Source organism: Cryptomeria japonica, chromosome 3 (genome assembly GCF_030272615.1).
Source record: "Cryptomeria japonica chromosome 3, Sugi_1.0, whole genome shotgun sequence".
Lineage (NCBI taxonomy): Eukaryota > Viridiplantae > Streptophyta > Pinopsida > Cupressales > Cupressaceae > Cryptomeria > Cryptomeria japonica.
Window position 1 is genome coordinate 71,079,627 of NC_081407.1, and position 72,089 is coordinate 71,151,715.

Consider the following 72,089-nt stretch of genomic DNA (forward strand, 5'->3'; position numbering starts at 1 on the left):
AGTACAATTAGTAGCAGAGGTGGATAATGTTGATAGGAAGGTTAATTTATGCAAAAAGGAGTACACTGATCAAGTTTTTGAGTTGCTCCCAGGAGTTTTTGCTAGCCTGGATCAATTAAAGGATAAACAAATGTGGCTTAAGGAGATAGAAGCTAAATTGTCAGCAAGAGTTAAAGGAATTATTGATCTAGACGATGCTTCTTTCTTTGTTTTGACAATACAAGAGATAGAGAAAATTAAGTCACATTATGGCTTTCTCAATTCAGAAGTCAATAAAATGAGAAATTCTTGGAAAAGGTTGACTAAGACCAAGGATAAAGTGATTAATTTCTCATGGCCGACAGAAGAGGTGTATGATGAGTGGAGAATTAAATATGCCACCCATGATCTGGAATAGTTGGAGAGCGCCCCTGAAAAGGTAGAAGAGTTTGCAACTGAATAGCTTGTTGAAGAAATTGCAGAGGCCGAAAAGAGCTTGTAACTATTTTTGCAAAAATCTTGTAACCTCTTTATTTTAAAAGAAATGGTTGTAACAAACTCTCCTCGAGAAGTCGGAAGCTTTGTGCATCCATGTTGTTATAAATAGATACCAGGACTAGAGGAAGGGGGATCACAAAAAGAATTGTAAGAAAACGCTGTAGAAATTTATCTGAGCTTTTCCAAGTCTAATTTAGAATATTCAAAAACTTCTTGTAATATTTCGTTAAACTTAATATCAATATAAAGACCATTGGTTTTGAGTGAAGCTTTGTGTTGTCTTCAAATGTGTTTACAATTTGTTTACTATTTTCATTTTGAATAATCTAGGGTTGTTTTGTTTGAATGGAATTGCAAAGCAATTTTATTAGAAGTGTTCATTAGCTTTTCTCTTTAGGAGGGAAATTAAAGATGTTGGGATCACTCATACCAGTAAACTCTTTGGAAGAGACTTTGAATTTTGATGATCATAGCTTAATTTGGAATACATGAATTGTTGTAGGTGTCAGGCATATACAAGGATTAATAGAAACCAAGCCAATGGGACACATAAAGATGTTTTGTTTGAGGAGTCTTATTTGAGTTTAGATGACTTTGTGACCTTGGATAAGGCACTGGTAATGATTGAAGTTGTTTATTGCATGTTTTGTTGATCGAAATGCTGAATTTAAGTATAATTTCCATTCTTTATTTTTAGTTGATTTCAAGGTGAATAGATCCACTGGTTTTCTGGACTGGTTTGCTGTGCGTTTATGTTTGAAAGTGTGAATTTAATTCACAAAGGTATACCCACTTGGGCTTTGAGTATGTCCGAAGTGTAGAAGGTTCAATCAAACCTTGTCATATGTTGTCTTGAGAATTTCCTTATCTTTAATGTCTATTCTGCACCGAGTTTAATCATATTATTTTAAGGATGTTAAAGGGAATTAAATTTTGAAGACAACAAAAGTGGCGACTCTGCTGGGGAGAGTTACAGTAAAGATATAAGCGCAGATCTATGTTGAGGTATATAAAGAAAATTGTTGTGTGTTTGTGGATAAGACTGCTTGTCTTCATAATTCTCATAGTTTTGTGTGTGGCGACTCTGTTATTTTCAAACCAGTCCTTGTGAGATACAAATATTTCTAAAAGGAAGACAAGCGAGATGCAAGGAGCAAAAAACACAAGATCATTCATGAAGAAACAACCTCGTGAAACCTTGCAAGAAGATCTACCAGAACAGTCATGGAGAGGCCAGAAAAGATTCGTGTTGCATGAGCCATCAAATGCTGCTTGGGTGCAGAAAAACAATAATACTGGTAAGATGCCTGATTGACCTATTTATGCAAAGTCTAATTCATCTTCCAGAGATTCAAAGCATGATATCTTAGGTTTCCATTCGGGATTGTTTGGAAATATTGATGATGCACCTATTTTAAATCAAGATCTATCTCATGTTAGTGTTTCTACAAAAGATAGAACTAGTTCAAATGCAATTAGGCACTCCATTCCTAGGACAATTGATGGGAACATTAGTCTGATTGACATAGATCAAGTTAATGCATTAGACTCTGAAGAAAACTTCCCTGATGAGGATAAAGTGTCTCAAGAGATTGAAGATTTAAATAGAAGAGTCCATCATTTAATCTCTCTAAGAGCCCAAAAGGAGGCAAATAAGGAGAAGGAAGTTAAAGCCAAACTAATGAAAAGAGATAGGCTTCTTAGACAGATAGCTGATCTTGAAATGCTTGCTAAGGAGAAAGAAAAAAGTGATGAGGAAGGCCCTGTAATTAAGAAATCCTAATCCCCAAAACTAAACAAGCTTGTAAGTCAGTAGCCCAGCCAACTAGGGAAGTATTTAATGATTCCCAGCATCCTAAAGCCAATCTAGATAAAGGAAAACAGAAATGGGTGGATGATGGAATAGAATCTAAAACTATGGAAGAGATCTCTCATAGGCTTTTAGCACATGAAAGAGAAATGGAAAGGATGAGGAAAGAAAAGGAAGATCTCCAAATGGAATTGGAAAAGGCTGAGTTAGAAGCAGCAAATCAGGAAGTGAAAAGAAAGATTAATTACTTAAAGGCTCCCCCTATTACATTCCCATCAGAAGATCTTAGCAAGCCTAACCCCCAACACATTTCCTTTCCTCAGGTTAATACTCAACCTACAATACAAGCTAATATTGCCTCAGTAAGCCAAATAGCTATGAATAAATAGTACACCCAAGCACCTCAATCTCCAATCCCAAAAGCTAAAATGACCATGGGAAATAATAGTGCTATTACCCCTTTTCAAAGAAGACCAATCAATTTAGAACAATATAGACAATTGTTTTTTGATGGGATTCTGGGATATTCGAATCATGTTCGAACTAAGTTAAGAGAGACTCCATAAATTTGCTGGGAACAATGCAATTAGTGCTGAGGAACATCTAAAATCTTTTGGGGATCTAATAAATGATTATGAGATAGTAGATGAAGATGTTATTATGAAACTGTTTGTTCAATCCCTGGTTGATGATGCAAGAGATTGGTACAGAGGTCTTCCAGTCAATAGCATAGGTTCATGGGAAGATTTTAAAAATTGCTTTCAAGAGCAGTATGGTGACAAGACTAATGTAAGTTTCATGCTAAATGAGTTCAACAATATTAGAAAATCTAAAAATGAAATGGTCACTGATTTCAATGCTAGATTCCAGAAGGCCATGTACAGATTGTATCAAGTGATGAGGCTAGATGATAACATGTGTCTTAATACATATTACAATGCATTTGATTCCAAAATGGCCTATATCTTGAGAGATAAAAATCCCCATAACTTGAGAGATGCTTTTAGAATTGCCATAAATGTAGAAAGTAATAGAAAAGCATCTGGAAAATTAGGAAGAAGGACAGATGGTAGATTATGGCAAGAAACCAAGCAGCAACCTAACAAAGTTGTTAAAGAGGATGATAAGATAGAAAAATTGGTGACTTCTATGAAAGATTTGACTGCCAAGGTTAACAAAAATGATAAACCTCATTATAACTGGCAAGATAGACCCCCTAGATTACATGATATGCCATATAATACAAATTGGAAGGATGGTAAACCCCAAATTGAAAAGCCCAAAATTACCCAAAGTCAAGACACACTGGATCCTTTGAAAGGGAAAACTGTTCACAATATAGAAAATACTCCTTGGTGTATTGCTTGTGATGGACCACATTCTCCTCATCAGTGTGCAGTGGCTCAAGCTCTTGAAGAATCTATGAGACTAGAAGCAGAGCCTGACATTAATATGTTTGAAACCATCGTAGAAAGTGATGAGGAATCTGTGCAAAGTGAATATAGTGATGTGCTGGATAATGAAAAGTTAGTGCAAGGACAGTTAGCCTTAGGTTGGCATCCTACATTGAATGTGGTAACAATTGAAGATGAAGAGGTTCATCTTAGGAGGCCCAGTGAGGAAGAAGTTAGAAATCTCACTAAGGCTGCAATTGCCAAAGCAAAACATAACTATAATCTGAGAAGCACTAAGAGAGACACTGATCAGGGTGAGCCGGGTTCTATGTTTGTAAAAGAAGTTACAAAAAAGGGGGCATCAAGTAGTGCTACTACTGTTCCTAAGGTCGGTCAAGAGAAGGGAGAACAAGTTAAGGATGTACATAAAGGCAAAGACGATAAAAATGTTGGTGATGTACAAGGAGCAGAGATAGTAAAAAGGGGAAGTCAATTCAAAATAGAAAAAGTTAGGGCTAATACTGAAAAATGTAATAGTTCTACATTTGACATGGCCCAAGCTTTAACCCAAATGAAGGTCACTATTCCATTAGTAGAACTACTAAAGATTAAAGAACATAAGGATGCGGCTTTGTCTTTATTCTCTAGTATATCTGATAGTGACACAGTATCACCCACCAGTTCAACTAAAGTTGGAAAGGATCAAGAGTTCCAAATCCCAGAGGTTTATGTTGGAACCACTATCACTCAAGAGCCTTCTCAGGTAGATCCCTTCTATGTTACTTTGTTAGTCAATAACTAGTTGATTAAAAACTGCATGATAGATTCAGGAGCTGCTGCTAATGTAATGCCCTATGGTGCTAAGAAAGAATTAGGGTTATCAGTAACCACTGTGTATGGGAAATGCTATGCCATGGATAACAAAGAAGTACCTATGATAGGTACAATGAAAGATGTAGAAGTAAAAATAGCAGCATTCCCTGAAGCCACCTACAAAATGGATGTTATTGTTACTGACACTAAACCCCACTATGGTATGTTACTTTCTAGGCAGTGGGCAGTAGCAGTAGGGGGAAATGTTCAACTGGACTTATCTTATGCTACCATTCCTATTAGCGGTAATCAGGTCAAATTATACACAGAGCTACGAGCTCCTAGGGTAATTGAAAATGTAGACCCTAGTATGCTTAATTGTATGATCGATGCAGATTTAGATAACTTTAGACTTCAACCAATTTTACCTCAATTGAAGAATACTGACCCTATAGTGGTTGAGCTACAAGCACAACAATACGGATTGTGGCAGATGTATTTTGATGGAGCTTGCTCTAAAGAAGGATCTGGAGCATGGGTTCTTTTTGTGTCCCCATCAGGTATAACTTTCAAGTACTCATTTTTATTGGCATTCCAGTGCACAAATAATACTATAGAGTATGAAGCTCTGTTACTAGGACTTGAGGTTGCAAAAAGGCATGGAATCCAACTATTGAAAGTAATGGGGGATTCAGAATTGGTTGTTTCTCAGGTGAGATCTAAATATGCATCCAAGAATGATAGATTAAAGCAATATAAGCATGTTGTTTGAGATGTTATTGAGCATTTTGATGCATTTTCTATTAATTGGATAGAGCGAGCAAAAACTATTATGGCAGATTTCCTAGCTAGTGTTGCTTTAAAAAATGATGATGCAATGCTAACCAGTATTTCCACTGTGGAAATAAAATCTAGGCCTGCTATTCCTGATAATGTGTACAATTGGCAAGTTTTTGTTGATGATGAAGATATTCTTAGGTTTCTCCAATGTGTTGATGATTATGATGGATAAAAGATTGATTGTAATGCATTGATGGAAGTGGTAGACAATAGAGAGACAGCGTTTGGAAATGATGTGGTCCAGTTGGAAACCAATGAAATACCTAAAGGGCTAGTGGAGCTGGAGAGAATGTTTAGTTATAATGATAGTCATTTACATCAGCAGTCTACCACCAAGTTGGAAGAGTTAGAAGAGGTAAACCTGGGGACAGAATCATCCCCTAAGTTGGTATATATTGGAAAGAAACTACCCCCTCATGTTAGGATTAACCTTATTAATTTATTGAAAAGGTATAAGCATGTTTTTGATGGGTCTTATGAAGACCTAAAGGCATATAGAAAAGATATTTTTCAGCATGAAGTTCCTTTACTTCCAGATGCTAAGCCTTTCAGATAGAAACAAAGGCCTATCAATCCCTTGTTAGAAACTAAAATGCAACAAGAGTTGACCAAATTGAGAGAAGGGGGGATTATCAAACCAATAAGGCATTCTTCAAGGGTCTCCAATTTGGTCCCAGTGAGGAAGAAGAATGGAGACATCAGATTGTGTGTAGATTTTAGGAATTTAAATGTTGCTTCCTTGAAAGATAACTACTCGTCCCCAAATATGGAAGCCATGCTACAAAGAGTGACAGGATGTGATATTTTATCCATGATGGATGGTTTCTCAGGATATAATCAAGTGTTGGTAAAGGAGTCTGAACAGTTTAGAATAGCTTTCACTACTCCATGGGGAGCTTATATATATGTGAGAATGCCATTTGGATTAAAAAATGCAGGAGCTACATTTCAGAGAGCTATGGATGTAGCTTTCAAAGAATTCATAAATATCATCATGGTGGTTTATCAAGATGATCTAACTTGTTTCTCTAAGAAAGCTGATGATCATTGTGGACATCTAGAGAAGGTGTTCAATAAAGCCTTGGAATTTGGTGTATCACTAAATCCCAAGAAATGTCATTTCGGGGTCACTAAAGGAAGGCTACTGAGACACAATTTCCAAGGAGGGGATAAGAATAGACCCTGAGAGAATTGAAGCAATCAATAAGGTGTCTGAACCTAAAAATGTGAAAGGTATCCAATCCTTATTAGGTAAAGTAAATTTTGTCTCAGTCTGAGGTTATTGGGAAGAGATGCAGATGGATTAATAGAATTTAGGAATTCAACTTGGAGATTAAGATCACTAAATTGGTGAGAGGTTTAGGTTTGTCTAAGCTCATGACTGAGTCAAATCTCATGAATGTAGAAATACACAATGTTGAGGTTAGAGATGCTTTGGTCACTAGTATTGAGAGGCAACCCTGGTACATAGAGAGAATCCAAATTTTGAGAGGTGATACAGTCCCAAAAGAAATGACATACAATCAGAAAAGAACTCTGAAACTCAAGTCCCAAAAATATGTGCTCATTCAGGGTGATCTTTTCTAGAGGAAAAGAGATGGAAAGTTACTAATGTGTTTGGATGAATTTCAAGCTAAACAGGTGTTGACTGAAATGCATGATGGAGTATGTGGAGGTCACTATTCTGCTAAGACTACTGCTGGTAAGATAATCTGGGCTGAGTACTATTGGCCCACTTTATTTAAAGATACTCATGCATATGTTCGGCGATGTGACCCATGTCAGAGATTCTCATCCAAGCTCAAGTATGAAGGAGCCTTACCCCTTAATCCAGTCTCTATAGAAGCTCCTTTTGTCCAGTGGGGGATTGATTTTGTGAGAGAGATTGTTGAGAGGTCAGGGAGAGGTCATGGATGGATCATAGTGGCCACTAACTATTTCACCAAATGGATAGAAGCCATCCCTACAAGAAGAGCTACTAGTAAAGTTGTCATTGATTTCCTGATGGATAATATTGTAACTAGATTTGGAACACCTGCAAAATTGGTGATGGATAATGCCATGTGTTTCAGATCAGAAGAATTTGTAGGCTTTTGTACTAGTCACAGTATACTCATGTCATACTCTTGACCTTATCATCCTCAGGGGAATGGACAAGCGGAATCTAGCAATAAGAGCTTGTTGAATATCATCAAGAAAATCCTAGAAGAGAATAAAAGATCTTGAGATCAAAAACTAAAGTTAGCTCTGTGGGCAGATAGAATAACAGTTAAGAAATCCATTGGAATGTCACCTTTTGAATTAGTCTATGGTGTCCAAGCCAGGTTCCCAGTAAATAACCTTCTCCCAGTGTATAAGTTTTTGCAAAATGAGGACATGGAGGTATCTGAACCAATGGAAAATAGAATGATCCAAATTGTAGAAATGGAGGAGCTTAGGACTTCTGCCCATAAGAGAAATCAGAAGATCTAGTTGTAGTCAAAGTATCTTTTTGATAAAAGGACATCGCTAAGGAAGTTTCAAATTGATGACATGGTTCTTTAGTGGAATGCAAAAGGATAGGATAAGGGAAAGCATAAGAAATTTGAATCACTATGGATTGGCCCTTTTGTGGTTTGTGACTTAAATGGTAAGGATTCGTATTTCTTGAAGAATATGGATGATGAAATGCAGGAATTTCTAGTGCATGGACAATTCTTGAAGCATTTTTTCTCTTAATGTCCATGCACGGTAGGTCCTTTGTTTGTACATATTTTGTTCCTTTCCTGCTTTTCTGTTTTGGTCTATTTCTCCAGAGTTTCTGAGTTTTCTTGTACTAACCTTGCGATCAACCATCCCCAGTCAAAGCCGCTATTATCACTGGTTAAAAATGGGCTTTTCTTTTCCCATGATTGGCTATGGTTTGTTGAATTTTTGAATAGGATGCAGTTTCAAATGCTTCAGCTTTGTTCTAGAGCTCAAGGGTTTAAGGGTTTTTGATTTTAGATCCTCTTGTGTTCGTTTTAAACCCTCTAGTTTCTAATCTTTCGTTACTTTATTCACTTAAGTAATGGGTCATGGGGTCGAAGGAAGTGTCCCCCCTTGTTGTTTGCCTAGGCGGTTATGTTAATTAATCAAAAAATTTGTGCCTTATATGTTTTTCTCCTAAAGTTGTTGGGCCCAGTAACTAGTGCACATCTCGCGGATGGATCTACAGCTTTCGCTATTTTGCTAGGCAAAGTTGCACGTAGTTTAAAACTAGCGAAGTTGCGAAAATGACATGGCATGCCACATAAATGGTCTAGCTGGTTGATGATAGCGAGTAAAATGGCGGCACACAGCAGAAGTCACAACAGTCAGCGGGTCATGATTAAAGGCTAAAAGGCAGGCCCCAAAGGTGAGTCAGGTCGCAGTTGGGAGATGACCTGGAGGGTACAGTTGTCAATAATTTAATGGAGCCCCGTGGTTTTCTTTCAGAGTATAAAAAGGTGACAAGTCAGCTCCGAAGGTGACTAGATGCCAGGTGTTCACAGTGAGTCAGCAGGCCCACCCCTCCCGAAAGCCTTTTTAGATGGTTAAATGCCGATCAACATAATAGATGATTTAACGGCCCGCGCTATTTTGCAAGGTTAAGGTGCTTGTTCTTTATACCCTACGAAATAGCAAGAGTGAATGAGAGCTGTCCACGTGTCATGATGGAGGACCTAGAGGATACAGCTGTCAAGAGTTTGTTGGGGCGCCGTGGTTTTCTTTCAGCGTATAAAAAGGCGACAAGTCAGCTCCGAAGGTGACTGGACGCCAGGTGTTCACAGTGAGTCAGCGGGCCCACCCCTCCCAAAAGCCTTTTCAGATGGTTAAATACCAATCAACTTAAAAGATGATCTGATGGCCCACGCTATTTCACATGGGTAAGGTGCTCATTCTTTATACCCCTTGAAATAGTGAGAGTGAATGAGAGTCGTCCACGTGTCCGGCAACACATGGTCTAAGAAGAAAGTTGTGGGCCCGCCACCGTGAAACCGGTGGTATAAAAGAAAGACACGTGGCCAATATCAAGTGGAATGTGAAGGAGATTTCAAGGCCAATGGTTGGGTGCCACATGGTATCATGTAGCCAATATAGAAGCGGGACCCGACGTGGAGCCAAAACTTGTAGTTAATCTAACGCTTGATCAAGTTTCTTTTGATCGGACGGTCGGCACTGTTTCGCAGGACCAAGCTGCCAGATAGTTATGCTTCATGAAGTTGCGAAAGAGAAAAATGAAACACTTGCAGGAACGTTGTGGCCCGTTGGAGCGAAAAATATGAATTCTCATATGAATTCAATTTTGAAGGGATGTCCGAAGCATGTGGAATCAATGTTGCAGTTAAGACCCTGAGTACAATATTTGATTTCCTATCAACCAGGTGAAGATATCTTTTAAAGAATTTTGCAGAAGAGCGGATGCAGAGTTATTTTCTTTAGGTACAGAGCAAGTTGGTTTAGTTGCAGAGAAAATTCCTTCAAGTGAAGAATAGGTTCTTTCGTATTCTTGTGTAGCAATTCCTATGTAGTGTTTTAGATAAGATAATCGATTCGTCATAGAATTGTTTAAGAGTGGTATTCATTTCTTACGTTTTCAAAATGGCTCCTAAAAGAGAATTTTCCGGCAAAGTTAACTATTCAAAAAGGAGTGTCTATGATGATTTTTTAGAACAGTTGACATTGTCAACTAATCAGGCATCAAAGGCAAAAGAATTAGTTCCTAGAGCTCCCCGTCTAAAGATAGGAGAAGGACTATATGACAAGGGTAACTGGTTGAGAGACCCAAAGGTTGGATTGTCTGGGTTGGCGTTGTTTAAAGTTGGATTTAGAATGAGAAATTCTCCTGCCCCGCAAAACAGTATCTGGGAATTAGATGTCGGGAAATTAGTAGTCCCAGGGGTATTTATGGACATAGATTTGCTGACTCAAATCGTGCTCAACTATGATCCAGTCACAAGAAGCATTCGGGATATAAATGGGAAAACCCTTGTTGAGATTAATGCTAAAGAATTTAGGAAAGCTTTTGGGCTTAACGAGTTCACCAATTTTCTAGAACCTATAAATTTCATATCCTTAGCCCAAGTTTATGGTGCACAGAGGAGTCATCTCAAGAACGGGCCTCTCAAGGAGTTTTTTGTAAAGATAGGAGGGTTAACAGTTGTAGGACCCAACACACAAGAGCCTTTTTCATTAAGTATGTTCACCCTGAGGGCTAAAGGAATGTATTGGGCACTTTGCCAGGTTTTGGGAGAAGATGCTGAAGCAAATATGCCAAATCATTACTTGTTAATGATTGCTCAAATTTTGAATCCTTCTCTTGCAATTACATTTGATTATGCCTCTTTTATTGCTGATGCTATCCATGGAGGGTTAACAGGGATCAAGAATGGAAAGGTGGATAGGCCTTTTAGATGGTACTCACTCCTGATGCATCTTTTTCTCTTCAAAGGTGGTGATTACTTTGCTAGTGGACTAGACCTTGTTAAGGAGAAAGAAGGAGAAAAAATGCCGGTACAATTATGGAGTACTATGTTGTCATGGGATAGAGAGGATGCCAGTTTTTTGAAGTTTGATAAATATTTTGCATCCAAGATAAGGACTCTCCTCTACTCTGAGAACCCAAGAATCCCCAAAGTTCTTCTGGAATTCATAAGACCAAAAGAATTCATAGAGAACATAAAAATTGTTCATAACTGGGGTGACATTTAGTTATATCCAGTCTCCACAGTTTTTAGAGTGTTTGGTTTCAGAGGCACCCCATTTTTACTACCTTACCAAGTCCCTCTCAAAGTCGGAATTGCAGAGATCCTTATACAAATTGGTATTCTACAAGAGGCAGAGTTGACAGGCAGGGGTAAAGGGACTATTTTCCCTATAGCTACCATAGCCCACCAATTTATAATAACAAAAGGAGGCTAGAATTGCTTTAAGGATTTCCTCAAGCCTTATCATTTGTCCACTGTAGTGTCCAGGTGTGCTGATCTAGAAGACTTCTTCAACGATATGTTTAGAAAGAAGGTAGCATGTAGAGGTAGGCCTCATCAATTCCAGTTTCCTAAAGACTTCATTAGAAATGAGTTTGATCTAGATGAGCAAGAGCTAAGGAAAGAGAAGTGGGTGGCTTATAAGAAATCCTTGGATTTTGTGCATCAGTTTGATGCCAGCTATGACCCATTGTCTAGCTTTTTCCCTCTGGAGGAGAAAATAAAGATTTTGATTGTTTGCTTTGAAGATGTGATGCAGAACTTGAAGGAGAAGAGGGAAGCTGTAATCAAAAGCAACCCTGAGAAAGCAAGAATGATCCTAAGTAGGTCAGCTTCCAGCAAAGCAATCCCTCATGGTGACTATACACTGCATAAGAAATCCAGCTATAGTGTGTTGATGCCTACAATAGGGGAGCCCTCTACCTCCAAAGGAAAGAGGAAGATACAAGATGTCATTGACATCTAAGAAAGCCCAAAGAAGAAAAGGGTGGGGAAAGAAGTATAATCAGATACACCTTTGTATTCCCCATCCCAATCCCCTATCCATATAGGAAATGAGCAAGTAGCAGCTAAGCAACTCCTACAGTTAGGTAGTCTAGGGGAAATTGCCTACACTTATGATGAAGTAGAGGAAGGAATGCCAGAAGAACCCATTGTTGCTGAAATGGATATCACTACCACTGAACTCAAAGGCCAGGAGTGGGATCCTGAGATAAAGCAGGCAAGTAATGCCTTCTTAGCTGATAACAATTTTGTCACATCAGAATCATTTATGCAGTTTATATGGAAACAACACATAGATAAATATAATGCTAGATGTGAAAAGAGGAAGGCTGAGCAACCTAATAAAGATCTAGCCCTAGTAGAAGAGGAAATAAAGCAAGAGATGATGGAAGAATTCAAAACCATCACTCCTGAGTTGGGAAGAGATATGGTAGCACAAGCTGGAGTGCTTATTTTACCCGAATGGGCTATAGCAGACGCCCTAGTACTAGATGCAGTGAGAAAAGAGACTAAACCCATGGAGGGGATTACTTTCAATAAGGATAATGCTGCACTCTTCATGTGGTCTCTCAAGAGAAATGAGAGTAAGAAAAGAAAAGACACCCCAGGGTCAAGTTACCTTGGTGGGATGATGGTGAAGAGAGTGCAGAGTATAGGGGTAGTAGAGGCTGCTAGCACTGTGTTAGAGAGTGCAAAATTTAGTGTTGCAGTAGTAGAGAAGGAAGCCAAAGAGAAAGAGGCCCTCCAAATCAAGTTGGAAACAATTTTGAAGGATTATAACAGTGTTGAGGAGGAGGTAAGAGGTAAGGATAGCATCATTGCCAAGCTATAGAGCCAGTTGACTGGACAATACCGTCAAGGTGAGTCTTCAACACTGATGATCTCCTCTTCTCCTGCAAGACCTCCACCTACTAGCCCTATCATTGAGTTTCCACCATCTCCAGCACCCTCCAGCTCTCAAATGATTGAAATTACTCCTCAAGAATTAGAAAACTTGAAACAGGCTCAGGCCTTATATGCAAAGAAGTATGAGGAGAAAGGAAGGGCTACAATTTCTAGTTTTGCAGATACAATGAATGCCTCATTGCTCTACACCAATGTAGGTAAAATTATGGATATATGGAATGAGCTCAGGAGAGACAAGGCCATTTTGACACCTATTTTTGACAAATGGATTCCTAGGGAGCAAGATTTAGAGTTTATGTGTGTATCCTGCGATGAAGCAAGGGCCAATCCCATCATCAAATCCACTTCTGATGTCGCTAAAGTCTTAGTACAATTAGCAGCAGAGGTGGATAATGTTGATAGGAAGGTTAAATTATTCAAAAAGGAGTACACTGATCAAGTTTTTGAGTTGCTCCCAGGAGTTTTTGCTAGCTCGGATCAATTAAAGGATAAAGAAATGTGGCTTAACGAGATAGTAGCTAAATTGTCAGCAAGAGTTACAGGAATTATTGATCTAGACGATGCTTCTTTCTTTGTTTTGACAATACAAGAGATAGAGAAAATTAAGTCACATTATGGCTTTCTCAATTCAGAAGTCAATAAAATGAGAAATTCTTGGAAAAGTTTGACTAAGACCAATGATAAAGTGATTAATTTCTCATGGCTGATAGAAGAGGTGTATGATGAGTGGACAATTAAAGATGCCACCCATGATCTGGAATAGTTGGAGAGTGCCCTTGAAAAGGTAGAAGAGGTTGCAACTGAACAACTTGTTGAAGAAACTGCAGAGGCCGAAAAGTGCTTGTAACTATTTTTGCAAAAATTTTGTAACCTCTTTATTTTAAAAGAAATGATTGTAAAAAACTCTCCTCGAGAAGTCGGAAGCTTTGTGTATCCATGTTGTTATAAATGGATACTAGGACTAGAGGAAGGGAGATCACAAAAAGAATTGTAAGAAAACACTGCAGAAATTTATCTGAGCTTTTCCAAGTCTAATGGAGAATATTCAAAAACTTCTTGTAATATTTCTTGAAACTTAATATCAATATACAGACCATTGGTTTTGAGTGAAGCTTTGTGTTGTCTTCAAGTGTGTTTACAATTTGTTTACTGTTTTCATTCTGAATAATCCAAGGTTGTTCTGTTTGAATGGAATTGCAATGCAATTTTTGTAGAAGTGTTCGTTAGCTTTTCTCTTTAGGAGGGAAATTAAAGATGCAGGGATCACTCATACCAGTAAACTCTTTGGAAGAGACTTTGAATTTTGATGATCATAGCTTAATTTGGAATGCATGAATTCTTGTAGGTGTCAGGCATATACAAGGATTAATAGAAACCAAGCCAACGGGATGCATAAAGATGTTTTGTTTGAGGAGTCTTATTTGAGTTTAGATGACTCTGTGACCTTGGATAAGGCACTGGTAATGATTGAAGTTGTTTATTGCATGTTTTGTTGATCAAAATGCTGAATTTAAGTATAATTTCCATTCTTTGTTTTCAGTTGATTTCAAGGTGAATATATTCACTGGTTTTCTAGACTAGTTTGCTGTGGGTTTATGTTTGAAAGTGTGAATTAAATTCACAAAGGTATACCCACTTGGGATTTGAGTAAGTCCAAAGTGTAGAAGGTTCAATCAAACCTTGTCATATGTTGTCTTGAGAATTTCCTTATCTTTAATGTTTCTTCTACACTGATTTTAATCATATTATTTTAAGGATGTTAAAGGGAATCAGATTTTGAAGACAACAAGATCAAGTCTAGTTTCAGGAAGGACACATCTCGTATAAGACAAAAGATGATCAAAATGTTTTGTTTCAGGAAAGATACATCCTATATAAGACATGATAGATGATCAAAACGTCTAGTTTCAAGAAAAATACATCCTGTATAAGACAAAAGATGATCAACATGCCTAGTTTCAGGAAAGATACATCTTGTATAAGACAAAAGATGATCAAAATGTCTGGTTTCAGGAAAGATATATCCTATATAAGACATGATAGATGATAGTTGAATGAATGATCAAGATATTAAATTGACAAATGATTCCATTGGATGATGATGCTATTGCAGGTGATCTAGGTGTTAAACACACAAACTCGAGAGGCAGTCATGGTTCTTGACTTGATTTGTATTGATGAGGCACTTGTACTTTTGATCCGATATCATTATATAGTTGGACTTTTATTGTTTTTATGATGATCTATATGTAGACATGGACTCTATATGATGATATTTGGTTTATTATGCATGGATTACATGGATGATGATATTTTATTTTTGATGATGATGTTCTATATGAAAATGCAAATAAATGATTGATATGATTCTAAAGATGAATGCACCTATGATGATCAAATGCAAATTGTTTTTTGTTTGTCCAAGTATATTCAATCTTTATTCACGACTGTTGATCTGTGAATGAAATGAAATTCTGATAATGCAACTGACAATGAATTCTTATAATGCAAATGAATAATGAACTAATCTAAAATGATCTAACTAAAAATTATGCTACCATTCTTCATATGTTATCTTGTAACAGTGCTTGATTTCATCATTGAGCTTTAAAATGTTGTAAGAAAACACAAGCAACTTGACATAATGATCCAAGATGAGCTGAGTATTTCTTACATGAATTTTGATATAGAAAGTTAATAAAAGCAACTTGATATAATGAGTCAAGTTGACCTGAGTATTGCTTGTAGAACAGACAAGGATTATCTCCTTTCATGCATGACTTGGAACATCCTCCTTGATATTTTGTTGATCATATCCTGAGACTAGTACATACTATAGTTAGAGATAAACCACAAACAACAATCAAAGAAAATAATCATGCCCCATCATAGCTTCTCTTGTCACTGACATCCTTGAGTCACATAGAGTACATGATTAGCAATAAAAGCTAGATATAAACACTGAATCTTGTATCCCATTCACATGTTCTTATGGTCATTACCTAATATAATCATTTTAATGAATGATCTTTGATAATCCTTTATTACTTGCTGGTTGATTCCTCATTTTCTGAGTTTCACAATTAAGTTGTCATAAGATGCCTTGATCTTCACTTCTTTGTTGCTCGTTATCTGTTTCAAAACCCTAAGTGTTTTTTTTTTTTCTAGGTTTTCCGAATGTTTTGGATTTTCAAAGATTCAAAAGATCACCTTAGCAAAAGAAATTAATATTTTGCCCCCAACGGAAACAAAAATTTATTATGGATGTATGAATTGATCAAGATCCAAACCATGGCAGGATACAAAAGCAGATTGATCGATTCTAATAAAATCTAAGATAGTGACTATGACAAGTATGTCGAAGATTGATAATTGTTGGTAAGTTGCATATTTTCTATGAAATGGTTCAAAGCAATGGATGCAAAAGATGGAATGGATAAGCTAAGATAGATGGAAGTGATAGATGCGATATGATGGAGTGAATAGGTGTGCAAAGCGATCTCATAGATGGAGGAACTTACTTTGTAGATAGCGCTTGTTTACTAGGTTTTCGCCATCTAAATTTATTGCATTTTTCTCTCTCTTTTTCTTTTTCTTTTTAATTTCTTTTAATTGTTTTATGCTTTTTAGGGATTTTCTGCTTTTCTGATTTTTACTAATTTCTTCAGGACTTTATATGCTTTTTATTGATTTTTTTCTAGGACTTTATATCTCAAGCATAGAATTGCTTGTGATGAATAGAATTGATAGGTTCATCAAACCAATCACCTTTAGGGGTAGATAACTTGTATGGTCCTGATCCATATGTTTTTACTATGACAAAAGGTCCTAGCCAATTTGGTTCAAATTTTCCCTTCTTTTCTCAGTCTTGCTGATTTCTTGGATTCTCCCTTAGAACTGTATCTCCAATCTAAAAAATGTGTAGCTTGACTCTGTGGTTATAAATTCTTTCCATTCTTTTTTGATATACTTTCAAATGATCTCTTGCATTTTGGCGTCGTTTCTGAATCAGTTCAAGTTCTTGGAGTCAAGAGACTCATTGTTCTTCTTCTAATATAATACCTTTCAAGGATACTCATAGAGAAGGTATCTCTACTTCTATAGGTAATATGGCTTCTGATCCATAGACCAAACAATATGGAGTTGCCCTTGTTGGAGTGCGGATTCTAGTTCGGTATGCCAAAAGAGCAAGATTTAACTGAATGTGCCAATCTTTTCCATCTTCATTGACTATTTTCTTTAAAATTTTCAAGATAGTTTTGTTTGATGCTTCATCTTGACCATTTCCTTGTGGATAATATGGAGTAGAAAACCTATGTCAGATATGAAATTGTTCACATAGCTCCTTCACATCTTGATTTTTGAATGGTCTTCCATTATCAGTGATAATGATCATAGGAACTCTATAGCAACAGATTATATAATTCAAAATGAATGATGATATTTGTTTTCCTATCACTGTTGTTAAAGGCACTGCTTCAATCCATTTAGTGAAATATTTAGTAGCAGTCAGAATAAACTTATGGCCATTAGAAGACGAGGGATTTATCTTTCCTACCAAATCAAGGCCCCATTGAGAAAATGGCCATGATCCTGTCATAGGATATAATTATTGTGTTGGTGCATGAATGAGATTCCCATGGATCTGACATTGTTTGCATTTCCTATCATATGTGAATGAATCTCTCTCCATAGTAGGCCAATAGTAACCCATACGAAGAAGTTTCTTAGCCAATGTTAAACCACTTGAGTGTGTGCCACAAATACCTGCATGAACTTCTTTAAGAACTTTCTCAGATTCTTCTTGTTCAATACATCTCAACAAAGTACCATCTAGACCATGCCTATATAGGATATCTTCAATAATAGTATAGCAAGAGGATTGACCAATAAAATTCCTTCTTTGATTGTGGGATAAGTCAAGAGGAAGGATATTCTCTTTTAAATACTGATAAGTTTGACCGTATAAGGATTGACTGATTCTTGATATATGGCAAATTCAGTAGATATGATGGGATTAAATGGTAGGGGTTAAGATATCTTCCACGAGAAATTCGTAATGATGTTTATTCTCCTTATTTTGCAAGAGAGATGCTATTGTAGCCATTGCATCTATTGCTTTATTCTCATTTCTTGGAATCTGGGTGAATGATATTTCTTTAAAGTGTTCATTAAACTCCTCTACTAGCTATTTGTATGGCATGAGCTTATCATCTTTAGTTTAATAATCATCATTTGTTTGGTTAATGATAAGCTATGAATCACCATAGAAATGTAGTTGTTTGACATTCCATTCAATAGCCATTTTGAGCCCAATAGCCAATGCTTCATATTTTGCAGTATTGTTGGTGCATGGAAACCGCAGTCTATATGATTTTAGAATTGTGTGTCCCTGAGGTGTGATGAAAAAGATTCTCGCGCCTGATCCATATTGTGTATAAGAACCATCAAATTACAATTCCTAAAAGTTTGTACTTACTATCAAAATATATGCATAAGGAAATTCAATGTGCAAAGGCATGTCGTGTTGTAAAGGTGCATCAACCAATTAATCAGCAATGACCTATCCCTTAATAGAATTTCGGTCAACATACTCTATATCAAATTCACTTAGTATCATAACCCATTTGGCTAGTCTTCCTATCAAGGTTGACTTGCTCAACACATATTTGAGTGGATCTTTCTTTGCTATTAGTTTCATAGAATGAATCAACATATAATGTCCCAGCTTCTGAGTTGCAAATACAACTGCTAGACATGTCTTTTCTATTGAGGAATAATTTAATTCATAGCCAACAAGCATTATACTGATATAATACACTGCTCTTTCTTTTCCTTCTTCATCATGTTGAGCTAGGAGAGCTCCTAATGATGCATTTGTTGCTGAGATATAGAGAAACAATGGTTTCCCTTTGGTTGGTGATACCAGTACTGGAGGAGTCATAAGATATTATTTTATTTATAAAAAAGATTCTTCACATTTAAGATCCCATTTGAATGGAATATTCTTATGTAGAAGATGGGTGAATGGAAGACATCTATTTGCTAACTGAGAGACAAATCTCTTGATTGATTGCAATCTTCCTTGTAAAGATCACAATTGACTTATGTTCCTAGGTGACTCCATCTCCATGATGCCTTTGACCTTTTCAGGATCTACTTCAATTCCACGAGCTAATATAATGTATCCAATAAGTTTTCTATATGTTACCCCAAATGCACATTTCTTTGGATTTAATCTCAATTGATACCTTTCCAGCCTGCCAAAAATCTTGCTTAAGATGTTCAAATGTTCTTGTCTTGTATGAGATTTTTCAAGTATATCATCTACATAATCTTCCAAAAATGTATGCATCATATCATGGAAAATTATTGTCATAGCCCTTTGATAAGTTACTCCTACATTCTTAAGCCCAAATGGCATAACATTCCAGCAATAAGTTCCCCATGCATAGGTGAAAGTTGTTATTTCCTGATCTTTAGGTGCAATTCTTATTTGATTATATCCCAAGAAGCCATCCATTAATGAAAACATCTCATGCCCTGCTGATAAGTCCACAATTATATCAATGTTTTGTAGTGGTAAATCATCTTTTGGACATGCTTTATTCAAGTCTCTAAAATTTGTACAAACTCTTATGCTTTTATCTGGTTTTGACACTGGTACTATACTTAAAACCCATTCTAGATAAGCAACAGGCCTTATAAAACCCACATCTAATAGTTTCTTCAGCTTGGTTTTTATAAGAAGAGTAATGTGTGGATGCATCTTTCTTAGCTTTTGCTTAACTGGTTTTTCTTTTAAATCCACATTAAAATGATGCATGATAAGATCTAGATTAAGTCCTGGTATGTCTGCATAGGACCAAGAAAAAAATATTTTTCTTTTCTTAAAGAATTCCATGTATTCTTTCCTCTCTTCATCTGATAATGAGGCAACATAATGAAGTATTTTAGGATCCTTTGATGTACCAATGTTTACTGCTTCTATTGGTTCTATCAGGAAAGCAGATCTCTCCTGAAAATATGCAGGAAGAATGTCAAACTTTCCATCTTCTAGCACCTCAAAGAGGTTTTCACCATCAGATACATCTTTTATTTTCCCTTTTGATTGATCTAGTGTTGCCATGAAATGGTTTTCAACAATAGGTCTCTTGTTTTATTTTAATTTTGTGACTAGAAAGTTTGGCATTCTCCTGACTATGAGAAACATTACTTGATTCTGCAATGGAAGATATCTTAGGTGTGATGGGTTCAACAACATTAAGGTACACGACTAAGTCATGATCATTAGAAAATACATTTAGTTCAGGGTTTTCTAAATTATCCCAATCAATTAGTTCAGGATGAAGAAGGGGTAAATCATAATCACTATCATCATTAGGTGCTTCAAAGTTCATGACATAATGATCATAATTTGGCATAGAGTAGGTAATATCATAGATTAAATGTTTTTGAGAATTGTCTCTCCCAAGCGTCTCCCAATTATTTCTAACAAAAGCAGTATTAGTATTTTGTGGTTCACACTCAAGTGGTTCTTGAAATAATGTTTGTCCCTTAAATGAATGCATTATATCAACACACACGTCTTTAATACTACAAATTCCTTCTTGATTAACCTCATTTGCATTTTGGAGTTGACATACTTGTGTACATGATAAAGAGGATTCTTTTGCTAGATTTTGTCTCCTTTCAAACTCAGCTTCTTCTGGACTAATAGTCAATCCTACTTGACTATCTCTTAGTTCTTCTATGGTTCTGCCATACCTTGATACATCTTTCTCCTTTTTTGATGAAAATCTTATATTTCTAGATGCTTGATCTATCCCTATTGGTACTTCTTGTGGCGTTACTTCTTTGTCTTTGTCATTTCCTTTCCTTTGTTGTTTTGCATATGCCTCTTTTCTCTAAATTCTGAGTTCTTCTCATCTTCTTTCTAACTCCATCTTTTGTTTTGTATTAAATAAGTCTTCTTCTATAATAGTTGTTTATTCTTCATTGTTTTCCTTACTTGACATAGTAGATAAGACATCTGGACCCCATTCATACTCATTTGAATTTGTCTCTAAACCATGATCTAGGACTACTCCACTATACCATACAGGAATGTTACATGGTGCAAAAAGTTCCCTGATTTCTACCATCTCTATTTTCACTGCTTTTGGAATGTCTTGTTCAGATTTTGCATTTGTTTGTATTTCCAGAACTTGTTGACAAGATTATTCTTTACCTTTGATGGTAGTTTCCTCTTCTTCTTGTTCATGTTCTTCTTACTTCTTTTGTTTATTGGTTACTATTTTTGTTGCTTGAGGTAGCTTTTATTGCCATTGTTCTTCTTTAGAGACTGGTTTCTTTCTCCACTTTTGTTGTTAATGATTATATTGCTTTTGATTGGATTTTAGATATCCAAGCCTTGATTTATCTTCTTTGGATTGCGAGTGTGGACAAATAGGTTCTAAAATACCTTGATGTCGCTTACCAATTGGTCCTTTACCTTCATATCCCATTTTTGCATGATTTCATAACCTTTGCCATATTATTTTATGGCGATATTGACTTCTGCTGTTGTTGCTATAGTTTTATCTTCATCCTCGTACAACCAACCAAGAATGTCTTTGTCTTCATTTTCTTCTTCAAGAGTTCCAACACTAACAATTGTTCCTTTAAACATATCTTTTGATATTTTTTATGTCTTTGATTGAATATCTATAGGCTTTCCATATGAGTTAGGGGAAAGTGGAAAATTATGCAAAGAATATTTTCCCATTCCTTCATCATTTAATTTGAGATTTTCCTCAAAGGTTTCCCATAACTTTTCTTGAATTTCTTTGGTAGGATATACTGATTCTCTATTATGTGGAACTCTTTTGTGTTGGCTTCAAATTATTGCAATATTGACTAGAATTTGCAATTATAGTGATCTCTTGTCCTTCATGAGGAAATTTTACACATTGATGATATGTAGAAGGAACTGCTTACATTTTGTGAATCCATGGTCTTCCTAGAAGAATGTTGTAAGAGAGGTTCAAATCTAAAACCTGACACAATGTATTCCTTTCCACGGGTCCTATTTTGATTGCTAACACAATAGTTCCTATAGAAGAATGTTCTGCTTCATCATAAGCCTTAATGGTTATTTTCTTCTTTGGGTCCACTGCATTTTCTGAATATCCCAAAGCTTTTATCAAACTTAATGCACAAATGTTTAGGCCGGCTCCACCATCTATGCGTACATATTTGACACGAGTTTTATTAATGGTGACTTCAACATGTAAGGGAGCATTGTGAGGATGTTGTAAGGATGCATCATCATTTTCAAAAAATGATAAGCAATGAGGAGCTATAAGGTGTCCTACCATATTTTGGAACTGATCTATATCCAAATCTTTTGAAACTGTTGTTTCCACTAAAGCTTTCTCCAAAATTTTCTTATGCATAGGTGAAACCTTGAGAAGTTCTAGAATTTATATTTGAGTGGGCATTCTTTGTAATTTCTCCACTAAATTGTATTGTTGTGAAGTGGATGTTGTGTCTTTTGTTACACTTGGAAAGGTAACCTTTGCTTTGCTTCTCGTAATAACATTGATTGGCATGGAAGATGGATTATCTTTAACAATGATAACATTTACCACATCATCATATATATAAGTGTAATTCACTTTGGCTTTTCCTTTGTCATCTTTTAATTGGGATGGTTCACCTTTGTCATAATTCGGAAGTGGAGTTTTGAAAGCTAGATGTGATTCATTTGTCTTGTGGATATCCACTATGATAGTTCTATTATCGATTAGATCTTGGACAAGGTGTTTTAATCTTTGACAATCGTTTGTTTGGTGTTCTTTATTCCGATGGTAATTGCAAAAATGATTGTCATTCCACCAATTTGTCTTGACTGGTGGTTCATAACTTCTTGCTTCTGGTAAAACAATTAATTTATTAGCAAGCAGAGTTTTTAAAGTTGATTCCAATGGTTCTTTGATGTTTTTGATTTTCCTCTGAGGATTGGAGAAGAAGGACTTGGTTTTATTTTTTTCTGGATTGTTATTGCATGGGATTTGACTTGATAGATTAAAAATTGGTTGTTGTTGTTTTGTAGCACTATTATCGTCATTTCCTCCATTTTTGACATTTCTATTCTTTGACCAGAACTTGGGTTTGTCATTGTTGTTGTTGTTGTTGTTTTTGTATGAATTATACTAAAAGTTTAGGTCTCCTTTCTTTACCATCACATTCTCTATTTTCAGACCATTTTCGATCATCTTGGCAAAGGAGGGAGGACATTGCACTCTTAGTCGATAACTCATTTCACTGTTAAGATTATCAATGAATATGTCTATTTTTTCTTGATTAGGCACATCTCTTGGATACCTATTAAACATGTGTTTCCATCATTGTAAGAAGATCATAAAAGATTCACCGTTCTTTTGTTTAACATTGCATATATCCAACATTGTTATCTCATTCCTTATATTGTAGGAGTATTGTGAAATAAATCTATTCACAAGTTCTTCAAAAGATTTGATTGCGGATGGTAATCTTGAAAACCACTCCATTGATTGTCCATTTAAACTCCTGGGAAAAAGACACATAAGGTAAGTTTCATCGTGGGCAAATTCCATGCTCATAGTACAAAACTCCCTAATGTAATCCCGAGGATTGGATTTTCCATCCTATTTGTCATATTTAGGGATCTCGCAATGTTGCAGAAATGGTACCATATTCAAATTTTTATCGAAAGGATATGGGAATATATCTTCCAATGAATACTTCTTGGAGCTTGTTCCATTTTGCATATCTTGCATCTGTTGTTGTAGAGTTTGTATTTGTTGAGTAAGGTTTAACAATGGATTATCCACATAGTTTCTCATTGTTTCTTCGTATGTTCTTTTATCACTATGCTCTTTTCTTATGTCATCCCTTTCTTTTCTTGTCTTTTCATGACTTTCTTTGTTTAGATCTTTGTTATTTGGATCATCTGTGTTTTGGGTGTTACTTGTCTTTGTATCTTGTTTCAAGCTGTCTATGTTAAAGTCTTGTGGTAGTTTAGCTCTAGATTTTGCCAACATCAAGAGATATTTCTCTTTTCGCTTTGCCAACAATTTTTCCATTAGCCTATCAAATTTGAAATCTTGCTCAAGGTCTCTAATGGTGCTATTGACTGCTTCTTCATCAACAATGGTATACCCAAAAGTTTGGAATGTAGGATTATCTTCTTCCTCCATTTGTTTTTGTTGTTTTCTTAGTTGTTTGTATTGAGCTCTAGTCCAAACTAGCATGTGATTATTTCAAAAAATTTGAAATTTTCAAAGGACAAAGTCAATAGGTGATTATTGATTTAGGAAGATATGCTTTGTTGATTTTACAGCTATTGTTTGTTCGTTGTGATAAAACATCTCTTTGTTGAAACGCATGTCCTTGTTAAATTTCTTCATCAAACTCTATACCGCAGCTAGGTAAGTAGTAAAGAAAATGGTGTAGGAATGTCCTAAGTTTTAATAAGATCTTGCAATTGACATACAAGAATCTTATTCTTTTCTGAGCATCTTTATAACTGGGTTTTCTTTTCTTAAGGTGATACTTAAAAGTCATATAAGCATCTGACAATTTACAAGTTTGTTTGATTCCAATGTTGGTGCAATTCTGATTTTGATATAACCTAGGTTCAAAATAGGAAAGATATATCCAAGATTATGAACATAGGATAAATTGATCAAGCTTCGTGATAGAGGATTTGATTATCCTGATGAGAGACTTGACAATGATGTTGATTTTTTTGTACTTAAGATGTTTGAATCAATAGCTTGTTGAATTTTTATGCTTATAGAAACCTTTTGGGAATAGCCGATTGGATTAGTGACCCAGTTGTTGAGCTAGTCTGAAAATACGTGATGGTTTAGAGAAAAATCTACTAAAGAAGTATTTTGATATTGATGTTTTGACACTTTAGTTTGATATGGTGTTTCAAATGTTGGAAAGCCTTTGTATTACCCTTTTGATCAATTTTTCCAGCAATTTGTCAAATTTTTGCTCACTCTTAGATAATGATTTTCTTCAATTTTTGACCATTTGGAACATGTTAAGACATACAAGACACAATGTTTAAGAAACAAAATGCACAAACAAGTACAAATCTTATGGCAGGCTGAGACAATAGTTGTTGAATCTCACATGGGGTTTCCCTCGAGGCTGCGCTATTCAAAGTGGATATTTAGATGCCTGACCCCACTGGCTCCACCCTAGGTACACACTTCTCTAGGGCAGCCAAGCACCAGTTTCCATGAAAACTCCCCAAGGAAAACTTTATATCTCTACTAAGAACCGTATATGTGTGAGCTACTTCAGAGGTCCGACCTCCTATGCCAACAAATAGAAAGATTTTGGTAACTAGTACAAGTGGTTTTTAGTAAAGGCTTCCAGTCATGTGGCCATACATGTGGCACTTTTAGTTCTGTAAATACAGAAGGTTCCTAGCCTATAGAGGTTACACTCCATAGGGTTTATGGGAAAACATAGTGTTGGTATGAACTTATCAGCACATGTTGTTTGGGACTTTCATCACAAACATAATTTTTTAGAGTGGATTGGAAGGACTTGGTATTATCCCATTTCCACTTTAGGTTGTTCCCCTCTCACTGGCCCCATCAAGGCAGCTCGGGAAGGCAGACCCTCTAAAGGATTTAATTGCTTGAAAGTAAAGAAAGCATAAAAGAGTGGGTTTGGGTTTTTGATCATCCAATTAAGGGGAGAGCATATACCTACCACTTTCGAGACACGAAATATAAGTGTTCTTTTTAACTTTCCATAGCAATGTGATCTATCCTCTATTTGGAGATGTTGCTCCAACAAGCATGGTGTTTATTTTAGCCTTTTAAAAAGTCTATGTGCAACTATTTTAGAGAAGTTACTCAAAATTCAAGTTGCATGCTATCAATTTATCCGCTTAGTTAGACTAAATGAGCAAGACATGATATATTACTTTTTAAAATAGGGATTTTAATTAACTAGGTGAGGAAATGCATAAAATTTGCCTTATACATAATTCTGCACACGTATGTCAATAGTTAAAAAAAATTTAGTTTTGGGACATTCGGACCTGCAAGAAAATTATGTCAGTTGCAAACAAAAGTGCTATCTTTCACCTCAAAAGTGCTAATCTTCAAAGCAAAAGTGCTAACCTGCATTATAAAAGCACTGCTATATAGACTCAAAAGCATGACTTCTTTAGCAAATGCACTAACCTAGAGGATACAAATGTTAATCTGTAATGCAAATGCGCAGATTTTTAGACAAAAGCACTAACCTACATGACATACACGTTAACCTGCAATGAAAATGTGTTAACCTATGATGCAAATGCGCTAACCTATGATGCAAATGCACTAACCTATTGAACAAAAGCATTGTCAGAATTCACACATGTGTTAATTCTACTTTTGCGATATTTTTAAAGGTATATGTGAGGTCCATGAGCCCCACGGTAGGCGCCAAAATGTGTGGACTTGAACTTCATTCTCAGAATTGTTGATATGTGGTGACTGATCAACAAATTACTATACACTTAGCACGTATCTTCGCTGGGGTTCGGAGGTGGGCTGGGCCCCAGGAAAGTGGGCAGTAGCCCACTGCGAGGGTTTGGGGGTGGCAGCCCCCGAGAAATTTTGTTTTGCCATTTTTTGTTGATGGAAACTGACATTGTAATAAAACCCTAAAAAGGCCAACTTTGTTGGTTGCCCTTAAAACACATGTTATAAGCGGTTGGGATGCTTAAGGCATTGTAAGGTTGATGTACTATTTTTGCTAGATAATAAGAAAGATTGGACGACTTTGTATGGTGGACGTAACCCATTCTGGGTGAACCATGGTAAATCTCTGTGTTATCTGTGTCCTATTTTATTTCTTTATCTTTTGTATTTAAATCTGCATATAATTGTTAGTTCATATTTGCTTCGGATCTGCTTGAAACCCTAACAATTGGCATCAGAGTGAGGTTTTCTATAAATTGGTAGGACTTTCAGATTTGAGTGGGAGCAATGGAGGATTCAAAATTCAAGGTCGAAAAGTTTAACAACTAGAATTATCAGTTATGAAAAATGCAGATGGAGGATTACCTGTATTAAAAGGATTTGTGGCGACCATAATGTCAGATGAAGAGTGGGACATTTTAGATAGAAAGGCACTGGGATCCATTCGATTGTGCCTTGCACCATCTATAGGATTCAATATAACAGAAGCAAAAATGATAGTAGATTTGATGGCGACATTGGCTAAGTTGTATGAGAAACCCTCAGTTTTGAATAAGGTATTTCTTATGAACCATTTTTTTAGTTTGAAAATGAGTGAGGGAGGATCTGTAGCGGAGCACTTAAATGAATTTAATACAATTACCAGTCAATTGTCTTCGGTAAAAATTACCTTTGCAGAAGAGGTTAGGGCTCTCTTGATTTTATGTTCTTTTCCAGAAAGATGGAATAGCTTGGTTATGGCTGTAAGTAATTCTATCTCTGGTAAAAATACTTTGATATTTAATGATATTGTTGGTGTTATCCTAAGCGAAGAAATGCGAAGGAAAAGCACAGGTGAGACTTCAACATCATCAAGTAGTGTTTTGAATGTGGAGAAAAGAGGAAGATCAAAGGAAAGAGTAAAAGGCCCTTGGAATGAGAAGTCACAAGGGAAGTCAAAGAAAGGACACTCTCAATCTAGAGGAAAGAAAGATTGCTGGTACTACAGAAAGCCTGGTCATCTAAAGAAAGACTATTGGTCTCAAAAAAACAAAGGAGACAAAAATGAAAATCATAGTAAGGAAGCTAATATTGCAAGTAATACTTTACAAGATGCTTTGATCTTATGTTTGGATAACATTAATGATCCCTGGGTAATAGATTCTGGGGCTTCATTTCATGCTACACCCCATAGAAAATATTTTCTAGATTATGTTCAAGGTGATTTTGGATAGGTATATTTGGGTGATTATGAACCCTATCAAATTGTTGGAAAAGGAAAGATAAAGAACAAGTTGCAGAATGGAAATGACTAGTTTCTGTAGGAGGTAAGACATGTTCCTAACTTAAGAAGAAATTTAATTTTTGTAGGGCAACTAGGTAGTGAAGGTTGCATAGTTACCTTCTTAGACAGTATCTAGAAGGTCACTAAAGGATCATTAGTAGTATCTAAAGGTGCAAAGGTAGGCACATTATATCTATGTACTGGTAACACTTACTCTACCTTAGCTGCTACAGATAAAGTTACTGCAGGGACATCAATAATAGATGTTGCAAGAACAAATTCGATAATGTGGCACCATAGGCTTGGGCACATGAGTGAGAAAGGGATGAAAATCCTTCACTCCAAAAATCTATTGCCAAGACTAAAGAAGATTGATTTAGAGTTCTATGAAAATTGTGTTTATGGCAAACAGAAAAGAGTCAGATTTCTCAAGGTTGGGAAAGAGAAGAAGAGTGAGAAGTTAGAGCTTGTGCATATAATGGCTCTTGTTATTATGTTATTTTTATTGATGACCCAACTAGAAAAACATGGGTATATTTCCTAAAACAAAAATTAGATGTTTTTGAAACTTGTATGAAATGGAAAGCTTTGGTTGAGAATGAGACAAGAAAAAAGTTGAAGTGTCTCAGATCGGATAATGAAGGTGAGTATTGCAGCAAAGCATTTGAAGATTACTACTCCTTAAATAGGATTCGAAAGCAGAAGACCTTTCCAGGAACTCCACAAGAAAATGGTGTGTTAGAGAGAATGAATAGGACTATCATGGAACGCGCGAGGAGCATGAGATGGCATGTTGGATTGCCCTTACATTTTTGGGCAGATGTTGTACATACTACTGTCTATTTGATAAATAGAGGACCTTCAACCCCTTTGGATGGTGTTATTCCAGAGGAGGCATGGACTAGTAAAAAGGTGAATTATTCTTTTCTAAAAACCTTTGGTTGTGAAGCTTTTGTCCATGTTGATAAAGAAAATAGAACCAAGTTTGATGCTAAATCTCAAAAATGTACCTTGATTGGATATGGGATAGATGAATATGGCTATCGATTATGGGATTTTGAAAATAAAAAAATAATTAGAAGTAGAAATGTTATATTCAATGAGAAGGTTATATATAAAGAATAGATGCAGGAAAAGAAGCATGAATAGGACAAGCAAGAATATGTGGTGTTGAATGAGAATCCTAAAAATGAAATGCTACAGGTACCTGATGCTCAGCAGCAACAACAGAATGTTCCACAAACTCTTGTAAGTGTTAGACGTTCTATGAGTTCAAGTAGACCCCCTGAAAGATTTTATCCTTCTTTGTATTCTATATTATTAACTGATTCTGGTGAACCAGAAGAATATGAAGAAGCAATACAGGTGGATGCCAAATAATAGTGGGAGCTAGGCATGAAAGAGGAGATGGACTCCTTGATGAAAAATAAGACTTGGGACTTAGTCCCTCTACCTACAAAAAATAGAGCCTTTCCTAATAAATGGGTTTATCGGTTGAAGGAGGAGGAAGGAGGCTAGAAAAGATATAAGGCAAGACTTGTGGTAAAAGGTTTTGCATAGAAAAATGGTATAGATTATGATGAAATATTTTCTCCAGTTGTAAAAATGACTTCAATTAGAATTGTATGTAGTCTCGTGGCTGTAGATGATTTACATCTTGAATAATTAGATGTCAAAACAACTTTTCTCCATGGAGATTTGGAGGAAATTTACATGTTGCTACCACAAGGATATGAAGTCAAAGGTAAGGAGAACTTGGTGTGCAGGTTGAAGAAAAGTTTGTATGGCCTAAAGAAAGTACCCCCACAATGGTATTTAAAATTTGATAGTTTCATGGCTGGACACGGTTATCATAGATGTCATTCTGATCATTATGTATATTTTAAGAGATTGTATAATGGTAGTTATATTATCCTGTTGCTTTATGTTGATGACATGCTTGTTTTTGGGTCTAACATGCAACATATAAATGATCTTAAACATAAATTAGCCAGTTCATTTTCTATGAAGGATTTGGGTGCAGATAAGCAAATTCTCGGTATGAGGATTACATGGGAAAGGAAAAATAGAACCTCAAATTTGTCCCAAAGTGAGTATATAAAGAAGGTGTTGAAAAGATTTAACATGCAGGATGCAAAAGCAGTTAGTACACCTTTGGCTATTCATTTCAAATTGACTAAGGAGTTGTGCCCAAAGACACAAGAAGAGGTAAATAAAATGTCTAACATCCCATATTCATAAACTATTGGCAGTCTAATGTATGCAATGCTATGCACAAGGTCAGATATTGCACATGCAGTGGGAGTTGTGAGCAGGTTTATGAGTAATCTGAGTATGGAACATTGGAATGCTGTGAAATGGATTCTTTAGTATTTGAAAGGAACTACTATGAAGGCATTATGTTTCAAAGGATCTAATGCTGCTCTAAGTGGATTTGTTGACTCTGATCTGGTAGGTGATATTGATTTAAGGAGGAGCACTATAGGGTATGTTTTTACTATAGGGGGAACTGCAATTAGTTGGATTTCTAGGCTTCAAAAGGTTGTTGCACTTTCAACCACTGAAGCTGAGTATGTTGCTGCTACAGAAGCCAACAAGGAGATGATTTGGTTATAATATTTTCTAGAGGAATTGGGTTAGACACAGGAGGATCACCCATTGTATACTGATAGCTAGAGTGTCATTCATCTTGCAAAGAACTCTACTTTTCATTCAAGAACAAAGCACATTCAGCTCAGGTACGAATTCGTCCGGACTGTTTTGGGGGAGGGTCAGTTATGGCTTGAGAAGATTCACACAAGTGAGAATCCTACCAATATGTTCACGATGGCAGTTCCACAGGAGAAGCTAATTTCTTCATTAGTTTTTGTTGGTCTTCTTTATTGATAATTGTGGAATTTATACTAGTCAAGTCCAAGTGTTTTATCCAACAGATGCTGCAAGTACAGTGGTGTCATCTAGTATCAGTCTCCAAGTGGGAGATTGTTTGGTGTGCAGCCTGATCAATCTCCAAGTGAGAGATTGTTGATATGTGGCAGCTATGTACGGTGGATGTAACCCATTCTGGGTGAACCATGTTAAATCTTTGTGTTATCTATATCCTATTTTATTTCTTTATCTTTTGTATTTAAATCTGCATATAATTGTTAGTTCATATTTGCTTCGGATCTGCTTGAAACCCTAACAAGAATGCTACTTGCAACAAGTTAGTTTCACAAAATACCAATGGAAATGCTACAAGAAATCCATACTCAACCCATAAAATTACATAAAATACATATGAAATAAAAATACTAATATTACCTTCATGGTTTATGTCTCATTGTTTCCTAACTCCACTATTCCTGGTTGTCGATGGTGTGCTCTCAGACAAGCACTGATAGCTTCCAAGATGACATATGAATAATGGACTGATAACTGATAGTTCACAAATGCTATGATATGCAATATTACATGATTATACTAAAATGTTAATTGTTATTTGCTTCAAGATTAAAACTTACAGATGTATAAGTTTTACAAATGATTTGGCTTACAAATTCACTTGAAGTCTAACTCTTTCAAAACTCAAACTCCTGATTTTATAGATTTTGAGAGTATAAGATAATGTGGCCCAGATCAATAGTCATGATTAGATCTACAGATTTGGATGGCTGTGAGAAAAGGTGGGTTGAGAAAAATGGGGAAGGAGAAGACAAGTGTCACTCATCTCACCTTGACTGGGTTGTTGAGTGAGGGAATCTAGGGATGGTTGGAGAAAATTTAGGCATGAGAGGACAAGTGGACTCAAGTCCTTCCTAAGATGTAGGGATGTTGGAGAGATTATAGAAGAAGGTTATGAAATATGTGTACGTATGAAATATTTCATTAAATTTGGAGGTTGAAGATAAGTGGCTAATAAATGTTTTATTTATTTTAATTTGTTGAATTAATTTAGCCACATGATGGATGAGTTGGCAAAGGAAAGATGAAGTGGAGATGGAAGGTGAGTTGGAAATGAAATTAAATAATTTAAGAAATCATTTAATATTTGAGACTATAGGATAGAAGAATAACCATTAGATATTAGATATTCAAATGATTAGAGAAAATAATTAAATATTAGTTATTTAATTTTTTAGAGGAATAGGATAAATGAATTGATTAATAAAATATTTCAATTAAATTAATTAATAGAAAGACATGAAATGAATTAAATAAATTAATCTTTTCAAATTAACTATTTAATAGAACAATAAATATTAAATAAATATAAAATATTTATTTAATTGCTCATAGCCAATTTTTATGTGTATACACAAAGCATTCTCCAGTTTGTTTAGAAAAGACAACCCTCTTACTGCCTTGATCTTACTGGCCTTTACTATATTATCAAATTTTATATGACAGAGTCTCCTATGCCATATCCAACTATCATCAAACTTCGCCATCAGACACTAGCTGATCTGGGCATTCAGCTGAAACAGGTTTCCTTTGGTCTATTTACTGGTGGCAATAAGCTAGCCACTCTTTCTAATTATTTTGCAGACCCCACCTTTGAACCCCAGAATTAGTCCTTTGTTGTTCAGCTGATAAATACTCAAAAGGTTGTGCTTAAGGCCTTCCACCTAGTAGACATCATCTGCACTGCTCTTTCCATTTAGTGGGATGGATCCTTTTCCTTTTACCATGCAAGGTGCATCATTGCCAAGCCGGACAACACTTCCATCATATTCTTCCAGAGTCAGAAAATTTCTCCAGTCACCAATCATGTGGTGAGAACACCCGCTGTCAATGATCCACTCATTAGAGTTGTCAATGAGAGAGACAAGGGCATTCTGGTCAGGCACCTCTTCCTTGACAGCTACAAACACTATGTCCTCACTCTCTTCATCCTTGGATTCTTCATTGTTGGCAAATGTACACTCCAATGAGAAATTGTAGGTGATTGAAGGTATTGTCATTGATGGCAACCTTACAATCCTATGGCACCGACAGACACCGGCACAGGCACAGGCACTGACACCGGCACTGACAAAGATGTTTATGGGCACCCTGACTGACGAGATTTTGTTTATTGTATTTTGTATTTAATTGTAAAATATTTTTGTAAGCCAACAAGGTGAATTGTATTAGGACTCATATAAGTATGAAATCTTGTAAATCATTTGCAAGAAAGAGAGAAATATATGGAAGGAATGTAATAGGCAGATGCGAATATTAAGGCAGACCTTGAAATAGGGTTTTGGAAGTTATATGAGCTTAAACCAGTACTGAACATGGCATAGAAGATGTTGAACCAAAGCAGTACGTGACATTGGATTTACATAATCTACTTTTGTAAGTCAATGAGACTTCCCTTTTTGTATTTAAGCAGTGAGCTTTAGGCAGTTGGCCTTCCTGCATGTGCAGGCCCCTATTGTATCAATAATATTCACTTATTGGCTAGTGAGCGAATATTGTGGGTCACAAATCCCACTGAGGTTTTTCCCACGTTGGGTTTCCTCATTAAAAAATATTGTGTTATGGTGTTCTTTCTATGTTGTGTTTATTGATCTTATTTCTAGTTTACTGGTACACTATTTTGGCATGCAATTCATTTAATAAGTTTAGAAAATCCATAAACCAGTTAGATAATGATTCACCCCCCCTCTCAGTATCATTGAGAATCCTAACAATTGGTATCGGAGCTTGGTCCTATATTTTCAAAATTCTAATGGCTTGAGGAAGATTCTAACACTGGTACAGATGGAAAACTTGAGAAAGCAATTGGAAATAGCTCTTGCAGATTATGATGCAAAAAAATTGAAGAATATGAAACTTGAAGATGATCCGAAGGCTGCACAGGAAATCATTCAAGGAATTCAGGAAAATCTCACTATTGCTAGGAACAAAACAAGAGAACTTCATGAGAAGATAGAGAGTGATGATGATGAAAAAGAAACTCTTAATAATCTTTTAAGCAAGATGAAGCAGGATAACATGACCTTGAGGAATGAGATGCATGATATGACTATGAGGTTTTGTAAAGACATTGAAGACCAAAAGAAGAATGAAGATGACTTCACTAGGAGAATCAATGATACTTGAAATGAAAATATAAGATTCAATCATGAGAATGATATGTTGAAGAAAAATATAATTCACTTGGAGCATGATAAAAATGAACTCATGAGATAGAAAGATTTCTTAGAAAATGAGTTGGCTATTGCAAATCAACACAAGGAGAAATTCAAAAAAAGTTTAGAGGAACTTGATGACATGTTGAAAAATCAGAAACCTAATGGAGATACTAATGGCCTTGGCTTTGAAGTTGGTGAAAGCTCCGGTACTGCAAACAATCATGATCATAGTAAACCGGCAAGACAACCTAATGCCTACAAATTTAATCGAAAATGCTTTAACTATAACAAGTATGGTCATAAAGAAAATTAGTGTAGATCTAGAAACTATCAAAACACCAATACACCCACTGGTCAATGTTCTAAATGCAACAAATTTGGACATAATTCAGAAAACTACAGAATGAAAGTAAAATGTTATGTTTGTGGAAGATTTGAACAACTATCTAATCAATGTAGAACACATACCGGCATAGGATATGGATGATAGTTCTGATACTTAAAGTAAGTACAGATGCCAAGCTAACAAGATGAGAGGGGGGGGGTGAATCATACAAACTTAATCTTCCATAAAAACAACAGATTCAACCTCCGTAACATATACTTCAATAATATAACCAAAAACTGCTAAACATGCAAACTCATAAGCATATAAACATCATAACACTCATAACACCAGATTTAACATGGAAACCCAAATAGGGAAAAACCACTGTGGGATTTCAGACCTACTAAGAAATATACTCTTCTAGAGTATGCTCGGTTAAAAGAAAATCCTGTTAAAGATTACAAACACATTGCTAGATGTGACCTGGTTAAGGGATTTCCCTTAGATCTGTTAGGATCTTCACCTTGTTAGAAGTGACCTTGTTAAAGGATTTCAAACACTCAATCAGAATGTCATCTTGCTAGAGGATTTTACAAATAAGACTGTTAAGTCCACTCAGTTAAGAGATTTTCTGTTACTTTAAAAAATAACAATAATAAAAATCTATCTGCAACTTCACATCTAAAATGCTAAAGCAGATTCTTATTTGCTCAATACAATTTAGTCATAGGACTTATCTTCTCCATTTGCTAGGCTCTATACTTTGTTATTCAAATAGGTCTTCAAGCTTCCGTGCTCGGTAATCACTATGTAGCATCCATGTTGTGAGGCCCTACCCCGATTCAGTTTGACATTTTCAGTTATTTGCATATTGAGACTATTATGGATGCTTTATTTTATGCATTATGGACTTAGAACACATATGATACCATGATTTGGACCGCACTGACATTTGTTGATGTTTTATTTCATGCATGATGATTATGGAACCTTAGATATGTTACTAGAATAGAATTACATTATGATGGTGAATGTCATTTGCAGGATTTTATTTTGATGAAAGAAAAATGATGCATATTTATGAATGGTTCATTTTTGGGAAATTATGTTGTTTGCTTATGTGAAATTGAATGTGAAAACAAATGGGATATTGAATCATTGTTGCCTAATGTATGAGTGTTTGAATTGCAATGGAATCCATGTATTTGATTATGAATGATTGTGATTATTTGGAGTTACTAATGTGTTAATTGAGATGCGCAGGAAATTATCCATGTGACCATGGAATTTATGGAGAATCAAGCCTAGACCAATGTGCGTTTGTTAAGCCGGGAGTTGTCTATTTGGAGAGACAACACCCCTCCCCTTGTAATGTATTTTATTTGTGCTGTGTATAATGCTTGAGTGTAAAATTTAATTTATATGTAATTGTGTAATCCTTCAAGAGACCCATTTTCCATGTGTGATTTTTATATTGTAATTTTGTTGTGTCACTTGACACATGTGCTGATTAAGTGTCATTGATGTTGACTTGTCTCTTGGAGGGAGTTTTGTTTCTACCAAAGCCATTCAAAACCTTGAGTGTGGTCCCAAATTTGTCTTGGGTAGGGAGTCATGGGAGTGGTCAACTCATGCTTGACCCGTAGGTAAACTTCAGTGGAGTTTCCAAAGGGTTTAATGGACTCCTAGGGTAAGTTTTTAGGCTTTTCCAAAGGTCCTAAGGGTATACCTATGGGTTAGGGGTGTTTTGCAACATGTGGCTTCTCCCATGTGACTATGAAGTCACTTCAAAAAGTGATAATTCCAAGATGCACGAAAATTGAACTTAGAAAGTTCTCCCTAGGATAGAGAACCTTCCCTTTAGGAGTTAAACTCTCTTCCCCATCCTCTTCCACCTTTTCCCTTTCCAATTTGAGTAATGTGCAAGAGTTTGGGAAGGGCAACCAAAGGGAACTCACACCTCACCCAAGGGGTTGGGAAGTGTGTGAGAGGCCTTCTTAGGCAAGATTTTGCAAACTTAGTGAGTAATCACCCACTCTCCTTTCTTGGAGATTTTGCTTGTTTTGAAAAGTTAGTAGGAGTTGGCATTTTTAGTGGAATTTTGGGAGAAAAGATAGTGGAAATTGGGCAGCTCATCCCCAACTAAAGTTAGCAAACCTTTTGGCAGAATAAGGTTGGTTACTCCCTTCTTTCTCTTGCTATGTTGTAAATGATAATTTGTGTTGTTTTGTGAAATGAAAGAGTTGTTTGTAAGATTGTGCTTATGAAGTTTTTGGTTGAAGTTAATATGTGTAGTTTGCTTTTCTATGTATTTGTTTGTGTTCCTTGTGGTTTTTGGGAGTGTCCAAGATCTCCTATCCTTGGGAGGGTAGGAAGATCTTGGGGTGGAAGGAGTTTGACAACCATGGGTGAGAGGCTCTCCTTATGGAGAGTGTTCTCAAGGGAGTCCTTGGTGACCCTTGATGCATAGCCTTGGGTATGCATTTGGGGGTCATAAGGGGAGCATATATGGCCTTGAGCCTTTTTGGGGGGCATAAGGTTTGTGAAGTATTTGGGTTGTATTTGTGTTGCCATGAGATGGCTAATGTAGTATTGTTTTGGCATGCATTCTCCCCATTGGTACTTGGTCCACTTCCACCCATGGAAGAGTCACCATGAAAGTGGTGAATGTGTAGCTTGGGAAGGGATATTTGCATGAAAGTGTGTTTTCTATGTTTGTTGTGGGGTTGCATGTTTGTATCCCGTCTAGTGCTTGGTTCTCCAAGCTCGGGGGTGGCTTCTAGTAAGCCTAGGCTGGGAGGTGAGCTTCCCATGGTCAAAAATGTGTTTTGTTGCAGGTTGCATGGGATGGGAAAAGAAGGATTAAAGAGATATGTGGCTGTTTTATGTGCAGAAAAAGGTTAATTTGACAATGTATTCTCCTTTGGAGTCGTAAAGGGAAGAAAAAGTGAGCTAGGTTGTGTTTATTTGCAAGGAAAGAAGAATTTATGTATTCAATATTAGCTTGTAAAAGGAAGAGAAAGTCATTGTGTGTTTATTTTCAAAAAAAGAATGAAGCAATGTATTTCTATTTTCATAAAAAGGGAAAATGTAGTTGTTATGAATTTCAAAACCCCTTTGTAACCATGCTCATTTGTATTTATATCTGTTAATGAAATACATGAAGTTTTCCCTATTTTAGTTGGTTGCAAATGAAAGAAATAGTGTATTAGAATGTATGAAAATTTTTATGTTAACAAAAAAAAAGAGTAGTAGATGCATTTTATTTTTCATGTATTCTGCAAATAAATGAAACTAGGTTGCTATAAATTTAGATGAAACAGCCCATTATTTCTCTTTTTAAAACTGCAAAAGAAATTTAATAAAAAGTCTATTTCTTGTGTGTAGTCTTAGCTATTTAGCTTACAAAATAAGATGTATTCTCCCCATTTATTGCAGAAAATGAAACTTATTACAGCAGTTTATTTCTTTCAAAAAAAAAATACATTTAGCATTTAGTTTAGTATTTTAGTGTCAAGGAAAAATAATGTAAGTAGAAAACCCCTTTAAATGCATTTTGTTGTTTTAAAAATTAAGATTAAACACAATAGGAAAGCCTATATGGGATTATAAAAAAAAAAAGATATAAATAAATAAGTAAATGGAAGCAAAAGAAATATACTTAATTATCTTTAGTTCCTTTAATGTTGTTTGGACAATCTGATTTATACAAAAAAAAAATATTAATATTCACAGTTCTGATAAAACCAATATACAGAAAAGGAGATCTGATTAATCCCCTATCTAAGTCATCCAAACACAAAATATATATATATATATATATATATATATATATATATATATATATATATATATATATATATATATATATATATATATATATATATATATATATATATATATATATATATATATATATATATATATATATCCCTTTATTTACTGAAAATAAAGCCTGTTTAATTTCCAAGTTTAACTGTGTTCTTTCTGAATCTGCCATACCCATATATATATATATACATATATATATATATATATATATATATATATATATATATATATATATATATAAAACAAAGGAATTTTCGCATTAAACAAATCCGAGAAAATTACTTAAAACCATATCATAGACTTCGAGGGGTTTAACCCTGTTTTAAATTTTATAGCAAAAAAAAAACGTTATACAAAATAATGGAGTGAAATGGGTTGTGCATGGGCCGCAGCACCCGGGCGGCCGCGGCCGCAGCCTGCGGCACTCGCAAGCTGCGGGCGGCGACGTCCGCAGACTGCGGGAGCCGCAGCCTGCGGGCGGCGCCGTCCGCAGCCGGTGGCGCCCCGCAGTTGCGGTGGCCGTTCCCGCTCCGTCTCCCCTTGCTTCCTCTCTGCACTGCGATAACAAACCCTTCCTCCACCGCACTAACAGTTCGCTCCGCCCGATCCCTCCCCTTCGCTGCCTTCTTCGCCCTTCCGCCACCCCACCCTACACACAGCACACGCAGCACAGAGGGTGGATGTTAAAAAAAAGAAAATATATTCAAGTTGCTATCCATAACGCCCTAACCCTAGTTCGGGTTAGGGCGACGCCCAGATAAGTTTTTTAAAAAAAATAGGTATGTGTGTGTGTAGGGGGGGGGGAAAGGAAATATAATAACACAAAAAAAAAGGGTTAAGTCCTTTCATTACTTTTGGAGGGACAAATTTGAAAATGGTAAAAATAAAGAATGATTATATATATATATATATATATATATATATATATATATATATATATATATATATATATATATATATATATATATATAAAATAATAATAATACTATGTGCGTAAGCATTACAAGAAAATTATATTACGGACGGCTAAGCAAGCAAATTGGTTAATGGTAACAAAGAGAATATTTAAAAAAAAAAAAAAGGAAATATATATATATATATATATAAGTAATTTTAGATTTGTTGTAGACGTTTTGATAACTCAAATTAGTAGTTGGTAACATTACCCAGAGTTCATTTAAATTTCTAATTAAGAAGCATTTTAAATTATGGAGGTGTCATTTAAATTAGGTGTTTAAAATTACAAGGATAGATAAATTTAGAAGTCCTAGGAGGTTAGGAATGATAAAACCAATTTCATAAAGAAAGTTTAAATTTCAAGAGTTATCGTTATACTTGAGATTCTATTTATTCGTTAACGAAGATTAGTGCTTATCCTTTTGGGAGAGATTTTAGCTCGTAGATGACTTAGAAAACCTTGTCACCCAATTGAGTTTAATTACCCGTCTTATACGAATATAGAGCTGACCTAACCCAAAATGCAACTATTTATTTAAGTTAATCGCATTTAGTTGATTATTTTAATTAAGAAAGTCGCTAATTAGTAAGTATTTTAAAAAAAAAAAAAATTTCCGTTCGTGCCCAAAAATTGGGCATGACACATGTGCATACACTTGCCCACATGCATTGTTTATCAACAGTTCCTTATTTATAAACAACTTGCCAACCACTTAATCTCCTTGATCACATTTCCCATGATAAATCATAGCCATCAGATCTTCAAACTTGACCAGGTTCAATGTACTCTTTGATCTGAAAACATTTTACCCCACCTTGGAACTTGTATACATTTCTTGGAACTTGTGCTAGGGTATTGCAGTTCAAACTGAGCTGTAGATCTTCCTGCCAATATTCCTTTGCCATAGATTCTTTAACAATCTTTATGCACGACATACCAATCATTTAATCAGTTCTATCTCATCAACTTCCTTCATTAAATAATGCTTTTATTCATTCAATGCATTCTGTTATTCCTCAGTTGCAACTTAGTAAATACTAAACTTCACTCGGTAGACATTCTGCCTTCATTAACCGATAGCGATAATGTTAGGGTTTACCGACTAGGTTCTTTTCTCGGTAACATAGTATAGTATTAACCTTACAATCAACAACATATGTAAGATATCAAAATAACTAAACATCATGATCTCATCATTGTCTAACTCAGTAATAGTTGCCCATTGAATAACTTATTCCTCCCCTTATTCATTACATTCTTTCTGTGTCTTTTACCGACATCCTTATACTCACCAAATCATACTTCTTAAGATATAGCAACATCATACTGAATTAGAAAATCAATTTCTTAACATCAATGACAAAATAATAATATTAAGACAATAAACATCCTTAATCAGTTATATCCATAATCATCAACAACCTTCTCAATATCCTTATAGAAGTGCCAACAATCTCTTATTGTAATTGGAATGCCCACAATCTCCCTTTGTCTGTTATAATGCCAAAAATCTCCCCCTTTGGCATTGATGGAAAAACCAATTGATTTGACCTAATTGATTCAAATTCAGATTACTAAAATGCTGAAATGCTCTCCCCTTGTCATCAGTCTTCTCCCCCATACATTAGTCTTCTCCCCTTTTCTTCAGTCTTCTCCTCCTTTGACAACAATGCCAAAAAGTAAAGAACAAAAACATAATTTCTTCCTATATGAAGTGATTGCATGTTGTTATGTGTCAACTTAGTCTCGGTCAGAGCATTTTGTCTTCAATTCGTGTTCCCTGTTATTGTTTCCTACACACATTTAGAAAACATCCTAAAGTGTGTAAATCAACATCAACTCCTAAAAGATATTCTGTAGAGTCGTCGAATTGATGATTTCACCGAACTCGGTCAGTAAAGGGAAGGTAGGGGTAGGACCCCTAACTTACTTCTGAGATACTCAAAAGTGTACCTTGGTAGTGCCTTGGTGAAGATATCTACTATTTGTTCCTTTGTGCTAACATACTCCAACACCACTTTCTTCTCTTGAGCTTCTTCTCTACGATAATGATATTTGATAGAGATGTGCTTTGTCTTAGAGTGCATAACCGGATTCTTTGAAATGTTTATGGCACTAGTATTGTCATAGAATATAGTTACTGGCTCAATAACTTGCTCATTTATACCTTCCAACAGTTGTTTGATCCATGCTATATTGGTACAATTTAATGTTGCAGCAACGTATTCAACTTCTGTTGTTGACTGTGAAACACATCCTTGTTTCTTGCTAAGACAACTCACTAGTCTTTCTCCTAAAAAGAAAGCTCCTCCAGTTGTGCTTTTTCTATCATCAATGTTGCCTTCCCAATCAGCATCAGTATAAACTTTTAAATCAAAAATATTTCCTTTATGATATACTAAGCCATAATATTCAGTGCCTTTCAAGTATCTAAAAATTCTCTTGATTGTTGTCATGTGTGTTTCCTTGGGATCTGCAGAGAATCTTGCAACTATACCTACTACATGTTCTACATCTGCCCTATTGTGAACAACATATTGTAGCGTTCCACTCATGGATCGGTAAAGTGTCTCATCAACAGATGTAGATTCATCATTCTTTGATAGTTTATAGTTGGTAGTCATAGGAGTACTTACTGGTTTTGAGTCCTCCATTCCAAATTTCTTCAAGATTTCCTTTATGTACTTGGATTGAGTAATGAAAATCTCATCTTTCATTTGCAGTATTTGTAAACCTATAAAATACTTTATCTCACCGATTAATTACATCTCAAATTCTTTACTCATTTCATTTCCAAAGTTCTTGCATAAAGAGTCATTTCCACAAAATATAATATCATCAACAAATATGGCTGAGATCAGTATTATATTTTCATCATTCTTCATGTACATATTGTTGTTTTCACTTGTCCTTATAAAACCAATCTTGCTTAAATAAGAGTGCATTATTTCATACCATGGTCTAGGTGCTTGTTTCAAGCCATATAATGCTTTGTTCAATTTACATACCTGATCTTTATTCTTGTCTTCAACAAATCCTTTAGGTTGTTCAATAAAAACTTCTTCTTCTAATATACCATTCAGAAATGTAGATTTGACATCCATTTGATATACCTTGAAATTCTTGTAAGCAGCATATGCCAACAATGTTCTTACTCCTTCAAGTCTTGCCATGGATGCAAAATTCTCACCATAATCAATTTCCTCTTCTTGAGCATAACCTTTGCAAACTAATCTTGCTTTATTTCGAATGACCTCACCTTTTTCATTCAGCTTGTTTCTAAAAATCCACTTTGTACTAATTACATTTTTGTCCTTTGGTCTTGGGACCAGTGTCCATGTGTCATTCTTCTTGATTTGATCAATCTCTTCTATCATAGCATTTATCCAATCTTCACTGTTAAATGCCTCTTTCATTATTCTCGGTTCAAATTCATATATCAGACATGTGTTCTGTCTCAGTTTGTTCCTTGTAATCACTGGATTATCTTTATCTCCTATAATCTGACTTGATGCATGATGTCTTCTGACATACTTGGCTAATATAGGCTCGGTAGGCTCTGTATGATCTTCTTCATCACTCCATAACTGGATATTCTTTTCATTTCCTTCAACAGTCTTTTCGGTAGGACTTCTTGGTTGAACATAGACAAATTCATCATAATCTTTTGGTTCCTTGGAATTTCCTTCATCATTTCTTTCTACAAATTGATTAATTTTCACATTTGCACTTTCTACTATTTTGTTAGATGATTTGATCAGACATTTAAATCCTTTACTTCTAGAAGAATAATCTAGAAATGTTCCTTCTTCACTTTTTTGATCAAACTTTCTATTTATATCATCTTTGTGTACATAGTATCTACTTCCAAAGATTTTGAAATAACTTACATTAGGTTTCTTGTCATACTAGATCTCATATGGTGTCTTCAAAGTTCCTTTCTTCAGTTGTACTCGGTTCAGGGTGTAAACTGCTATGCTTATTGCTTCTCTCCAAAATATTTGTGGCACTTTCTTTTCAATCATCAGGGTTCTGGCACAATCCATAATAGATCTATTTCTTCTCTCAACAATTCCATTTTGTTGTGGAGTTATCGGTGTAGAGACTTGTCTTTTTATACCATGATCATTGTAGAATAAGTTGAACTCATTAGATGTGAACTCTCCTCCTCTGTCTGATCTAAGACATTTCAGTTGTCTTCATGTTTCATTTTCAACTCTTGCCTTGTACCATTTAAAAATTTGAAAGATTCTGATTTTTCTTTTAAAAAACATTACCGACATCATCCTTGAATAATCATCCACAAATAATATGGAATATTTATCACCATAATAACTTTGAACTTTCATAGGACCAGAAAGATCAATGTGCAAAAGATCTAAAATTCCCTTGGAAGTGTAGGACTTACTTGTAAAGCTTGATCTTGTCATCTTACCCATCTGGCATCCTCGACACATAGCATTCTCAGGTTTTTCCAAATTCGGTAGACCTCTTACTCAGTGCTTCTTGATTATCTTGATCAGGTTATCAAAATTTACATGACAAAACCTTTTATGCCATAACCAGGTATCATCTATCTTTCCATACAAACACTTGTTCCGAGTTGAGTCAAGGTGAAATGTGTTACCTTTTGTTTGTGTCCTAGTAGCAGCTAACTTTCCATGCTTGTCATGAAATTTGACAATTCCTTTCAAAAATTCTATTCGGTAACCTATGTTGTTTAGCTATGCTACACGCAACAAATTGTATTTCAGACTTTCAACCCAATAAACATCATTGCATTTTGCATTGTCAGGAAGTGTTATAGATCCTTTACCTTTTACCAAACATGGTGCATCATTACCAAATCTTACATAGCCTCCATCATAATCTTCTAATGTAACAAATTTGTGTTTATCACCTGTCATGTGATGTGAGCATCCACTATCTATGATCCAAGAATCATTAGTATTTATGTGAGATATTAGGGATTTTTCTTCATACCTTTCTTCATCTGATCCATCTATGATAGCCACATAAACTACTTCCTCTGTATCAGTTTCATCTGATTTATCATCATTGGATTATTCATCAGCTATTAGGCATGACTTTCTATCTCTTCTTCTGAAGTCTCAGTGTCCTTTGTAATGATTATCTTTTTGTCTGTCATCTTGGTAATCTCTCTTTTCAGTAGATTCTTTGTCAGGATAGTTAGAAGCCATATGTCCTATCTTATCACAATTGAAACATTTCAAAGGTAGTTTTCCTTTATACTTACCTTTGCCTCTCGGTAACCTTCTAGCTAATAGTGCTTAAAACTCTTCTTGCTTTCTGTTTTCCTCATACAGTTTGTGTACTTTTTCCATGTTCTTGCAAAATCTTTCACTTGCTCCACTATGATCCCCTTCAGTGTACTTACTCATTCTATCATTGTAATCATCAGATTCACCAATATGAAAAGAACTAAATGTAGATTCAACTTTATTTACCGAAGACCCACTATTATCAAAATTACTTAACTCAAATGCATGTAGCTTACCAATAGTAGCATCCAAAGAAACTGACATATTGGGTACAGACCTCAATTCATTGATTGCAGAGACTCGGATTGCATAAGCTGGTAGAAGGGTTCTTAACAACTTACTTGTTATATCCTTTTCTTCAATAGTTCCACCTGCTCCTTTGATTTGATTGACAATCTCCTTTAGTCTTGTACTGTACTGGGTTATGTTCTAACCTTCATTCATCCTCATAGATTCAAGTTTTCCTTTTAGACTACCCACTTTTGCTCTTTGAACATGTTCATCACTACCATACACAGATATGAGCTTGTCCCACATTGCCTTTGCATCATTGCAACCTTCTAGATCATTAAACTCCAAGTCAATCAATGCAGATGTTATTTCAATCATTGCTTGAATATGTTCTTCCTTTGCCTTTATCTCTTCCATTGTCAATGGATAGGTGCTCGGTGTAATGAAATCATTCTCTAGATAATATACATCATATTCTCCAACTCCTGATAGGTGCAACTTCATCCTTTTCTTCCATGTAGAGAAACTTGACTTGTTTAGCTTCGATGCATCCCTCCTGTATATCTTTGGATGTTTTCCTCAAGTACCTTTAAACTTTTCTTCCAAAGTCCAAAGCTTTGATACCAGTTGATACTTCTGATACTTAAAGTAAGTACAGATGCCAAGCTAACAAGATGAGAGGGGGGGGTGAATCATACAAACTTAATCTTCCATAAAAACAATAGATTCAACCTCGGTAACATATACTTCAGTAATATAACCAAAAAATGCTAAACATGCAAACTCATAATCATATAAACATCATAACACTCATAACACAAGATTTAACATGGAAACCCAAATAGGGAAAAACCAGTGTGGGATTTCAGACCCACTAAGAAATATACTCTTCTAGAGTATGCTCGGTTAAAAGCAAATCCTGTTAAAGATTACAAACACATTGCTAGATGTGACCCGGTTAAGGGATTTCCCTCAGATCTGTTAGGATCTTCACCTCATTAGAAGTGACCTTGTTAAAGGATTTCAAACACTCAATCAGAATGTCAGCTTGCTAGAGGATTTTACAAATAAGATTGTTAAGTCCACTCGGTTAAGAGATTTTCTGTTACTTTAAAAAATAACAGTAATAAAAATCTATCTGCAACTTCACATCTAAAATGCTAAAGCAGATTCTTATTTGCTCAATACAATTTAGTCATAGGACTTATCTTCTCCATCTATTGGGCTCTATACTTTGTTATTCAAATAGGTCTTCAAGCTTCTGTGCTCGGTAATCACTATGTAGCATCCCTGTGCACACATTTGCCCACATGCATTGTTTATCAACAGTTCCTTATTTATAAACAATTTGCCAACCACTTAATCTCCTTGATCACATTTCCCATGATCAATCATAGCCATCAGATCTTCAAACTTGACCAAGTTCAATGTATCCTTTGATCTGAAAACATTTCACCCCACCTTGGAACTTGCATACATTTCTTGGAACTTGTGCTAGTGTATTGCGGTTCAATCTGAGTTGTAGATCTTCTTGTCGATCTTCCTTTGCCATAGATTCTTTAACAATCTTTATGCATGACATATCAATTATTTAATCAGTTCCAGCTCATCAGCTTCCTTCATTAAATAATTCTTTTATTCATTCAATGTATTATGTTATTACTCGGTTGCAACTTGGTAAATACTAAACTTCACTCGGTAGACATTCTGCCTTCATTAACCGATAGCGATAACCTTAGGGTTTATTGACAAGGTTCCTTAGGGTTTATCAACTAGTTTCTTTTCTCAATAACATAGTATAGTATTAACCTTACAATCAACAACATATGCCCATTAGGAAGAGGTACTTATGCTCTCATTATTGTCTAACTCGGTAATAGTTTCCCATTGAATAACTTATTCCTCCCCTTATTCATCACATTCTTTCTATGTCTTTTATCGACATCTTTATACTCACCAAATCATACTTCTTAAGATATGGCAACATCATACTAAATTAGAAAATCAATTTCTTGACATCAATGACAAAATAATAATATTAAGACAGTAAACGTCCTTAATCAGTTATATCCATAATCATCAACAACCTTCTCAATATCCTTATAGAAATGCCAATAATCTCTTATTGTAATTGAAATGCCAACAATCTCCCTGTGTCTGTTATAATGCCAACAATGGAAAAGCTATTCAAGAAAACAATGTGACTTATTATGCTTGTAACAAGATTGGACATATTGCAAAATTTGGTGGAAGTAAGGCATCACTGACAAATAACAAAGGACCCAGTTTGAAAGGTAAAGAGAAGGTTGAAGAAGTGAAGAAAGAATTTTCAAAACAATGGATCAGAAAGTTAGATATGCATGTTAATGAACTTATTCCTTCACTGGTAGAACAAAGTATGACTCCACCGGTAGGAGATTCTTCATCTAACTGAAAAGAAACACTTTGGGGGTATGACAACGAATTGAAAAACATGCTAATTTACCCTCGTTTGATGGTGAGAAGTTGAAATACTTCTTTACAAGTAGATTTGTTAAGTTTCACTTAACCAAAGGGCATTTAATGTGGTAGTTGAAGGATATGACATTATAAAGCAAGTGTTTTGGTTCTTTTTCATTCATCGAACATTCAAATTTCCTGAGAGGGAAAAAATCCCGAGTGAAGGCATCCATAGCGAGAAGTGAAGCAAATCATTCAAGCACTCTTACCTAAAGGAAAATTAAGGTATTTATAACAATGGCTTCCTCCTCTGCACCTGAATTCATTGCAAACCCTACTATAATTGAAGTTGTTAAGCACCCTAGATCCGTATTTAACATTATTCCCAAAATTGTGAAGAAAGATGATACCCTAGAAGCATTCTCAAAAATACCTAAAGGAGTTGTATATTCTAAGGATCTTAGAATCTACATACTTTGCCATATAGAAGAACTAGGAGATGATGAAATTAAGAATATGTACAGGATTGTTCTATGTGATGGTAATGGAAATGTTAAATCAAAACATAAGATAGCTGAAACCCTAGGTTTTGTGGAGAATCTTAGTATCCCTGATTTTCCAAAGGATGTTATCAGGATTATGTTAAGTAGAGTGCATGGGGAGTTCTTTTGGTTGGATTCAATTCACAAGATAACCAAAGAAGCAGTTTGGGTAGTGATAGGCTTAACTTCCACCAGTAGTAGGCCTGACAAGACTAAAAAGGTTCCAAATGACACTATAATGACCCTAACCAATGCAACCTTTGACAAGAGATCCTTGAGAGTAAATGATATAAAGGATATAAATGTAAGGTTCATCAACATGATTCTTGGATACAAAGTTACACATGATAACAGATTAAACTTTGTTTCTAGCTTATGTATTAAGAGTGCCCATTGTTGGCATATGTGCAGAGTATCTTGACATGATGATATTGTGTTGTTATTGATATCAATATGTTGAAGAGAGAACTGGTAATATGTAGAAGAGTGAACCAGTAATATGTTGAAGAGTGAACTAGTTTATTGAAGTTAAGTAATTGGCAAAGTGAACTAGTATAATGTTGTGAATCGGTATATGTGCAAAAGGTGAAGCGGTATGTTTGTCTAAGTGAAATGGTATATGGAATGTTTTCTATCAAGGTTTAATATGGTATGACTACTCGTTGGTAGTCCTAGACTCAGGGTTTTCGGTTGAAGTGTTTTGAGCCTGTGTGATTCAACCGATGGCATTATGTGATGAGTTAGCACTATAATGGAGATCAGATCATGTTTCCACATCAACCTCATGCACGTGAAGGATCTTTCATGAAGGGGATTGATCCTATCTACCTCAGGAATGTGTGAAGTCCCTGCAAATGGTGAAGAATGTGTGATGGGTTATCGCCTCCAAGAAGCAGTGAAGAACAAAATATGGAGAATGTCTTGAGATTTATTCAAGACCGTTGTATTCAAATGCAAAGTGTTCAATGGTCACGATTGAACCGACTGAATTGCTCAACCTAAATGTTTAGGGTTTAGGGTCTATGATACCAACCTATCTGTTTCCTATAAGGTCGATGTTGTGTTTCATGTTGAGGTTGTTGGCAAATGTTGTCTGTGTATCTAAATGCAGAGATACATGATTCTTCCTAGACCAAATAAGAGAATTGATACCTGGAAAGTGTGTGTGCAGAAGGAAGCAACTAAAATAGATCTGCATTGACATTGAGTGCTATTACTAGATCATTGTAATACCTATTGATCTCTAATCACTTCAATAGTTGGAAAATTCCTTAACACTGTAGCTTTAACTAGCTTGTTGTAAATCCTTTAACAAGGTGATTCAAAGCCATTGAGCTCATAAAATCCTCTAACAAGGTACCCTTTAATAGGGTTTAACCCTTAACCAAGTATTCTAGCCATCCCTTAACCAGGTGATCCCTAACAGGATTGGTTCCTAATAGAACCTGTTGTAATAGTCTTTAACCAAACTAGGCTCCTAACAAAGTGGACTTCTAAAGAGTTCAAAAATAGCTTGTGGGTACTCATCCCCACCGTGGTTTTTCCAAGTTAGGTTTCCACATGAAAAATATGTGTGTCATGTGTGATGCCTCTTTCATGTGATGTTTTGTTATTTCCTATTTAGCGGTGAATCATGTTGTTCTAGTAAATTATTGTATCTCTGATGATAGATTATCTGTTTATGCATAAGGATAAAGTGGAAATGATGGAGTTGATTGTATGGAAAGCTAAGTGTTTCCAATTTATGTCTTTCACAGTCTCATTATGTTTAACTAGTAGTAATTTGGTTTAGACTGGTATTAGTGTTTGTCTATCAAGTGCACTATTTATAGTCAAATTGGTTTAGGAAAAGTTTTTGTGTCTGTACTGATTCACCCGCCCTCTCAGTACCAGTTTGGTACTCACTGTTCATCATTGAGTTATCAATTGGTATCAGAGCATCCTCCAGGTCCTTTGTGTTGAAAGCTTAACTGCTTGAGGGAAAGATCCTATTGTAATGATGAAGAGGGAAGGTCCAAAGTTAAACAAAGATAACTTTAAAATATGGAAGAACAAAATGAAGATATACATTGGAAGCATGGGTGCTCAACATTGGAGCTATGTTGAGAATGCTTATGTTATCCCTACCGGTACTCTCATCGATGACCAAAAGAGAGATATTCAGGAGAATGGGCAAGTCATGGAAGCCCTAATTAGTAGTTTATCTGACATTGAGTTTATTGATGTTCAGGACAAAGAGAATCCCAAAGAAGTATGGGATGCCCTTGAGAATATCTATGGCAGTGATGAGCATGTGAAACAAGCTAAGGAAGAAAGCCTTAGGGGAATGTTTGAAGAAATGCATATGGTTGAAGGAGAGACCATTCAACAATATGGAATAAGAATCAAAACTATTGTTGGAGATATCAAGAGTGCATGTGGTAAAATGGAAGATTCCACTATTGTTAGCAAAGTTTTGAGATCCTTATTATCAGTCTATGCAATAAGGGTTGCAACTATTTAGGAGTTGAGGTCTGTAGACAAGACAAAGGTATCCCTGGACTACATCATTGCAAAGCTAACAACTTATGAGCTAAATAATTATGATGGCAGTATTCAGAAGACTGAATCAGCCTTCAAAGCATTTGTTGCACCATCCAAAAAAGGCAAAGAAGCTAGTACCAGTGGTGAACCAAGACATAACAGAGAAATGGATGATGAGGAGATCCTGATGGAATTTGAAGCTCTTCTTGCCAAGAGACTTCCTAATGGAACTGGTAAATATAGAGGTAAGCTCCCTTTGAAATTATTTTCTTGTAACCAGATAAGACACATTGCTGTAAACTGTCCTAAAGGTGATAGTAAGGACAAACCAAAAAAGTTCAAGAAGTTCAATAGAGGAAATCAAAGAAACTATTTTGTAGCAGTTGATGAAGGTGTCACTGATGAGGGATTAGAAGATGAAGAAAATGAAGATATTTTGTTTGTAGCAGTCAAGGAATATGTGTCAAACAAGAAGGCTCTTGTCTCCTGCTTTGATAATTCCAATGAGTGGATTATTGACAGTGGTTGTTCTCACCATATGACTGGTGACCAGAGTAAGTTTCTATCTCTAAAAGAGTATGATTTTGGTGTGGTTGATTTTGATAATGATGCACCATGTATGGTAAAAGGCAGAGGGTCCATCTCTCTAATGAAAGAAGCAGTGCTGACAATGTTTATTGGGTAGAAGGTCTAAGGCACAAATTTTTAAGTGTTGCTCAACTGAATAATAATGGAATCACTCTGGAATTCAAAAATGGAGTGTCCAAAATCAAAGGAAAGAGTGGTGAACTGATGGCTACCGGTATGCAGACCAAAGGTAACCTATTTTAGCTAAATTCTAATGTCAGTACATGTCTTATCGCTAAGTTTGAGGACAACTGGATATGGCATAGGAGACTCTGCCATGCAAACTTTGACAATATTATGAAGGCCAGTAAGATCAAGGTAGTTAGAGGACTGCCTATGTTGAGCAAACTAGAAAATCATTTGCGCAGAGAGTGTCAACTGGGGAAAATGTCTTCCTCAACCTTCAAAGGTAAACCTTTCACTGTAAACAAATTACTTGATCTTGTGCATATTGATTTGTGTGGTCCTATAAAAACTAAGAGTGTGCAGGGAGACATGTATTTTATGATTCTTACTGATGATTGCTCAAGAATGATGTGGGTCAGATTCTTGAAGGACAAATCTAAAGCTTTTGGAAAGTTCAAAGCCTCAAAGCACTTGTAGAAAAAGAAAGTGGTATGAGGATTAAGTGCTTAAGAATCGATGAAGGAGGAGAATTCACTTCTAGTGAATTCAACAAATACTGTGAAGAGAATGGAATCAAGAGGTATCTGTCTGCCCCCCGGACTCCACAAAAAAATGGCCTAGCAAAAAGAAATAACCAGAGTGTGGTTGAAGTGGCTAGAACTATGTTGATCCAAGGAAAGGTTGCTCACACCTTTTGGAGAGAAGCGATGAGAACTACAGTCTACATAGTGAACCAGGTACTCATCAAGAAAGGAAAAGATAAGACTGCTTATGAGTACTAGACCGGTAAGACACCAATAGTAAGCTACTTCAGAGTGTTGGTAGCAAATGTTATATCAAGAGGAGTGAACATTAGAGAAAATTCAAAGAAAAATGTGATGAGGGAATATTCTTAGGATATTCCACCAAGAGTAAAGCTCTCAAATATTTCAACAATAGGACTCAAAGAATTGTTGAAAGAATCAATGTTAGGGTTGATGAAAAATCTGAGAAACCAGAGGAAATTGGTAGAGAGCATGTAGGAAATGAATGGGTAGTAATCTTCTAGGAAACAGTTATAAATCAGCCCAATACCAGTAGGTGTGCTCCTACACCAGTGGATGCTGATGGTAATGAAGATGAGGGTGAAGAAGAAAAGAAAGAGGAATCTATTAAGAATATACCTAGATATGTAAAACTCAATCATGATTCAAAGCAGATCATAGGAGACAAAGATGGATGAATCCTTACTAGAAGAAAGGTTAGAGAAAACTCATGTATGATCTCTAAATTTGAGCCTAAATCATTCAAAGAGGCCCAAAAAGATGAAGATTGGATCAAGGCAATGGAAGAGGAACTTGATCAAATAGAAAAGAATGGTACATGGTCCTTGGTACCCAGATTGGAGCATAAAAATGTCATTGGAACCAAATGGGTCTTTAGAAATAAACTGAATGAGGATGGCACAATGGTAAGGAACAAAGATAGACTAGTATGTAAAGGATATGCCCAAGAAGAAGGAGAAGACTATGAAAAAACCTTTGCTCTAGTAGCGAGATTGGAAGGAGTTCGTATGCTTCTTGTATATGCAACTTTTAAAGGATTCGGGGTATACCAAATGGATGTAAAATCTGCATTTATAAATGGAATACTTGAAGAGGAGGTGTATATAGAGCAACCAGATGGGTTTGCCCTATCAGAAGATAGTGACATGGTGTGTAGGCTACATAAATCCTTGTATGGACTGAAGCAGACGCCTAGAGCATGGTATGAACGCTTACACTCCCATCTTGTGAAGATTGGATTTGAAAGAACAAGTGAAGATAGCAATATCTACTTTAAATTAGAAGGAGATCAGATTTTGATCTGTGAAGTATTTGTTGATGACATAATGTTTGGTGGAGATGACAAGATGAGTCATGACTTTGCAAATGAGATGAAGAAGGAATTTGAGATGTCACTCATAGGGGAGATTAAGTTCTTCATTAGACTGCAGATTAAACAAATGAAAGATGGAATCTTTATTACTCAGTCCAAATATGTCAAAGAGGTGTTGAAGACCTTTGGCATGGAAGGCAGCAAACCAGTTGGTACACCAATGGTGACCAGTTGTAAACTATCAAAAGAGGATGACTTGGCATTGGTAAATGAGAAGGACTACTAACCAATTATTGGTAAGTTGCATTATGTAGTACATAGCAAACTGTTCATTGCACATGTAGTGGGTATTTCCACTCGATTTCAGAAAAGCCCAAGAGAATCCCACTTGGTAGTAGTCAAGTAGATTCTTAGATATCTGAAGGGAACTAATGACTATTGATTATGGTATCCATAGAATGATGTTTTCAACCTGAAAGTGTTCATAGATGCTGATTGGGCTAGTAATGTGGATGCCTGGAAGAGCACAACTAGTGGTGCATTCTTTCTCGGTGGTAGATTGGTCTCATGGATGAGTAAAAAGTAGAGTTGTATCTCTCAGTCTACATAAGAAGCAGAGTATGTTGCCACTTTTATGAAGTGTACCCAGAATATTTGGATGAAGCAAGTATTGAATGGCTTCAAAGTTCCCGTATCTGAACCAGTAAGTATATTTTGTGACAATACAAGTGCAATTAACATCTCCAAGAATCCGGTTTTACATGCTAGAACCAAGTACTTTGAACTCAAGTATCATTTCTTGAGGGAAAGGTTCAGAACAAAGAGGTGGTATTAGAACATGTTTCCAGTAAGGAGTAGTTAGCAAACATATTCACCAAGCCTCTATCGAAGGCTACTTTTACCTATCTGAGAGGTGAATTAGGGGTGTTGCCCCTTCAAGAGGTAAATGTTGGTGTAAATAATTATTCATCATGGATATTATTACACTTACTTAAGTTTACTTAGGATAATGCATTTCATAGTAGTTTGGATATGAGACACTTGGGTGTTTGTGCCACATTGGGATAGTGTGTGTAGGAGAAATTCCACCTCTTATGGTGTTGATCTTGTTATTACACTATCATATCCACTTATAGTGGAGTGATAATTCCACCTTCGGTGGGTGATCCACCTCATGTGGAATATTATATTATTTCTCCTACCTACCCACACCTATTTCCTACCTACCCTTGTTTCTTATTGAGCCACATGTCATGTTTGTGTGCTCATACATATCCCTAGCCTTGCCTATATAAGCAGGCTCATCTACATTGTATGTAACAATGATAATCCAGTTGATTATTGATCATTTTCTATTGATGAGAATACAGTTTATTCTTATCCCATATTATGTCTCTATCTTGTACATTTCAATGACTTCTTGATCTTGGCAAAATCCAACATGGTATCAGAGCTATTGGAGTCTCATTGATTCGTCTTGAAGAGGCATTATTGTGACGTCAAGAGGCAGATCTGAGGAGCATCGTCATTTGGAGGCATCCTAGACCAGATCCGACCTCGCCATTGCGTCCGGAAGGCCATTTCCATGAATTTTGGTTATAAAGTTGGCCTATTTTGGTGAGGAAAAATTTTTTCCCCAATTTTGCTAATCGTACGGATTTTTCGAATATTCATTTTTTTTCAAAAAAAAAAATTTCTGCAATTTGTTTTGAAAAATCAAAAATAAAAAAAAAAATTGAAAAAATTCGAAAAAAATCGAAAAAATTGAAAAAAAGAAGCAAAAAAAAATCAAAAATTTGATTGGGGGGTCCGCAGACCCCCCCACCGTGCTCCGTACCCCTACGGTACCTGCTTGCAGGTTTGTGTGCTTCGTCCTCCCGGCAGCACCCGTACCTGACAGTCTGCATCGTCCTCGCCGCGTTGTACCTGCTGCACGACGTACCTTCCAAGCCGCCACCCGTACCCGTGCGACAGACTGTCCCGCGCACGTCCGGCGTCCTCGTTCCGACAGACACTACAGCGCCCATTCTGCGACCTCGGCGCCACCTCCCGACCGGTTCTCCGCAGCCCGCAGCGCCGTCTCCGTCGGTGCCTCCCCCGCGTACCGTTCCGACCGCGGCATCGCCAGCGCCGCTTCTACGGCATCTCCTCCCCGCCGGCGGCTCTCCCTTCCCTCCGAGCGGCGCGTACCTGTACATCCTCCGCCCGCAGCCGGCTTCTGTCCCGCACAGTGCCTTCTCTGCCACGCGGCATCCAGGCAGGCGAATCCACGCCCGCCACGTGGCAGGAGGCCCGTGGCCCATGGAATAAACCTGACGCGTCGATTTCCGTACTGCCACATGGAAAGCCGTACAGTGACACATCATCACACAGATCACCGTACGCATAGTCAGCAGTACGGACAGCTACATCACCTTGCACACTCAGCAATTCCGTACAGTATGGAATGTACAGTCAGCTTGCCACGCAGTCTGTCCGTACGGTACGGACGCCCAGCCAGCCAGACAGCGAAGTTTTGGCGATGGTCATACGGCCGTCAAATTTAATCTAGTGATTTGCTGACGTCAGCACCACATCAGCAGGGTTTGAAAATTTTTTGACCCCCTCTCATTTGCATTTTTGATTTTGTAGTTCAACTTCAAATGGCCATAACTTGCTCATTTTTGCTCCTTTTTGGGTGCAATTTTTTTTGAAATGGGCTAGAATTTCGTGCTCTCCGCAGTGGTGAAAGAATTTTTTGATTTTGATGCACGGATTTTTCAGAAAATGCAGTTTTTGGTGACTGTCCCTGAGTAATCCTAGTTTTTGCAACTTCAGAGGCTTCGTTTGGGGTCATACGACCTCCTTTTCAGGTGTCGTTTTTTTTTGAAAGTGTGTATTTTTTTGTCTACTTTCACATGATGCTATCAGATTGATGTCATTGTAAGTAGAAATTGTACTTTCAGATTTAGGCCATTTTTGGCTCTCTTGGTACTTGTATATTTGCTTGAATCTCAGTTAGATTCATTGCATTATTGATTGAAGTCTCTTGTATCTCATTTGGGAAGTTGTAAAATTTGCATCATAAGCCCACTTTGCCTTGTTTTGCAAGTGGCTCATTGTAATCGCACTAAGTATAAAGTGCCAAAATCATCACTTTTGGGGGGGTGTCTCTTGTGCTTTTTTGCTCTTGTGTTCTTTCCTTTTTGCTACTATGGGTTCTTCTAAGTTTCCTCTCTTAACTCCACATAATTATGCTACTTGGAAAATTGATGCATGGAGTAAACTTATGGAAAAAGGACTCACTCATTACATTGATGGAACTCTTGTTGCTCCAGCTAATCCTAAGGCTGATCCAGTTGGTCACTTAGATTGGCTCACTAAAAATATCATGGCAATTGGTACCTTAAGAAAGTATGTATCAAAGGATCTCATTTTTCATATTGAGAAATGTACTCTAATCAAGGATGCTTGGCAAAAGTTTCAAGACTTGTATGGTCAAGTTGATGAGATTAGGGGATATCAAATTGATAGTGATCTCACCATGTTAGATCCCAAGAACTTTGATACTATACAAGATTATGTCACTAAGGCAAATGAGTTGAGGGCACAACTCAAAGATTGTGGCATTGATAAAAAGGATACTCAATTGATATTCAACTTGATAGGCAAACTTCCACAAGAATATGCAGCATTTGTTTCTAGTTTCCAAACTCATAGGATGACAATGGGTTCAAGCTACAAAATGCCTACATTTGATGCTTTCAATGAAATGTTGATGATGGAACAAACTAAGTTGATAAGCATGGGCATTCTTAAGGCTTCTTCTAAGTCTCAAGCATTAGTGGCAAATCAAGGAAACAAAGGAAATCAAGGAAAGGACAACTCAAACAAGAAGAAATGGCAATCAAAGCCTAAGGATAAAGCATCATCTTCTCTACAACAAGGAGATTCATCTTCTTCCAAGAAAGATAATTCACCAAAGAGAGAGAGACCTACTTGTGCTTATTGTAAAAAGATTGGTCATGAGGAACATCGTTGCCATACTAAGAAGATTGATGAGCTCACACATATCATCAAAAAGCATAACATTGATTTGCCTAAAGTCTACAAGAAGGATGATTCATCAACTTCCACTTCCTCACATTCAAAAGGAAAAGGGCAAGCATTCATGGCTTCTACAAGTGGAAAGACTCACTCTTTTGGAACAAGAAAAGGAAAAGCTCTATGTGCTACAACAAATCATACTTCAGAGAGATGGCTTCTAGATTCAGGGGCTTCTCATCATATGGCATCTTCACAGTCTATGTTCTCTACATTTGAGCCTTGCACCATGCCTCAGATTTTGATGGGCAATCATACATACATGGATGTGATTGGGAAAGGATCTATTGACATTGGGGATAACTCCTTCAATGATGTGTTGTGTGTACCCCACTTGACAAACAATCTCCTTTCTATCTATCAAATCACACATGGCGCAACTAAGAGAGTTGTGGAGTTCACAGCTGACTCAGTTTTTATTAGAGACATGGAGACTAGAGCTATCATTGCAACTGGGGTGGTTGATCATGCATCTCGGTTATACTCCTTTTCAGATTTTGTTGATGATGATGATTTCACATTTGATGATTCTACACATGTTGATCACACTTATTGTGATGATTCAGATTTTGAGGAGAACTTTGGACACTTGAACATGGGGATTCTCACATGTGACCCAGTTCTTGAGTCTTCTATTTCATCTCCTCATATTGATATCACATCACCTATTGTACCTGATGATTCAGATAGTGCGACAGTTTTGCCTTCATGTGATTCAGTGCAGTAGGATATACATTGTCTTCCAGCTTCAGATTCATGGGATGATTACTTGACAGACATTGCAGGTTTGTTTGTGGAATCCTACATTGCAGATTTGGGAGACATCATTGATGACATTCATCTTCTCTTTGATGAAGATGATCCTTCTTCGATTGTTGCGAGGGCACACTCTAACCCTCTTGTTCATTCTCTACATGATCATTCTTTCGAGGTTGACATGATTGTGGATACTTATGTACAGCAGTTGGAGGAGGTTTCTTTACTCTTTGAGGAGACACATGAGTCTTTGGATATTGTTCTACATCCATCTCTACTAGATGTTGGAGTTCCTTTTTCAGCAGTATGGCATAGTTTACCATCTTTGGAAGGGGTATCTTTCAGCATCAACATGGGGACACTTGAGTAGTTTTCAGAGATTCCTTTCATCATGAGTTTTCTTCATACATCTTCCCTTCATGATTGGGGAGACTTCATGGATACACCTTTGGTTTTGTTTCTTCCTAAGGGGAGGAATGTTGTTCGACGTTCGTGGAGCAGTTTCTTCATACATCGAGCTTCTATCATTGGTGCAGATTCTTCATTGAGGGATGATCACAGTTTGACTTCTCTTCTTCTCTCATATGGGGGGGACTTTTTCCTCACATGGGGTTTTGTTCCTCACATACTTCTTTGAGAGTTCTCTTGTATAGCTTTCATCTCTCTTTTGGGGGAGGGTTTTTTCCCATTGGGTTTTTCTCTCTTTCCCCACTTTGTGAGAGATTTCATTGCATTGGTTTGCATGCATTTGCATTTGTTCATGGGTACCTAACATGGCCTCGTAGCCGGGACCCATCTTGCATTGCCTAGTTGCATTGTAGACTTAAGTGCATTCCCCTAAGTTGCACTTAAGGGGGGGTGTTGGTGTAAATAATTATTCATCATGGATATTATTACACTTACTTAAGTTTACTTAGGATAATGCATTTCATAGTAGTTTGGATATGAGACACTTGGGTGTTTGTGCCACATTGGGATAGTGTGTGTAGGAGAAATTCCACCTCTTATGGTGTTGATCTTGTTATTACACTATCATATCCACTTATAGTGGAGTGATAATTCCACCTTCGGTGGGTGATCCACCTCATGTGGAATATTATATTATTTCTCCTACCTACCCACACCTATTTCCTACCTACCCTTGTTTCTTATTGAGCCACATGTCATGTTTGTGTGCTCATACATATCCCTAGCCTTGCCTATATAAGCAGGCTCATCTACATTGTATGTAACAATGATAATCCAGTTGATTATTGATCATTTTCTATTGATGAGAATACAGTTTATTCTTATCCCATATTATGTCTCTATCTTGTACATTTCAATGACTTCTTGATCTTGGCAAAATCCAACAGTAAACTAAAGGTTTGTGCTCCACATCAGTCAGATCTTACTTCGCTATATCTTTTTCAGGATTGATGTGTTGAAGGATGCTACTCCTTAAGGGGAGTAGCAAAGTGGAATAGGGAAGCTCGTGCCTCCACATTGGCATTGTTGTCAAAGGTGGAGAAGATGTAAATTGAAGAGGATATCTATAGTATTAAGGAGAAGATGTGATGCAGAAAGAGATATATCTTTGTATATTGCCATCAATGTGAAAGGGGGAGATTGTTGGCATATGTGTAGAGTATGTTGAAATGATGATATTGTGTTCTCATTCATGTCAATATGCTAAAGAGAGAACTAGTAATATACTGATGAATGAACCGGTAATACGTTGAAGAGTGAACCGGTTTATTGAAGTTAAGCAACTGGTAAAGTGAATCGGTATAATGTTGTGAACCGATATATGTACAAAAGGTGAAGCGGTATGTTTGTCCAAGTGAATTGGTATATGGAATGTTTTCTATCAAGGTTTAATATGGTATAACTACCGGTTGGTAGTCCGAGCCTCAGGGTTTCCCGTTGAAGTGTTTTAAGCCTGTGTGATTCAACCGATGGCATTATGTGATGATTTAGAATTGTAATGGAGATCAGATTGTGTTGCCAGATCAACCTTGTGCATTTGAAGGATCTTGCATGAAGGGGATTGATCCTATCTACCTCGGGAATGTGCAAAGTCCCTACAAACAGTGAAGAACGCGTGATGGGTTATTGCCTCCAAGAAGCGGTGAAGAACAAATGATGGAGAATGTGTTGAGATCTATTCAAGACCATTGTATTCAAATCCAAAGTGTTCAATGGTCAGGATTCAACCGACTAAATTGCTCAACCTAAATGTTTAGGTTTTAGGGTTTATGCTACCGACCTATCTATTTCCTATAAGGTTGATGTTGTGTTTCATGTTGAGGTTGTTGGCAAATGTTGTGTGTGTATCTAAGTGCAGAGATACATGATTCTTGCTAGACCAAATAAGAGAGTTGATGCCTGCAAAGTGTGTGTGCAGAAGGAAGGAACTAAAATAGATCTGCATTGGCATTGAGTGCTATTACTAGACCATTGTAATACTTGTTGATCTCTAATCACTTCAACAGTTGGAAAATCCCTTAACAGGGTAGCTTTAACCAGCTTGTTGTAAATCCTTTAACAGGGTGACTCAAAGCAATTGAGTTCATAAAATCCTCTAACAAGGTAATCTTTAATAGGTTTTAACCCTTAATCGGGTATTCTAGCCATCCCTTAATCGGGTGATCCCTAACAAGATTAGTTCCTAACAGAACCTATTGTAACAGTCTTTAATCGGAATAGGCTCCTAACAGAGTGGACTTCTAAAGAGTTCAAAAACAACTTGTGGGTACTCATCCCCAATGTAGTTTTTCCCAGTTGGGTTTCCATGTGAAAAATATGTGTGTCATGTGTGATGCCTCTTTCATGTGATGTTTTGTTATTTCCTGTTTAGTGGTGAATCATGTTGTTCTAGTAAATTATTGTATCTTTGATGATAGATTATCTGTTTATGCATTAGGATAAAGTGTAAATGAGGGAGTAGATTGTATGGAAAGCTAAGTGTTGCCAATTTATGTCTTTCACAGTCTCATTATGTTTAACCAATAGTAATCTAGTTTAGACCTATATTAGTGTTTGTCTGTCAAGTGCACTATTTGTAGTCAAACCGATTCAGGAAAAGTTTTTGTGTCTGTACTGATTCACCCCCCCTCTCAGTACCAGTTTGGTACTCACAGTTCATCATTGAGTTATCAATTGGTATCAGAGAATCCTCTAGGTCCTTTGTGTTGAAAGCTTAACCGCTTGAGGGAAAGATCCTATTGTAATGATGAAGAAGGAAGGTCCAAAGTTCATGTTGTGCCCAAACTTTAGGGCACAAAAATGGAACAACAAATTTTTTTTTTGACATCATGAACTCACAACATATTCTATAATATAATATCTTTATTAGAGTTTTGCCTTATCTAGGATGTAAATAAACTTACTTCTGAGGTTAAGTTAATTAACCAACTCGAACGAGCAACTAGTTTAGTGAAGATTAAATTAGGATCACGGATTATTGGCTAGCTCAATTACCTAACTCAAGTTGTTGCTAATTATAAACAAAGGTTTATTGGTTATATTCGTGAATTTAATCATTCCCATTCATATAATGAAAATACCACTAATTAATTGATGCTCATGCAAAATTTATTATTTAAATCCAACCGATGAGGGTTCGAATTTCTATAAGGTCATTTGCCCACTAAGACCGACAATAAGCTAAAGCCAATTCTAATTTTTTTCTAACCCCTTAATTTTGATGATTTAATTTCGATCTGACCAAAAATCGATCTCAAGGGCTTAAGGTTCATAAATTTACAAATTCCCCCTTTTTAAATTTTCCTAACGTCCAGATATATGGGGAAAATCTATTGATTATTTAAATAAATAAATCGATTTAATGTATGGTGTATCCAACTATAATAACCCCTCCATTTTTAAACCCCTTTAATTTTACTATATTAAAATTTTAATCCCCTAAAGAATAGAAGGACATAAAATAATTCAATCATTAAATTAACCCCAAGTATAAAATAAAATCAAAGTTTAAAATTCCAATTTAAATTTCTCATATATATATATATATAAAATTCTTAAAATGCCAACCCTAACCCGAAATTGGGTTAGGGTTTCATTTCTATATATTACATTTTGTTTTATTTTCTTATCATATTATACCCTAACCCGAAATGGGTTAGGGTTTATTAAACCCCTTGTTTTTATTGATTTTTTTTTTTTGAGTGAGGGAGATTGCAGGTACGGCGGAGGGACTGTGAAGAGGGTTTCAAAGTGGGAAGAGGCAGAGGAAGTGGAGGGGGGTTTCCGAGCGCCGCTGTGCGTACTCACAGTGGCGGGCGTCGCTCACTGTGTGTAGCACAGTGGCGGGTGCAACCGCTCCACTGTGTTACACACAGTGCGGTGCCCTTCGGCGCCACCCACTGTGTGTAGCATAGTGGCTCGGCCGTGGCCATCCACTGTGTTACACACAGTGGCCCGCGGCTTGTGCCTGCGTTTTCCCACATTTTTTTTTAAAAATATTTTAATATTTCGTGGCTTTTAAATATTATATGATGTGTTTTTTTTTAATATCAAATATATATATATATATATATATATATATATATATATATATATATATATATATATATATATATATATATATATATATATATACGGTGCATAATACCTTATATGAATATGTAAATATATATATATATATATTTGTATATGTATATTTATATATACATATAAACATTGCTATGATCAGAACATAACATATATGTCTATATTTTTTTTTTCTACAAGCATCCACAGAGTATGTTTTCAGATGCAGAAATATATATATATATATAGGATTAAGAAGTTTATTCTGCAATATATTTTTTTTTACATAGCAGCATGCAACACTTTTATATATTTTGTAACAGGGATACACAAGTTCAAAATATGTCTATTCTCTTGTTGTTGCAGGGGTATGCACATACAGGAATTTATATATATATATATATATATATATATATATTTGTATATATATAGGTATATATTTTTCAATATATATACTTATATACCTATAGATATATATAATTTAAATGTTAAAATAATAGGGCTGAAAACCCTTATATTGGTTTGAGATTTTAACCATTTAACATTATGTTCTTAGTCTTCTAACAGCATTAAGAATAGGTCTTATTTATCTTCTTATTTAGCAGTCATACATCCTACTTTCTACAGCAATGTAAAAAAAATACTAGTTCTCTTTTTTTTAACAGTCATAAAATAACAGTAATCTAAACTATACAAGTAAATCATGAAACCTAATGCATTTTTTTTTTTTTCCTTTTCTTTAATATTGCAGTAAATAAACAAGTTAACAGACCAGATTTAGATGTAGTCTACAGCAACATAATAGACATCAAAATATAAATATAAATTACATTGTTTTATAGAATAATAAGTTACAATAGCCCATATATAAAAATGGGTGAATAATCTAACCAGTCTTCTCTTTCTTAATCTTTACACATAGAATAAAAGAATACACTTATTTAAACAGAAAAAGAATCAACTTAAGCCCTATATTTACATAAACATTTTCCCTTTTTTTTTTTTTGCTACAAATCATAAAGTCACATTTTCTTTCTTTGCTTTTCTGCATTTAAATAAAAATCTAAGTCTGAAATCTTTGCAACCAAACAAACTGCAACTCCTAGTCTTTTTCCCAAGCCAACTGCATGTAAGATTTAGGACTATGACCATGGGATGCTCACCTCCCAGCCTAGGCTTACCAGAAGCCACCCCCGAGCTTGGAGAACCAAGGCCTAGACGGGGTTACAACCAAGTAATACAACACAACAATAGGGAAAATACTCAAACATACACCTTCCCATCCCAAGCTACACTTTCACCACATTTTGTGATGATCAATCTACAGGTGGAAGTGGACCAAGTACCATTGGGGAGACTGCAAGCCAAAATACAACTCAAGCCACCTCATGGCAATACAAAATACACAACAGATTCATCCCACACACCTTATGCCCCCCCCAAAGGCTCAAAGCCATATTCTCTCCCCTTATGACCCCCAAATGCATACACAAGGCTATGCAGCAAGGGTCACAAGGACACCCTTGAGATCACTCCCCTTATGGAGAGCCTCTCACCCAAGGCTATCATGCTTCTTTCACCCCAAGACCATCCTACTCCCCCAAGAGTAGGAGATCTTGGACACTCCCAAAACAAGAACACATAAACAAAAGAAAACATAAAAATGAAACTTACATTTCTTTTTTTTTCTACAACATTCTTTATATACACAACTCTTTCACAAGCATTTCTTTCAAAAGAAGGAACAACTTAAACAACATAAACAAAAGAGAATACAACCAACCTTAATCTACCAATAGGTATGTTAGACTTAGTTGGAGATGAGCTACCCAAATCCACACAAACTTTCTGCAAATCCCTTGGCCCCCAATTTCACTATTCCTAAAACTGGTTTTTCCTTCCAAGTTTTTCCAAGAGTCTCCAAGGATGGAGAGTGGGTGATTAGCTCACTAAGCTTCCATTCTTAGCCTAAGAAGGCCTCTCTCACTCCTTCCAACCTCTTGGATAGAGTGAGGGATCCCCCATTGGGTTGGTCTTCCCTAGGTCTTACACACTCCCTAACCTAGGTGTCTAGAGAAGGGAAATGGAATGGGGAAGAGGGATTACTATCTCCAAGAAGGTTCTCCTACCAAGGAGGGCACTCCTATAGATGGAATTCGTCCATCTTGGGAAAACCACTTTTTTGGGTGGTTAAACAAGTCCTAAGGGAAAGACACATGGCCAATTTTGGCCTTTACCCATAGGTACCCCATGAGGCCTAATAGAAAAGCTCTAAAATTGACTCTAGGAGTTGATTTGACCTTCAGAAAGTCCACCTAAAGTTAACCTACGGGTCAAATATGAGTTGACCTTCCTTATGGCTCACTAACCTAGATTTCTTGGTTCCTTCAAGGATAATTAGGAGATGTAACAATTAACAAAAATAACACTCTCTAAAAAAAAAGGTGACATGACAAATTGCCAACACCACATACTACATAGGTGTCAAGTGACACTACAAAATAATTCCACATCACAATACACACATGGCAATTGTCCCTTAAACAATTTAAACAATCCAATAAATACAAATTACACTCATGCAACATTTTACATTTACGAATAAAATACAGTACATACGGGGTGTTGTCTCTCCAAATAGACAACCTCTGGTTTTACTAACGCACATTGGCCTAGGCTTGATTCTCCATAATATTTCCATGGTCACATGGATAATTTCCTGCACATCTCAATTTAAACATCAGTACTTCCCAAATAGCCTCATATAATATATAACACATAATCAGAATACAATACATTCATTCTGCAAAGACTTGTCATTATAAAATACGATTTGTCACAATCAAAGCAATTCATCATAATCTTCAAAATTTGATCCTTCTACAAGATATGCAAACATAATGCTAACATTATAACAAATCCTGAAATTTAGATAATAACCTACTTCATCACAATATTACCCTAATCTAGAATCATATAATATTCTATAATCCACAAGGCATAGAAATGAAGCATCCATATATATCAATGTTACCAAAATCGTGGGACCATGTAAAGATCTATATCCATAGTGTGTCAAAACTAGCATCCAAAATAGTTCCAAAATGAAAATAACTGAAGAGATAGGATGGGTCGGGGTAGAGCCTCACAGTTCAACAAAGATAACTTTAAAATATGGAAGGATAGAATGAAGATATACATCAGAAGCATGGGTGCTCAACATTGGAGCTATGTTGAGAATACTTATGTTATCCCTACTAGTACTCTCACCGATGACCAAAGGAGAGAGATTCAGGAGAATGGGCAAGTCATGGAAGCCCTAATTAGTAGTTTATCTAACATTGAGTTTATTGATGTTAAGGGCAAGGAGAATCTCAAAGAAGTATGGGATGCCCTTGAGAATATCTATGGTGATGATGAGCATGTGAAATAAGGTAAGGAAGAAAGCCTTAGGGGAAAGTTTGAAGACATGCAGATGGTTGAAGGAGAGACCATTCAACAATATGGAATAAGAATCAAAACTATTGTTGGAGATATCAAGAGTGCAGGTGGTAAAATGGAAGATTCCACTATTGTTAGCAAAGTTTTGAGATCCTTATTATCGGTCTATGCAATAAGGGTTTCAGCTATTCAGGAGTTGAGTTTTGTAGACAAGACAAAGGTATCCCTAGACTCCATCATTGCAAAGCTAACAACTTATGAGCTAAATAATTATGATGGTAGTATTCAAAAGATCGAATTAGCCTTCAGAGCATCTGCTACACCATGCAGAAAAGGCAAAGAAGCTAGTACCGATGGTGAACCAAGACAGAACAAAGAAATGGATGATGAGGAGATCCTGATGGAATTTGAAGCTCTTTTTGCCAAGAGACTTCCTAAGGGAACTGGTAAATATAGAGGTAAGATCCCTTTGAAATGATTTTCTTGTAACCAAATAGGACACATTGGTGTAAACTATCCTAATGGTGATAGCAAGGACAAACCGGAAAAGTTCAAGAAGTTCAAAGGAGGAAACCGGAGAACCTATTTTGTAGCAGTTGATGAAGGTGTCACTGATGAGGAATCAGAAGATGAAGAAAATGAAGTTATTGTGTTTGTAGTAGTCAAGGAAGATGTGTCAGACAAGAAGGCTCTTGTCTCCTGCTTTGATAATTCCAATGAGTGGATTATTGACAGTGGCTGTTCTCACCATATGACTAGTGACCAGAGTAAGTTTCTATCTCTGGAAGAGTATGATGGTGGTGTGGTTTGTTATAGTAATGATGCACCATGTATGGTAAAAGGTAGAGGGTCCATCTCTCTGAATGGAAGAAGCAGTGATGACAATGTGTATTCGGTAGAAGATCTAAGGCACAAACTTTTAAGTGTTGCTCAACTAAATAATAATGGACTCACTCTGGAATTCAAAAATGGAGTGTGCAAAATCAAAAGAAAGAGTGGTGAACTGATGGCTAACATTATGCAGACTAAAGGTAACCTATTTCAGCTAAATGATAATGTCAGTACATTGCTTATGGCTAAGTTTCAGGACAACTGGATATGGCATAGGAGACTCTGCCATGTAAACTTTGAAAATATTGTGAAGGCCAGTAAGATCAAGGTAGTTAGAGGATTGCCTATGTTGAGAAAACTAGAAAATCCTTTATGTAGAGAGTGTCAATTGGGGAAAATGTCTTCCTCAACCTTCAAAGGTAAACCTTTCACTACAGATAAATTACTTGATCTTGTGCATACTGATTCGTGTGGTCTTATGAAAACTAAGAGTGTGTAGGGAGACAACTATTTTATGATTCTTACTGATGATTGCTCAAGAATGATGTGGGTCACATTCTTGAAGGACAAATCCTAAGCTTTTGGAAAGCTCAAAGCCTTCACAGAACTTGTAGAAAAAGAAAGTGGTAAGAGGATTAAGTGCTTAAGAACCGATCAAGGAGAAGAATTCAATTCTAGTGAATTCAAAAAATACTGTGAAGAGAATGGCATCAAGAGGCAACTGTCAGCCCCCCAGACTCCACAGTAAAATGGCCTAGTAGAAATAAATAACTAGACTATGGTTGAAGCGGCTAGAACTATGTTGATCCAAGGAAAGGTTGCTCACACCTTTTGGAGAGAAGTGGTGAGCACTGTAGTCTACACAATGAACGAGGTACTCATCAAGAAAGGAAAGAATAAGAATCCTTATGAGTACTAGACCGGTAAGACACTAGTAGTAAGCTACTTCAGAGTGTTTGGTAGCAAATGTTAGATCAAGAGGAGTGAACATCAGAGAAAATTCGATGCAAAATGTGATGAGGGAATATTATTAGGATATTCCACCAAGAGTAAAGCTCTCAAATGTTTCAACAATAGGACTCAAAGAATTGTTGAAAGCATCAATGTTAGGGTTGATGAAAACTCACAAAAACTTGAGGAAACTAGTAGAGAGCATGTAGGAGATGAACCGGTAGTAACCTTCTGGGAACTAGTTGTAAATGAGCCCAGTACCAATAATTGTGCTCCTACACCAGTGGATGCTGATGCTGATGAAGATGAGGATGAAGAAGAAAAGCAAGAGGAATCTGTTAAGAATATACCTAGGTATGTAAAACTCAATCATGATTCAAAGCAGATCATAGGAGACAAAGATGCATGAATTCATACAAGAAGATAGGTCAGAGAAAAATCATGTATGATCTCTGAATTTGAGCCTAAATCATTCAAAGAGGGACAAAAAGATGAAGATTGGATCAAGGCAATGGAAGAGGAACTTGATCAAATAGAAAAAAATAGTACATGGTCTTTGGTACCTGGACCGGAGCATATAAATGTCATTGGAACCAAATGAGTCTTCAAAAATAAACTGAATAAGGATGGCACAGTGGTAAGGAACAAAGCTAGACTAGTATGTAAAGGATATGCCCAAGAAGAAGGAGAAGACTATAGAGAAACCTTTTCTCCAATAGCAAGATTGGAAGGAGTTCGTATGCTTCTTGCATATCCAGCTTTTAAAGGATTCAAGGTATACCAAATGGATGTAAAATCTGCATTTCTAAATGGAATACTTGAAGAGGAGGTGTATATAGAGCAACCAGATGGAGTTTCCTTATCAGAAGACAGTGACATGGTGTGTAGGCTACATAAAGCCTTGTATGGACTGAAGCAAGAACCTAGAGGATGATATGAATGCTTGCACTCCCATCTTGTGAAGATTGGATTTGAAAGAACAAGTGAAGATAGCAATATCCACTTGAAATCAGAAGGAGATCAGATACTAATTTGTGAAGTATTTGTTGATGACATAATCTTTGTTGGAGATGACAAGATGAGTCATTAATTTGCAGATGAGATGAAGAAGGAATTTGAGATGTCACTCATAGGGGAGATTAAGTTCTTCATTGGACTGCAGATTCAACAAATGAAAGATGGAATCTTTATTACTCAGTCTAAGTATGTCAAAGAGGTGTTGAAGACCTTTGGCATGGAAGATAGCAAACTGGTTGGTACACCAATGGTGACAAGTTGTAAACTATCAAAAGAGGATGACTTGGCATTGGTAAATGAGAAGGAATACCGATCAATTATTGGTAAGTTGCATTATGTAGTGCATAGCAGACCGGACATTGGACATGTAGTGGGTATTACCACTCAAACTCATACATCCTATCAAGACATAACATTTCTTCTACTTAACTCATTAGTTAAAGACATCATTTCAAATCTAATACCATTATCATAACATTTACCCGATTTACTTTTAACATGGCTCATTAAGAAAACAAAATACAACATTTTGTTTTAAACAACAATACTTATCCACATCTCATGTATCCATTTCATTTAATATAAATATGTTACAATACAACTCAAGGTTCATCATTACAATCACATACCATAACCAAAAGCTATTACTATAGCTAGAACAACATAATCATTTCTCATAAGCATGGCTTCTTTTACAACCATTACATAAGAATTTCATTTCATAAATCACATCATCATTTACATTCTTGCTACAATTATTATCCATGAACTATCTAAAGAAGCATCCTCATCCACGCAAGAAGAATCCAAAGATAGGAACGTCCCAATGGTTTAAAAGCACCAACCACCCGACCATGTGGAACCAAAGGAACCAAACCCCGTGCTAGGAGATGACACAAGGTCCCAACACACACTCTACATCTAGATTGACACTCAAAACCAAAGAGACTAACCAACAAGGACTCTAGAGCAAGAACTCGCATACAGCCACAAGAATAAACTCCTAGAGGTGTAAAACTCATTAGGACATAAATGCATCCCATAAGCATAATCATAAATCATAAAGGGGGAACACATGTAGGAGTGGAGTTTCATCACATGCCATCCTCATAATATAATAACACAAGGCACTAGCCTAATGGACATGTCGAGCCATCTCAACCTATGAGAGACCAAGGGAGATTAGCTTACCGTTTTCACGACCTTCTCATGCTATCCTAAAACATCCTCCCTAGGACATAAGTCACGAGGCTCAAAACTATTCATTATCTTGTTTAAGTGAGTTATAATTTTCCCATCCCAATTAATTCATTATCAATGTTATCACTTGCTTACAAATCATGGAAAACTCCAATGTACCTTGGTGGTCTAGACTTCATGCATCCTTACAAGGAACCTCATGCCAGCCTATCTCTCATGACCCCATTCATCACAAGGAAGCCCACTCTTCCTAACATGGCCCAACAATAAATCACAAGAAGCTTTGCCAACATAAATACATGAAAATAATACTCAATGCAGTCAATAACTTCCACACATACTCTCACAACATATGCAAGGCTACAACGACATCAATATAACAAAATGAGCCTCTTGGCTAGCAATCAACAAAGGCATATCAAGCCATTAAATTTGCTGTCATTAATAAAAGTAAAACCATACCAAGGCCAACTCACTTGCTGCCCAAAAACAACAACACTTCCAACTCACCAATCATAGCACATCAATATGGATGAAAGCACAACTCTTTCCCCAATAACATAGGAAGGTAAATATGCTTGAAACCAACAAAACACATCAAATAAAATCAGATATAAAACTATAAATCATCAACACCCTCAACAATGCCTCTGGTACAAGAATTAATCTGAAAAGTACCACACAAGCAGACAACTAGCAAATTAACTTACAAGAAAAACTAGAAAATGCAGAAATTGGAAGAAAATCTGATGTAGAATCCAAAAAAAGCAATCCAAGACTTTAAACCAATTTGAATCCAACCACCAGCAATCTCCAAATCAATCTCAGAAATTCATTCACCAAAGATGCCAACCCCCGTGAATGCACAAGAAGGCCTATTTATAAAAAAATAAAAAAATAAAATAAAACAAAACCAAGCAAAACCATCCTCCAATCAAAATATTTCAAAAATATTATATTCCATACCTACCTTCCCAAAGTTCAAGAAAATAAAATATATTTTCTACCTACCATAAACTTCCGGCCAATCAAATCCAAGGGTAGGTAAAATAAATTAAACCATTGACCTAGGGTGAAAATGACTTTTAAATAAAAGAATACAAAGTATCCCCTTTTAAGTGACTTAATGGGTAAAATAATATTACCCAATAAATAAAATTCACTTCAACATTAAATAAATAATAAACACTTGAAGGCCAATATTAAATCAAAACTCCATGCATGACACAGACTCAGAAAGACACAGAAGGCTTTCAGCAAACCTAGAAATACAAATATTTCCCACAAACTATAGAATAAAACCTTACAATAAATTTATGGCTTTATATATTTCCTTCCTCACTATACAAATTTTTGATTCATTTCCACAAGCAAACACATTCAATCTGCAGACACGGAGCATACAAGAAAACTGTAAAAATAAAATATAAAAAGGTAGAATACATATCCAACCTGCAACCCGTGTTATGGACGAAGCTAAAGAAGAGATTCCACTAGCCAAACCAAATCCAACCCAAGCTCCATCCAAAATCCAAGAGAGAAGAAAACCAAAACCAAGAAGAAAACTTGCTGGAGAAAATTTTCCAAGAGGAACCAACCCACAAAAAATTCATGGAAAAGAAAATAAAAAGACAAACATCAACCAAAAACCCTAGCTTCAATCTCAGCCAATCAAAATATTCCAATCTATAATATATTTTACCAACCCCACCATATAATATAATTTTACCTCCCTTTTTAAATTCAACCAATAAGAGAAGAGGGGAGGTAAGGTAAATATAAATCATGCTTTTACAATTCGGTGGGAATGTTTTATCATTTTATTATTTATACAACCCACTTAATATAAAAGTCAAACTAATAGATAAAACAAGAGCCACAATTAAATAAATAAATTGGGGAAATTAAATTAAACAAACCAAAGGCTCATAAATGAATTAATGAACTAGATAACATTAAAAGCCAAATAAATATTAAACCATAGGCGATTAAATAAATAAATAAATACCAATAAAGGTCAAATCACAAATAAACATAAAACACATCATAAGCTAAACAATAAAAATTAAATAAATATTAAATCATCTTTAAAATAAATAAACATTTAAATATCAAATAATCAAATAACCAAAAAGGCAAGAATCCAATAAATTAAATTAAAAATTAGATAACCAAATAATCAAATCACTATTAATCAAAATAATTAAAATAAATATCATTAATTATTTAATATCACATCAATAATCAAATAGTCAATCTCAACATAAAAGGAATAATCAGCCAATACTAACATACTCACAACACAAAAGAAACCCATCTTACTAACTATCATGACGACTTGCGCCAAGACACTAAGGACTCACAATGAACAACTTAGATCTAGAGTATGTGAGGGGAAATTGTGCAAACTCTGAACCACATACCATTGGGATTTAAAGTCACGCTCAGACCTGTGGAGCCAGGTGGAGTCGATGTCTAGTACCTATTAGGGATCCCATAGATAGTAAGGGGGGGGGGGGTGAATCAGTATCTAACTAGTAATTAGAATTTCTTAACTTAAAGCATGCAAAACATAATATAACAATGTACTGGTATGCAAGAAATAATGCAATAAATAGAATCAAGGACATCCACATGAAAAACACACCATAACACAAGATGTTAACGAGGAAACCTGGTGTGGGAAAAACCTTAG